Here is a 72,089-nt window from a genome sequence, read left to right on the forward strand (position 1 = left end):
GACTGACGCTTTAACGTGCCGAGGTGAGCAAACGACCTCTGGGTCTGTTGGAACAAAAGTTTCTTTGTTGTGAAACCTGAGTTCAAAATGACACACCACCACGTGTACTTCCTTTTTTCATTTTTCATGATACAACTTAGATATTGGAACAAAGTGATGCTTTTAGTGTTTTTACTCAATGAGAAATCAAATATGTGTATTTATTTTATGTGACTACAATTAAACATAATTTAAAGACAAATACACTTCATACGCGGACCAAAGTGACAAAAGTACAAGTATCTCAAATGTGTTGAGTCAATATACTTCATATACATTATCCCACTCTGCACAGGATGTTTGTGCTCAGTGGTGGAATGTAACTAAGTACATTTACTCAAGTACTGTTCTTAAATACAGTTTTGAGGTACTTGTACTTTACTTGAGTATTTCCATTTTATGTAACTTTATCCTTCTACTCCACTACATTTTAAGGAAAACATACTTTAAACTCCACTACATTTAGCTGCCAGCTTTAGTAACTTTTCAGGTCGAGATTTAACAAAAACATAATACATTTAAAGTGATTATCAAATCAAATCAAATCAAAACTTTATTTATATAGCGCTTTTCATACATAAAAATGCAACACAAAGTGCTTTACAAAAAATAAGAAAAAACAAACAATAAAAATGACAAAACCCACCCCTCCCTCCCCCACATACACATCTGTAAGTATACATACACAAACATGCACACTCGCATTTAGTCATGCACGCACACAAACACACTCAGACTCACACACAGCACATATTGATTGACAGTGTAGAGACATGGCAAGGCACCGAGGATCCAGATGAGGAAAAAGCAACCTGAGGGAGCATCCACACTGAGAGGTGGCAGAGCCCACAGCCATAGAGGACGCCATCACAGAGACCACCAGGACCCGGGGAGACCGAGGCGGACTCCACACATGGTGCAGAGCCGCCCAGCCCCCCGGGCCCCGGGAGTCCCCAAGACCACATCCCCATGGGCAGACCCAACACACCCCCCAGTGAGGAGGCCCCCATGAGGAAACACTGGAGCTAAAAACTAAAAGACTAAAAGACAACAGGACAGAATAAAAACTAAAAGATTAAAAGACAACAGGATAAAAACTAAAAGACTAAAAGACAACAGGAATTAAACTAAAAGACTAAAAGACAACAGGACAGGATAAAAATTAAAAGACTAAAAGACAACAAGACAAGATAAAAACTAAAAGACTAAAAAACAACAGGACAGGATAAAAACTAAAAGACTAAAAGACAACAGGACAGGATAAAAACTAAAAGACTAAAAGACAAGATAAAAACTAAAAGACTAAAAGACTAAAAGACAACAGGATAGGGTAAAAACTAGAAGACTAAAAGACAACAGGATAGAAAATAAAAGATAAAAACTAAAATACAATGGGAATAAATAAATAAATAAATAAATAGTAAAATAATCAGTTAAAAGCTAGACCAAACAGGTGGGTCTTGAGCCTCCTTTTAAAAACATCAACAGTCTCTGCGGTCCTGATGTCCTCTGGCAGGCTGTTCCATAGGCGCGGGCCATAATGGCTGAATGATCCTCCCCGTAGGTTTTAGTTTTAACTCTTGGAATGATTAAAAGGCCGGTGCCAGAGGACCTCAGGACCCGCGAGGGTTGATATGATAAAAGCATATCAGATAGATAAGATGGCCCAAGACCGTTAAGACATTTAAAAACTAGTAAAAGAACCTTAAAATCAATCCTGAAACACACGGGGAGCCAATGCAGTGATTTTAAAACCGGTGTAATGTGCTCCCGCCCTCTGGTCCTCGTCAGCACGCGTGCGGCTGAGTTTTGTAATAATTGTAGGTTGTGGATGCTGTTTTTGGGAAGACCAGAGAGCAGGGCATTACAGTAGTCTAAACGACAAGAGATAAAAGCATGCATCAGCACCTCCGTGTTGGCCTGGGAGAGAAACGGGCGGACTCTGGCTATGTTCTTAAGATGGTAAAAACCTATCTTTGTTGTATTTTTAATATGAGGAATAAAACTTAGCTCAGAGTCAAAAATGACGCCCAGGTTCTTTACACATTGTGAGGTTTTAAAATCTTGTAGTTTTGGTAAAAGTTTCTCTCTCTTGACTTCAGGACCGATGACTAAAACCTCTGTTTTGTCCTGGTTGAGCTGTAGGAAGTTCACTGCCATCCATGACTTGATATCTAAAATACAGTTTAAAAGGGAATCAATGGGCTCAGTGTCATCAGGAGACACGGCGATGTACAGTTGTGTGTCATCAGCGTAGCTGTGGAAGCTGATGCCGTGTCTCCTGATGACGTCCCCAAGGGGAAGCATATACAGATTAAAAAGAATTGGACCTAAAATTGACCCTTGGGGAACCCCACACTTGATTTCATGTGTTCTGGAGGAGCATGTATCCATACTTACAAAGAAACTTCGATCTGAGAGATAAGAACTGAACCAGTTAAAAACAGTACCAGAGAGGCCGACCAGGGTTCGGAGTCTGTTTAATAAAATGTGATGGTCTACTGTATCAAAGGCGGCGCTGAGATCCAGTAGAACCAAGACTGTTAGTTTCTGTGAATCTAAATAACACCTGAAGTCATTTAAAATCTTTAAAAGAGCTGTCTCGGTACTGTGGTTCATTCTAAAACCAGATTGATATTTCTCTAAAATGTTGTTTCTATTTAAAAAATAATTTAACTGGTTAAAAACCAGTTTTTCTAAAATTTTACTTAAAAATGGTAAGTTGGATACAGGCCGGTAGTTATTTAAAATGTTGGGGTCTAAATTACTCTTCTTCAGAAGGGGCTTCACCACTGCCGTTTTGTAGGCAGTGGGGAAGACACCCGTCTGAAGAGAGCAATTCACAACATTTAAAATCTGTTCCTCAAAGAAAGCATAAAATGATTTTAAGAGCGATGTGGGAATAGGATCTAAAAGGCAGGTTGTTGGGTTTACTTGGGAGAAAACTCGACCAAGTGTCCTTGCATCAACCAGGGCAAAACTCTCCAGTGTTTCCTCAGATAGGAGCGATGGTTCAGGTGTGTAAAAAGTTACATTCTGGGATAAAAGACTGGATCTGATACCATCGATCTTACTTCTGAAGTGGTCTGCAAAGTCCTCGCAGAGGGCCTCTGATGGTGTCATGTGAGCTTTATTAAAACTAGTGTTGGTTAAAAGATCGAAGGTGGAGAAAAGAAACCTGGGGTTGTTTTTATTGTCTGTGATGAGTTTCGAGAAATGGGAAATTCTTGCTTGTTTGACTGCGTTATTGTAGGTTTTGAGTTGTTCACGTAGTATTTCATGATGGACTGTTAATTTAGTTTTTCTCCACCTTCTCTCCGCACTCCTGCAGTTTCTTTTTAGTTTTTTGACGTTAGCGGTTCTCCAGGGTGGTACAGGTTTTGTTCTTACAGTTTTAGTTAAAAGTGGAGCCACTAAGTCCAGTGTTGATTTTAGTTTGGAATTAAAATTGTCAACAATAAAATCACAGGGTGCAGGTAAAACCTCAGCAGGGGTGTTCTGTAAAATCTCGATAAAATTTGCAGCCACTTCAGAAGTCAGGTAGCGTTTCCTCACTGTTCTCACCGGGGCCTCCTGAGGGTTAAAACTGGCGATGTTAAAATACACACAGTAGTGGTCAGACAGAGCCAGGTCCACAACAGAGGACACACCAGCGGACAGGCCGTAGGTTATGACCAGGTCCAGGGTGTGTCCTCTGTTGTGAGTTGGCTGTGCGACATGCTGTTTAAAATCGAGGCAGTTTAAAAGGTTTAAAAATTCTCTGGACATTGTGTCCGAGATGTTGTCAACATGTAGATTAAAATCACCAGCTATTAAAACCCTGTTGTAGGTGGAGTGGATGATTGATAAAAATTCAGAAAATTCACTGATAAAAGACGAAGAATATTGGGGTGGTCTGTAAACTGTGATGCAGATAATCGGAGGGCTGCTAAAAACAAAGGCGTGGTATTCAAATGATGTGTAACTGTTAAAAGAAACCTCTTTTGAGTTCAGCGTTTCCTTTAAAAGTGACGCAGTACCGCCTCCCCTCCTAACCCCCCTTGTGGAGAATAAAAAATTAAAATTAGGTGGGCAGGCCTCAGTGAGAACAGCTGGTGCATCGGTGCCAAGCCATGTCTCTGTCAGAAGAAAAATGTCCAGGTTATGATCTGTAATTAAGTCATTTATGATGTAGGTTTTATTGGAGAGAGAGCGCACATTCAGCACGGCCAGATTAATGTTCGTGCCAAATGTGCGCTCACAAGGTGTGGTGATGGGGACCTGCAGGAGGCAGGTCAAGTTGCTCAGAGTCTTATTGAGAGGGCCTGAGCGCCTGTTTGTTATCCTGACTGGAATGGGTAGGGGAGAAATAACAGGGAGTTTGGGCAGAGTAGTAGTAAGCCCGCCTCGCCACACGGGGGAGCCAGCTCTGTATGGGCTAGCTCCCCCGTGTTGGGAGGTTGGGGAGGGGGAGGCTTGCCTGTGGTGACCTGCGCTGACCAGGTGCGGATGATTTGGTGATGATAGTCAGTGCGAGGGAGGGATTAGACATTGTTTAAATCAAACCTCATAACAGCATGTTGAGTAGTTTAAATTAGCTCCACCTAGAGTAGATTCAAACACTGATTGTATAAATGCATCACTAATAATAACCTAATAATATATTTAAAATATATTTAACAATCAACAACGAGTGGGTTCATCCTGCATAACCAGTACTTTTACTTTTGATACTTTAAGTACATTTTGATGCTGATATTTTTGTACTTTTACTTCAGTAAGTGTTGAATGCAGGACTTTTACTGTAGTGTGGTATTAGTAAGGGATCTGAATACTTTTTCCACCACTGCTTGTGCTACAGAGCCACTAATACCTTTGAACTGTAGGGACACATACAGCAACTACATAAGACAACACATGACATTTAAGTGTTTTTTACTGAAATTATCTTTGAAAAAACCCCAAAACAATACAGAATACAGAGAGAATGAACGTTTGGTCTACCAGGAGACTTATATAACGCATTTTAATCAAATTATAGTGTTCACTTGATTATGAATTTCCTGGAGAAAATGTATTTTATGTCTGTAATTTGTAAGTAATCACATAATGATAGAAAAACTGAGATTTGTGTGTGGAGTGTGGAGTCAGAGAGAGTGGGCCTGGGCTACACATTTTCATAAAATTTTACATGACGGATCCTCAAACTGCAATTACAGTAAAGAGCTCCTTCTGCTTGGTAATATAACGTGTTATTCTGATTCTTTACGGTGATATTAATGCACGTAGCCAATGGTGGAAGAAGTATTCAGATCCTTTACTTCAGTAAAAGTACTAATACCACACTGTGAAATTACTCAACTACAGTAAAAGTCCTGCATTTAAAACTTACTGAAGTAAAAGTACAAAAGTATCAGCATCAAAATCTACTAAAGTTAAAGTAATTGTTATGCAGATTGTGTTATATATTCTCAATGTATTATTGGATTATAATTATCATTGGTGCATTTAAGTAAGCAGTGTTTTCATTTTGTCAAGATAGGGCTTATTTTAATTACTTAATGTACTTTTATGAGGCCTTTATTATATACACAACATTTCAAAAACAAAGACCAACAAAAGACACAAAATTATCAAAAAAGACACAAAATTACCAAAAAAGACACAAAATTGCCAAAAAAGACAAAATTTTTACCAGAAAAGTCTTTAAAAAAAAGACACAACTTAAGCTGGCAGCTAAATGTAGTGAAGTAGAAGTATAAAGTTGCATAAAATGTAAATACTCCACTACAGTATAAGTTTTAAAATTATACTTAAGTAGCAGTTGATGAAACTAACCTGAGCTGCTGGGGGCGGTGAGAGAAACCAGCAGCAGCAGAACGAGGAGCTTCATCCTGGAGCCGCTCAGCTCAGCCATCAAATGATTATGATGATTAAAGGAAGGCTGGATTTGTTTGCGGGGCGTGGACCACAACAGAGACGGTGAAATTTACTTTCTGTTTCTCTGCAGGAAGTCATCGCAACACAAATGATGTGACACTTAACCCTTTATTGATTTAATTACCCTGCTATAGTGTTGGAGTATCATTTAAATACTACACGGTTTACTTTAGTTAAACATCACAGAGTTAACATAATAAAATGCTGCAGTCCTGCATTGAAAACGTTAGCTATCAGGAAAATGCAATTAAAGTATTAAATGTATAAAAATGTCACTGCAGGCTTTGACTGTTCTGCTATACATTGTAAAAAATGTTTTAAAATGTTTTTTAAAAACCTGTAAAAGTCACCAGTCAACACTCACCATGAAATAACAGTAAATAACTTAATAGATATTTTACAGATAATTTCTTTAAAAAATATGGATAATATACAGTAAATAAAAAAAAAACATTTGTAGAATAACTAAAGTGTGATTTATTTTCAACAGTTTTTACATTAAAGGTTATGTTTTATTGTTACATTTGGCAACATGTATTTTTTTGTATTTTTACATATAGTTCACTGTAATTTAACATTCAAGACCATTGAGAAATGTAATAATACTAGTTACATAACTATTACTGAATGGAAGTCTATGAGGCATTTTTGGCCATGAAGGTCACCAGAGGGAGAATCTGGCACTACATAAAAAATACTAATGCCATCAAATCAATTTTGCTGCTAATCTTTGACATATCCAAGACTCTAATCCCCAGCTCCATACTATTTATTATATGGAAAATAATTCATTTTTTGTGTTTTTTTGGAAGAAATTGGAAGAAACTGAAATACTTCAAATATATAAACTGGCATATAAAGGGTTAAAATTCTGAAAATGATTGAATGTTTGGTAGTTTTGAACACATCTGAAGTTGTTCAAGAGATTTATGGAAAAAAAGCAGAAATAATATTGCAGTATGGTGATTTAATAGCAGTTGTTGTGTGTGTGGCCACAAAGGCCACCAGAGGCTAGTAAATGCAGCAATTGAGTATAAAAGACATGTAAGGGTTAAAAACAATGGATTTTAAAAGAAATACTAAAAAGCAAAAACCCATGCCTCAATCTGTAACACATCCAAAATGATCAACAAATGAAGAAAGAAAAAAAAGAGAAAAATTTACAAAAATGCCTGAAGAGGTCATAATGGTTAACCCTTAACCCTCTATGGTACGGTGTTGCCCTCAGGCAACATCCCCATTTTTGGCCTGTCAAATTTCTACAATGCATCTTTTTGAGTGATGCAATACTTTAAAAAAGAGGGAAGAGTATAGGGAACCAATAGCAATGCTTTAATTTGTCACATGACCTCCAGGCGGCCATATTGAAACACTTCTTTGCAGACTTTTCCAAAGGAAACAGCTTTGCCATTTTGCGCCAAAATGACTCAAAACTTAATTTTCTGGCCCTTTTCCATCTGGAAAAAATATTCCTACTAATAGGTGAATAAACCTTCCTTTTTGATAGTTCATACACTTAAACTGTTCAAGACATTTAAAAAAGTTCCTTTTATAACGTTTATTAAATAAATTATGTTAAAATCACTTTTAAAAATGTTCTTTTTCTCTTGTGCACCGTTATGGTACAATGTTGTCTACAGGCAACAAACCCCAAAAACTTTTTAAAAGAAAAGAATTATAAAAAAAATCTTAAAATTATGTTTATTTAGTCTATTTTAAGACAAAAAAACACTCCAAACATTTTTTTCTTAACTCCATCATAACGCGTACCATAGAGGGTTAAATGCATCAATAATGAAACTTGGTAGCATCGACAGTATATAATGCAGATTAAACCATTTATTATCATAAAACAACAACATTTCCACAATGTTTTTATTGAGAAAAGGCTTTATTACATAGTGTCCACAGGTCTTTGGTATGTTTTTGAGTGAACCAGTCTTAACCAGTCTTAACCAGGAATGTTTTCAGTTTGCAATCTTCCCTTTAACTTGTCACCTGTAGGTTTGATATTTACCCACATATCTGACGTACCAACTTATGTACCATCCTAACTACCTGTATGTATTATTATTATTTCTGTGTGCAGCTTTAGCACTTCTAACAAATGCCCGTAACACACATTGTCAACAACTCAACTATCAACAACTGAAGCTGGAGCTCACATTTCTATTGTCGTTTCAGAAGAGGAAAAGCAAAAAATGGAAAAATTGGTAGAATTTGTGTTTTTGGATCCAACATTTTAAATATCGTATAGAAATCATGTGCAGTAATTCAATTTGTCACATTGTTGTTCCATATAAACACATGTGTCTATTATATTACATTGTAGATACTTAAATTACTTCAAATTCATTGTATTTTATATTTCTCTTTGCACATACCTTTATTTACTTAAGACTTGCATTTCTTTTTATATTGTTGTGTATTTAGTGGAGTTTGCTTTTATACCTTTCACCATTTTATTGGCATAATGACTTCCTATTCTATTCTTATACAGCTGCAACTGTAACAAAGCAATGCCCCCCATTCCAGTAAAACATTTCTGATTCTGATTAAAGTTTTCAGTGCCACTTTCTTGTGATTGATTTGTTTACTTGCTGCCAATGTTCAGTCACACATATACAGCTGCATCTCAATACGTTAGAATATGATGGATAGTAGTTCATGTCAAACAGCCCCAAACAAGTATTGAGTGTCTTCATTAAATCAAAGCCATAATTAATAATTAGAAGAAATAAAATAAATGAAGACATGAAATGTTTCATTCTGTGTGTAATGGATCTATATAATGAGTTATTTCCACTTTTTGAATTAAATCACTGACAAAAATAAACTTTTCTATGATTATATTCAAATTTATTGAGATGCACCTGTTTACAATTTAATTGATACATTTCACATCATAGTACTACAACTGTAATGATGAGCACTGACATAAAGACTGTCTCCATAGCGACACATACCAAACCAGTGAGTCACCACGGTAACCTCTGATCACAGCTGCATATTGTGTGACTGTCTGTTCACAGTAAGAGGACGACAACAGCACCATCGAGAGGTCAAACAAGAGAACACAGCTTTACTATTACTATTACTTAAAAAATTGGGGGGAAGCTGCCATTTTGATCATTTTTTACCCTTGAATACTGTTAAAAAAACTCATTTTGAAATCACACGTCAAAAACATCACCAAAACATCTTTCATCTACCTTCGTAACATTTCACGTCTCCTTCATTCATTCATTCACACCTTCATAACCTCCAGAATACTGCATCGGCATTCTTTTCCTTGGACCTATCCCCATCCTTCACTGCCTCCCAGTTTAGTATTTAATTCACTTCAAGATCCTGCTCATCACCTGCAAAGCCCTCAATAACTTCGCCCTCCCCCCCAAACCTTAAAGACCTGCTCCAACATCACTCCCTCACTCACCTCCACAGATCATCCACTACCAACCTTCTGACCCTGATCACCAGGACCAAGCACTGCACCTTCCTGCCCCAACCCTCTGGAACTCCCTCCCTGCATTTACATTAGATCGTCTACTTTGATAAGACAGCCTAAATCCTCTGATAGAAAACAAAAATGGCTGAAAAGTTCAACGCCTCGCCAGCAGGCCATCACAGCACCAAGGTGTGGTAAATCGGCAATCTGGGTATATTTGATCAACCACAATGTTTAAAAAATGTTGATTGTTGATGTGATTGTTCTCCTGAGGTGTTTCCCCATCTTGTCTTGCACCTATACGGCACAAAACAGGTTATTAAAGCTCTGTAGCAGTTTTGATTAAATAAACGCCTCCATAACATTGGTAAATGGACCTGCACTTATATAGCGCTTTTCTAGTCTCTTTGCGACCACTCAAAGCGCTTTACACTACAGACTGCACTCATTCGCCCTTTCATAATGGTGGCAGAGGCTACCCTAAACGGTGCCACCTGCCACCATTGGGAATTCATTCACACGCCGATGAACACAGCATCGGCAGCAATTTGGGGTTCAGTATCTTGCTGCGACGGTCAGGGATCGAACCAACAACCCTTCGGTTGGGGGCCAACCGACTCTACCAACTGAGCCACAGCCGCCCTTTGCACATCTCCGTCCCGCTCTCTGCTTCTCTGCTGCAGAAACATTCATTCACGCCTTCATACTCTCCAGACTATTGCATCAGCATTCTTTTCCTCCTCACACCTCCATTCTTTTCCTCACACCTCCCCACACCACCAACAACTACATATGTCAAGAACTCAGCTGTCCGGTTGCTCACTCACTCCTGTTCCGGAGAACACATCACACCCATCCTTCAACACCTTCACGGGCTTCCAATACAGCAACAAATCAACTTCAAGATCCTGTTCGTCACCTACAAAGCCCTCACTAACCCCCCTCCCATCTTAAAGACCTACTCCAACGTCACTCCCTCACTCATCTCCACAGATCATCCGATGCCATCCTTCTGACCCTGATCACATTTATGGCACAAAACAGGTTATTAAAGCTCTGTGGCACTTGTGATTAAATGCAAGTCTACCTGACATTGCAAGTCTCCATCCCACCCTCTCATTCTTTTCCACCAACCTCCAAAAAAAACAATATGTCAAGAACTCAGCTGCCCAGTTGCTCACCCACTCCCGCTCCAGAAAATCATACCCATCTTTCAACACCTTCACTGGCTCCCAATTTAGTATCTATTTCACTTCAAGATCCTGTTCATCACCTACAAAGCCCTCAATAACTTCGCCCTCCCCCTCAAACCTTAAAGACCTGCTCCAACATCACTCCCTCACTCACCTCCACAGATCATCCACTACCAACCTTCTGACCCTGATCACCTTTATGGCACAAAACAGGTTATTAAAGCTCTGTGGCACTTGTGATTAAATGCAAGTCTACCTGACATTGCAAGTCTACCGTCCCACCCTCTCATTCTTTTCCACCAACCTCCAAAAAAAAATATACGTCAAGAACTCAGCTACCCAGTTGCTCACCCACTCCCGCTCCAGAAAACACATCATACCCACCTCCCAATTTAAAGTATCTAAGGCTATGTTCAGACTGCAGCCTGAAGTGACCCAAATCCGTTTTTTTCGCCCCTATGCGACCTGCATCTGATCTTTTAATGACAGTCTGAACGACACAGATCCGATTTTTTCAAATGCGATCCAGGCCACTTGGATATGTGGTCCTAAAACCGATACATATCTGATCTTTTGACATGCGACTCCAGTCTGAACAGCCAGGTCGCATTCATCATACATAGGCTTCCTGCTGGCGGCCATGTTTTCTGCTACTTCCGTAAACACTGAGCACGCTCGCTGCGTGTGACGTCGTCGTGTCCTCCAATGAGCATGCGGGACACTTTTGGTACGTTTAAAGTTCACACTGGAGATCACAGACAAGTCGCATTTAATTGGAAATGTGAACGACCTTGCAAAAAAATCCGAATTGAGCATTAAGCCCTGCTGTCTGAACGAAGCCTATTTCACTTCAAGATCCTGCTCATCACCTACAAAGCCCTCAATAACTTCCCCTTCCCCCCCATACTTTAAAGACCGGCTCCAACGTCACTCACCTCCACAGATCATCCGATGCCAACCTTCTGACCCTGATCACCAGGACCAAGCACCGCACCTTGCTGCCCCAACGCTCCCTGCAAACATCCACAACACAGACTCACTCCACTTATTCAAGAAAGCCTTCAACCCCTGTCTTCATTAGATGATATACCTCTGATTTACATTGGATCTCCTAGTTTGATATGACAGCCTAAAAAATTGAGTCAACTGGCCTCTGATAGAAAACAAAAAAACTAAAAAGTCCAACATCCTCGCTGGTGGTGCATAACAGCACTGAGGTGTGTTAAATCTACAATCTGGGTATATTTGTTCAACCACAATGTTTAAAAAAAAGGGTTTGGAATAAAAAAGTTTCTTTCATTTGGCAGCTGATTTCGGCTGCTGGTGTTGTTCGGTAGCGTTCTCTGATTCAATTGTTCTCCTGAAGTGTTTCCTTGTCTCGTCTTGCACCTGTACGGCACAAAACAGGTTAATAAAGGTCTGTGGCAGTTGTGATTAAATACAAGCCCTTTATACAATCTGTAGCAGGCCAAATGTGTGAATGCCTGATCTTACTATATTTCTTCAGTAGAACAGAGAATACAGCAAGGTGGATGCAGCCAGAACCAGGATAACTGAAGCATCCTGAAGTAAAGAAAAGATGTCAGGACGTGTTCTTCACTGCGGTATTCATGGATAAGTTAGTTATTTAGTTAGGATAAGAAGTCTTTAAAATAATCAGATATTGGTTCATTTGGGTTGCACTCTTAGAACTATGATAACTGATTTCTGAACATTGACACATCATTACGTTTTTAGTTGATATAAAGAGTTTGTTATCTGCTTATTTTCAGATCCAGCTGTTACAGAGCAAACCTAACGATCAATGAGAAGTCTTTGTGTCATCTGATTTTTAGTCCAATATTCTCTCTTTTAACTGTTTTTTGTCAACACCAACTCCCGAAGGAAATGTCTGTCTCTTTAGCTGCCAAATGCTGTTGTTTCTTTAACTTACCGCGATAGTGTTTTGGCCGTGGCTCTGTGTCTGTGGGGAACAAACAAAGAAAATACTTTTTTTTTTTTTTAAATACTTGAACTGTTATGTCAACCAATCACCAGTGTATAAACTACACAAACTGAATATTATGACAAATACAGTATGGGAATAAAAATGTATGTTTTTTTGTTTTTTGTTTTACTCACAGTTTGGTCCTGAGCTTTGTTGTGGGCATTACTTGGAACAACCGCTGCAAAAAGACAAAGGTGATTAAGTTTTCTACTTCTCACATTTTGAGAATTTATTACAAGCTTTGTGTTTTAAACTCTAAACATTTTTTTTAGGGGGAGTCAGCAGGTCAACAGTAGATGTCACATCGAAGTGGTGACATCATCTGAAAGCTGTGAACCTGAAGATTCATTTCAGAAACAGCTCAGCACCGTGACTCAAGTTGTTCTACTCTTAAATAACTAATATTAATTGTTTAATAGTGTTTAAGTGTTTAGAGCATTATGAGTATATGAAGTCTATTCCCATATTTGATTAAGTCTTGGAAGTTGTAGAAGCAGTCTTTGAGTTAATACCATTGGTTACATAAATTTGGTGCTAAATTTAACAATTTTTGACAACTCTAAAACACCACATCAAGACACCAAGACCTTGAGGAACACCAGAGAAAAATCCACGAAAAAGTGGCATTAAGCAGATTTCTGTATTTTCGGCGATTGTACCACGAGCACTTGTGATGTGTTTCCTGCTGAGAAAGCCTCTTATTGTGAATCTATAATGTGTCAGCCATCCGTCCTCTGAATGCTCCAGGTCTCTAGTTTGTGGTTGTAAAGTTTCATGAGGCTGTGATTATCCTAGAGGTCACAGCAGCTCATTTTATACACTGAGCTCAAGATTCACTCACTAACATCATCACATGAAGAAAATTGGGCTCATTGAATCCACAAGAGTCTCAGCTTTACACTCAGACCCGATTTATGCAGCTCATAGACTGTTTAGGGACCCCAGGATGCAGAAATACTGACATACAAGAGGCAAAAATAGCATGTTTAATGCATGAGAAAAACTGTGGTTTCTGCCCTGACCTGCATGGGATTCGCATAAAGTGGACATGTCTGTAAATTCATATATCTCGAGGTCAGAGGTCAAGGAACAGCTTTAAAAAGGGCAGGGTCAGTTTTTCCCTTGCTTAAATAAAGCCTAGATTTGGATTGTTATTTATATCATATGTAATAGCTTCTTTGCCTTATAATTGAGAGTTTAAATAGCTAATATGGGGACTAACGTCATCATACATTAATAAAATTGGGCTCATAAATCCATAAGAGTCTCAGCTTTCCGGCCAGACCCAATTTATGCAACTCACAGACTGTCTAGGGACCCAAGGATGCACAAATATTCACATATAATAGGCTAAAATAATACAGTTTTACTGTAGTTTCTGCCCCCAAACTGCATGTGGTCTGCATAAAGTGGGCATGTCTGTAAAGAGAAGACTTTGAAAATGGACTTGAAAATGGACTACTTTGGAGCGACATGGTTGGTACCAAGGATTCTTCATATCTTCTAGTTTGATACAAGCATCTCCCCTGTAGCTTTAAAACTGAGCCCAATACAGCTGAAGCTTATTTACAGTATTACTAATGTGTTTTCATCTTTTTTTTTAAATAAAAGGTATGACTTACAGTCTTTAATGTTGAGTTGAGTCGAGAACTGCATTCTCTTTGATCCATGTCCAACAGAGCAGCTGTATGTTCCATTATCAGCTTTTGTCACTAACGGGATTTTTACTGCAAGCTTTCCTTTGCTGATGTCCCAGGAGTCGTCAGGATTTACTCTGTCTTTGAACTGTTCGGCCTGTTCATAAGACGCAAAACCTCGACTTCTGTAAACAAGGACAAGGTCTTGGTTGTTGAATTTCCATTCAACAACGACGGCATCAAATCTCTCTCTCACATCAGCTTGAGGTTCGAGGTGGCAGTCCAACGTGACGCTCTCTCCAATGAAAGCCTCGTGGCTCTCTGGGCCAGTTAACTTCACATTTTCTGTAACGAGAAACAACATTTTTTTTTAAATAATCTCGTAATATAAAACTCAGGGTTGACATATCTTTGAAGAAATGCAGATATGTCCCTTGAACTATGACGGAGAAGTTTTTTGTGTTGTTAAAAAAAATGTCTTTGTGGAAAATGCTTATTTAAATGAATTTATTTTAACTATTCATGTTTCAGGATGTGCCAATCAGATATTCAGTCCCGGTATCGAGCCGATATTGGCCAAAATCACTGGATCGGATATCGGAAGAAAAAACAAGTATCATCCAATCTGACCCATATAGTCTAGACGGATTTCAGAATAAAGGCCTCCTATAAGAAGTGAGGAGCATTTATGGGTACAAGTCAGGAACCGGCCTACCTTACATATCTCAAGGCTGCTGAGTCCAAAAAAAATGGTTCCCAAGCGAAATTTTGAGTTTTTGACCTTCTAATTTGTATCAAATGGCCACCAAATTGCCCATCTTGCTCAGTCATTGGACCATTTCCTCTTAGTTTTTTTGTAAGTAGGCAATCAAGATGAGGAAATTAAGTTTCTGGATCTATAGTCTAGAGTCAGAGCAAGAATATAGTGGAGGCTCAGTGTCTTTTATATATATATATGCAAAATACCAACTGGAACATTTAAAAGCGATATTGATTGAATATTTATGTTGGCTTTAACAAATGACACAAATAATGCTTAATTTAACCTTAAAAGTTGGTATTTAGCATATATGTATATATATATATATATATATATATACATAAAAAGACACTGAGTCTCCACTATATTCTTGCTCTGACTCTAGACTATAGATCCAGAAACTTAATTTTCTCATCTTTGATTGCCTACTTACAAAAAAACTAAGGGGAAATGGTCCAACGACCAACGGCGGCCATTTTGTGAGCAAATCTTTTCCCAAACTGCATGTTATCAGCATAAAGTGGGCATGTCTTTAACCATTGAACCCATTTTCATTCAGATATCTTGGAGGCACAGGTCAACAGATTCCTTTGGGGACTAACATCATCACACTTGAATAAAATTGGGCTCATTGAATCCACAAGAGTCTGAGGTTTCCAGTCATACCCGATTTATGCAACTTACAGACTGTTTAGAGTCCCCAGGATGCAGAAAAAAATCGACCATAATCGGCGGAAATAACACTTTGCATGCTATGAGCATAAAGTGGACATGTCTGTAAGGAGGAAACTTGTGGGTACCCACAGAGTCCATTCACTTATCCTGAGGTGGTCAAGAGACCCCTCTGAAGATGGACTTGCCAATTTTTCCCCACGCAAAATAGTTTAGCCTTACTTTGGAGCAACATGGTTGGTACCAATGGATTTCTGCACTCTGTTGCTTTAACCCTCTATGGTACGCATTATGATGGAGTTAGGAAAAAAATGTTTGGAGTGTTTTTTGGTCTTAAAATAGACTAAATAAACATAATCTGAAGAAATTTTTGGGGGTTTGTTGTCCGTAGGCAAAATTGTACCATAACGATGCACAAGTATAAAAGAGAGTCGTTAAAATTAATTTTAACATTATTTATTAAATTAACATGTGTAAAAGATTCAGTAGCTTCGACAGGGTACAATACACAACATTTTAAATTTAAAAACATTATAAAATTAACATTTTTAACCGGTTTCTTATCTGAATGTTGCCTGTAGATGAATGTCTTGAACAGTCAAAGTGTATGAAACTATCAAAAATGAAGGTTTATTCATTCATCAGTAGGAATATATTTTTTGCCAGATGGAAAAGGGCCAGGAAATTACGTTTTGAGTGATTTTTTGTGTCGCAAAATAGAATTTCAATATGGCCTCCTGGAGGTCATGTGACAAATTAAAGCATTGCTATTGGTTCCCTATACTCTTCCCTCTTTTTAAAGTATAGCATCACTCAAAAAGATGCATTGTAGAAATTTGACAGGCCAAAAATGGGGCAACACCGTACCATAGAGCAGCTATTCTCAACCTTGGGGTCGGGACCCCAATTGGGGTCGTGAGATGATTTCTGGGGGTCACCAAATCATTTTGGAAGCCAACTCTGTCTCCACTGTGTTAAAGTGTTCATGTGTCAATGTGTTTTAGTCTTTTTGGTCACTTAATGTCTTTTTTTGTTCATTTTGTGTCTTTTTAGGTCATTTTGTGTCTTTTTTCGATCATTTTGTGCTCAATTTGTGTCTTTTTTGGTCATTTTGTTTCCTTTTTTTGTCATTTTGTGTCTTTTTTGGTCATTTTGTGTCTTTTTTGGTCAATTTGTGTCTTTCTTTGATCATTTTGTGTCTTTTTTGGTCATTTTGTGTCTTTTTGATCATTTTGTGTCTTTTTTGATCATTTTGTGGTCAATTTGTGTCTTTCTTGGTCATTTTGTTGACTTTTTTTGGTCATTTTGTTTCTTTTTTGGGGTCACGGACAACATACATGTTAAATTGGGGGTCGCGACTCAAAAAGGTTGAGAACTACTGCCATAGAGGGTTAAGACTGAGCAGTACAGCCAAAATTACAATATCCATGAGTAAAATTGGGCTCATTGAATCCACAAGAGTCTGAGGTTTCCAGTCATACCCGATTTATGCATGGACCCCAGTAAGAGACCCTTCTGAAAATGGGGTTGGCAGTTTTTCCTGAGCCCAAATTCGGAGCGTTGCTTTGTCCCCTTTCGAAGAAGATACCACAACATAGTTGGTACCAACAGATTCCTCAGATGTTTAAGTTTCATATGATTCCAGTATGTAGCTTTAAAAAGCCTCTGACTACATTATAAAGTGAAGGCAGCACTGTGTTCACTCACCAGGCTGCTGTTTGTTCTCTGGCCATATGTCTGCACAGAAACAATAGTGTCACATGACTGATTTGCATAAACAAAAATACAGCATCACTGAACACTTTACATCTGAGTATTGGTCAAAACAAAGACAGCTTTGTCTTTTGAAATAAAAGTACATATAACTGCTGTAGATGTGAAAACATCCCTCCAAAATCATGTCATATACACTACTGGTCAAAAGTTTTAGAACACACCAACTTTTCCAGAATTTAATTGAAAATGATGCAGTTTAATGTCTCAGTGTACTCTGAAATTAATGCACATTTGCAACATTTAAAATTCTTTATTGAGCATGATAGTGTTTTGAAAGAAAAAAAAAGATTCAAAATCACATATGTTGGACTAAAGGACTAAAAAAAGACACAAAATGACAAAAAAAGACACCAAAAGACACAAAATGACTAAAAAAAGACACAAAATGGCCAAAAAAAGACACCAAAAGACACAAAATGGCCAAAAAAAGACACAAAATGACTAAAAAAAGACACAAAATGGCCAAAAAAAGACACAAAATGGCCAAAAAAAGACACAAAATGGCCAAAAAAAGACACAAAATGACAAAAAAAGACACAAAATGACTAAAAAAAGACACAAAATGACCAAAAAAAGACACAAAATGGCCAAAAAGAAACACAAAATGACTAAAAAAAAACACAAAATGACTAAAAAAAACACAAAATGACCAAAAAAAGACACAAAATGACCAAAAAAAAGACAAAATGACAAAAAAAGACACAAAATGACTAAAAAAAGACACAAAATGACCAAAAAAAGACACAAAATTACTAAAAAAGACATAAAATGACCAAAAAAGACACAAAATGACTAAAAAAGACACAAAATGACCAAAAAAAGACACAAAATGACTTACAAAGACATGAAAAGAATTCAAAAATGGACAAAATAGCCCAAGACTCCATAGAGTTAAGTTGTTAACCCATTTCTTGTTCCCTGAAAAAGGCCTACTTGTATAATTCTGAAATGTACATTATTTTCCAGTTTTGGTTAAGCTTACCTTTTTTTATTTACCTCTGGCAGTTCACCACTTACCTTTGGACCCTTTCAAGCTGTTCATTTGACTTGAACTGCTTGAATTTCAGTAAAAAACTGGAAAAATTGGGGTGTTCGAAAACTTTTGACCGGTAGTGTATATATTACATTTTATCCTATAACTCCTGCTTTATTTAATGCTCATGTTAACTGCGTGTTTTTCTTGTTGTAGCAGCAGCAATGTTGGGGGAGAACCACAATTTAAACGACTGCTTCTCACAGAAAAAAGTTTGCAGGTAAAGTAAGATAGAGACAGAACTTTATTTTTACTCACCATGCTGCGCTCTTGGCTCTGGAACTGCAAAAAAATGACATTAAAAAAAAACAGTGTCATGTGACTGAATTTTCCACAAGAAATATATTTGTTTTTATTATTTTATCATTAACAATGCATGGTGGTTAAAATAGATAATTCCAAATAATATGGAATTGCAGAAAAAGGTACAAAAACATTGGTAACACTTTACAATAACCATCATTTATAGATGGTAAATAGATTTTTAATCATCATTTATAAACCGTATATAGGCAATTTAGAGTGGTGAATAGAAAATGTAATAATGTTGAACTATAATTTATAAATGCCAAATAGATTTCTTTACCATAAACAAACATAATTGTTACTTTATTAATAGCTTTACACTCATTATAACATTTTTAACACCATATTAAGTATGTAAATCATTTCAAAATTATTCTTATGCCTTTAAGAAATTGCTTGAAAACATTTAAAGATTAAATATGTATAGAATTTTGTAAATGGTTAATAATAATTGGTTTATAAACCATCTATAAACATCACTTAGATGGTTATTGTAAAGTGTTACCAAAACATTTTTTATTATTATTATTATTACATTTTGTTTTTTCATTATAAGGTTGAAAAAAAAATCTGTAATATCAATGTATAAAACAAAAATTGCATCGCTGGAAAAGTGATTAATGATGCAATAATTGCAGGATTATAATAATTCATTGAAATCTCTTCATTTGTATAAACTCCCTGCAGTTATTATGTTCACTATATCAGTTGACTGACATATTTGATATAATTACTTTTTTCAGAAGTGGTCACTTTCCTTAATGATAGAGTATATATCATTATTGTTATTGTATTTTGACTTCTGCTATATTTTGTCTTTTCTGTCTTTAATTCTCATGTTTGCTGAATGTTTTTCTTTTAATGGTCTCAGCCTGAGAATCTGAATTTTATGCCTGCAAATGACAGAAAAATGCTTGTTTGACAACAGAATCAAGAGCAGAACTTTATTTCTACTCACCGCTCTCCTCTCTTGGCTTCAGAACTGCAGAAAAAAACGACAAAAACGAATTAAAAACAGCGCCACATGACCAATCTCTCTCACTAATCTGCGCACAAAAACACGTCTTTACATTTTCAAACTGCATGCAACACACGCGACAAACACGTAATGTAGGTAGATATAAGCCTAATGTAGGTAATGTAGGTAGATATAAGCCTAATGTAGGTAATGTAGGTAGATATAAGCCTACTGTAGGTAATGTAGGTAGATATAAGCCTAATGTAGGTAGGTAGAGGCTTTATTACCTCTGGCTGCGACGATCAGAAGACACACACCGATAATAAGTCCGATAGGTGCGCAGAGTGAGATCTTCCTCTTCATCGCTGCAGAGAACTGATTCTGCTCTGACTTCCTTCTAGGAAAAAAGTTACATTCATAGTTAGAAATGTGGCAGAAAAAAGAATCTGCTGCGTCATTCAGCACCTACTTTCACTTTTAAATACTCCAACAAGCGATATCTCCCCTCTCCACACACACACACACACACACACACACAAACAGACACACACACACACAAACAGACACACACACACACACAGACACACACACACGCATTACCCACTCACTTTGTTGGGAGGAAGCGGAGAGAAGGAGCAGCTCGTCCGCAGTGAATGAATGACCTTTAAGAACAGGAAGAAGATGAAGATGGGAGGGATTAAAACAAAGGAGGCGCTTCAATAATCGGACAGATGACTAATGGACTAAAGTGCCTCTAGAGTGAAAACAGCAGTGGTGAAAACAGCAGTGCCTTATTGGCTGGCCTCTACACGTAGCTACAAGGAAATGATTGGGTGCCCCTTCATACAATAAATCATGATGATGTGCCCTCTAGTGCAAGGAAATTCGATAACGTGCCTTGATCAGTGGCCTTTTTTCCTGTTTGGTGCCTCTGTGGCACCAAAGACACAAAATGACCAAAAAAAGGAAATAAAATGACCAAAAAAAGACACAAATTGACCACAAAAGTATCAAAAAAAGACACAAACTGACCAAAAAAAGACACAAAATGACTAAAAAAAAACCACAAAATGACCAAAAAAAGACACAAAATGACAAAAAAAAGACATTAAGTGACCAAAAAGACTAAAACACATGAACACATGAACACTTTAACACAGTGGAGACAGAGCTGACTTCCAAAATGATTTGGCGACCCCCAGAAATCATCTCGCGACCCCAATTGGTGTCCCGACCCCAAGGTTGAGAACAGCTGCTCTAGAGTAGCTATCCTCAACCTTGGGGTCGGGACACCAATTGGGGTCGCGAGATGATTTCTGGGGGTCGCCAAATCATTTTGGAAGTCAGCTCTGTCTCCACTGTGTTAAAGTGTTCATGTGTTCATGTGTTTTAGTCTTTTTGGTCACTTAATGTCTTTTTTTTTTGACATTTTGTTTGTTATATGGTCATTTTGTGTCTTTTTTTTAATCATTTTTTGGTCATTTTGTGTCTTTTTTTAGTCATTTTGTGGTTCTTTTGGTAATTTTGTTTCTTTTTTGGGTCATTTTGTGTCTTTTTTGGTCATTTTGTTTCCTTTTTTGGGTGATCTGAACTGTGCGTGTGAGATTGTGTTCAGTGAGTGGGGGTCACGGACAACATGGATGTTAAATTGGGGGTCGCGACTCAAAAAGGTTGAGAACTACTGGTTTAGAGATTCTATAATACGGTATCACCCAACTGTGAATAATGTTATGTGAGATGTTTGCTCTCATTTAGCTCTCAAAGTGCACAAAATAGATGCATTTTACTTAAAAATGTACAAATTTTCTCCCGGGGGGGCCCCGGATCCCCCTAGATGGTTTGGTTCAGTACTTTTAATTGTCAGGACCATATCATTAATTACTTTGATCTGGATCTCCTTTTAACTTAATGCTAATATTTCATCATACATGATCATCATAGCTTTTTGCTGCTGGTGGTGCCCCGTGTTGTGCAGAATGGGCCCTTCTTATTTTTTCGCCCTTCTAACAGTCTGAGTCCACCACTGATGATATTTGCATTTAATGTATGTTTTTTTTCTACATTAAATGCAAATACCATTGAAAAAAAAGAAAAGTCAATTAGGCGTACTTTTATTACAATTATTATTACTGTTAAAAAAATGTTAATATACGTTGGTTTTTTTTAATGCTTTTTACTGCGGTAAAGGTTTTTTCCCTATTAATTTTTTATTTTGTTTTTGAAGAAAAAACATGCACACTTAACAACTCATAATTTTGACTTTTTATCTCACAATTATTACTTTTTATCTCATAATTTTGACTTTTTATCTCACAATTATTACTTTTTATCTCATAATTATGACTTTTTGTCTCATAATTTCAACTTTTTATCTCACAATTTCGACTTAATATGGGCAAAAAACAATTCTCAACAAAGCCAAGTTTTCATCCATAATTTTATAACTGGCAGAAATGGGTTTCCATCAGATTCATATGGGTAGTTCCTGTTTAAACTTGTGTTAAAGAGTAAATGCAGCCAGTAGCTGCTGGTCCTCCATCACGCCACTAGATGGCAGGTTTAACCTAAACAGATCACTTCCTTTTGTGACAGCTCCACTTGGACTGTTTAGATTTACAGACACAATTTTAACAATGTTAGACACTTGGATGATTAATTCTGGCTTCTGTCATGATTCAGTTCTTCTCTGGTTAAACATCAGCCTAAAGAGTTTAATTCAACTAAAGTATTTACAATAAACTGTCACCAGTCTGCAGCGAGCTCCTCAGTGAATCACAGTTTGATTCTTTTCATAAAAGGAACAAAACAAAAACTGTATTCACTATCTAACTTATTTTCCCTGTTAAAGCAGCATTCAATGATTGATTGATTGATTGATTGAATAGTTGTAGTTGTTGAGTAGTAACATAGATCCACATTCCTCAGAAAGGGAAATGAAATCAAGAAGTGAAAAGATGAGGCTTCTCCAGGTCGTGTGACGAGGTGTCCGCCTTGTGACTCTAGCTTACATTGAATCTAAAACCCCTTTTAGACTAAAGTTAACCTGGTTCTACTGGTTTTGGTTCACCGTTGGTTCAACTTGTAAACCGTCTCAGAACCAGTTTGGCGGACTACATTGTTTCTCTACAAATGTTGCTCCTGGCTTTGTGAGTCAACATTGGCATCCAAACACGACATGTACAACACATCTGTTCAGCTCATATTGAATGCTATGGATGGCAATTATATTCTTAATGGATGGATGGATGGATGGATGGATGGATGGTTGGATGGATGGATGGATGGATGGATGGATGGATGGATGGATGGATGGATGGATGGATGGTTGGATGGATGGATGGATGGATGGATGGTTGGATGGATGGATGGATGGATGGATGGATGGATGGTTGGATGGATGGATGGATAGTTGGATGGATGGATGGATGGATGGTTGGATGGATGGTTGGATGGATGGATGGATGGATGGATGGATGGATGGATGGATGGTTGGATGGATGGATGGATGGTTGGATGGATGGTTGGATGGATGTTGGATGGATGGATGGATGGATGGATGGTTGGTTGGATGGATGGATGGATGGATGGATGGATGGATGGATGGATGTCTTCATTTATTTAATTTCTTCCAATTATAATGATTCTGGCTTATATTTAATGAAGACCTAAAATTCAGTGTCGGGGGGGGAGGGGGTCTGCTAGAGCACTTGCTGATTTATACAGTTCATCACTGGATTTTGACAAAAGTCAAAACCACCTCCTGCATGCCCTGAAACCTGTGTGTCACCTGCGCAATGGCAATGTCTAGAGCTGCGTAACATACTGACACCTTGAAGTACTCCTCTGCTTCGATAGCCTTTCATCCTCGCATAACTCACCAAAGTGTCTTTTTGTGCGCCTTCCGCGTTTTTGTGGAAATGAAGGCGGAATACCCCATGACTGGACAAGATTTTGCGCATTTGCTTTAAGGCTTTGAAACTCCCCTCTGAGTGACACAAAGGTCTCAGATGCACTTGCTAGATATTTGATGCCTGCAAAATATCAATGTTTTGTTTTTGGAGACTTCATGAAACAATAGTTTCCAGAATTTTACCCTGTATCACTGTTTTTATTTGAAATATTCGTTTTATTTTATGCTCAAAATACAGACAATATCATGACCTGAACCCTATATGTTACGGTAAAAAAAAAAAAAAAAAGATATTTGTTTTACAGGCCCTATGGTATGGGGGGGTATACTTTACGGCCCAGTATATGACTCAATACTTGGTTGGGGCTGTTTGACTTGAACTACTGGAAATGGACTTCTCCATCGTATTCTGATTTATTAAGATGCAGCTGTATTTACGTTTATTGTTTGGTAGCAGGGGCTACATGAAGTGTGTGGGTCTAGTGGTTAGCAGTCTTGCCTTACAGCAAGAGGGTCGCTGTTTCAACTCCGGCCTGCAGCTTTTCTGTGTAGAGTTTGTCTGTGCACAGTCCAAAAACATTAATTGCCCGTAGGAAAGACTGACAGTGTGATTGTCTGTCTCTGTGTGTCAGCCCAAATGCAGACTGGGGGTAGGAAAAACTACAAAATGGCAACCGTTTATGGACTTTTTTGTGACGATGTAACCCCCCCCACGCACACACACACACACTCCTTTCTTTTTATTATTATTATTATATTTTTATTTATTTATTTATTTTTATTTTTATTTATTTTTTACTTCCTCCTCTTTCCCCTCTCTCTTTTATTTTTATTTATGTATTTTATCTGTTATGTTTATGTGGTCGGTTTATTCATTTTATACAGACTATGTCTAAATATCTAAATACTGTATAGTCTATTTGGTTCGGTTTTGTGTGACTGTTGTTTGTTCTTAAAATCATACAATTTAAATCTAAGGATGTGTACAACATGTTTAATGTCAACACCAATGTACCCTGATGTAGGTATGTCCCTCTGATTTTTTTTGTATACACATCAATAAAAATATGAAACACACAGAAAAAACTACAATAAGTTTATGGTCTCCAAGACAAACAGGAACAGGGTGAAAGACACGAGAAGGAATCAAGGGAAGGGAAGCAGGGGAAGAGGAGACGGGTGGAAACTGGCAAGTACTGGAACTGATTCATGGAAAAAGAATGTCAGCACGGGGAAAAACTCTGAGACGGAGAGATTAATCAAAGGAGAGGAAAACATTCTGGGGCTGAATGAATGAAGATCCAGAGGAGATATACTGCAGATACACACACACACACACACACACACACACACACACACATACATGTCTTTGTGTAGTTGTGAGGACCACCACTTCCCCTAGCCCAACACACACATTTCAGGGTTTACCATCTCTGTTAGGACCTTCCCTGAAATTCATACAGATGATTAATTAAGGCCTTTAGAGGCTATCCTAGCATTTTCTTTGTGAGGACTGGGAAAAATGTCCTCACAACTACAAATGTCCTCACAATGTTGGTATTCTGCCATGGGTTGGTCCTCACAACTATATGAAGACAAACACACACACACACACACACACACACACTCTCACACACACACACACGCACACACACACACGCACACACACACACGCACACACACACACACACACACACACTGTTATGTAACTCTCAGCTCCTCTGTCTCTCTGTCTCCAATAACTCTGTTACTTCTTCAGTTCAAATGTGTTTATTATAATTATTATTATATTACTGCACTAGAAAAAGATTTAACATGTTGAATGTAGAATGTGAAGAATAACAGGATATCCTGCTACATCCTGGTGCATTAACTAATAATTAACTAACCACCTTATTTCAGGCAGTTACATTTTTTATTGACTTTTTATTACTTTGAAACAAACAATGTACTTTCTTTCCTACTCTGACCTGAGGGAAGTTTGCCTAAACCAAACCAAACTGTGGCAGTTTCACAATTTTAACAACATCAACAAGTCTGTTCATGTTAAGGTTGGTCCCCATCGTTCAGAGCTATAGAAATATACCTGAAATAGTTTCCGGCCTGAGTTTTTTTTGAGTCTCTTCTCTCTGTGTGTGTGGCGACTTCACATCCTGTTTAGGTGAAGTGTGAAACTGTCATCTTTTGTGTTTCATCACAGTTTCCATTCCAACTTTATTACAGGGTTCATTCCCATGCGAATGTTACTGAAGCAGAGAATTTGGGGGTTATTTTGATAAGTACAGTAGAGAATCGTCAGCAAACTGTTGAAAGTGACGTTTAGCAATTACTCAAGCACAAATTTGAGGTATTTGCACATCACTTGAATATTTCTACCCTCATCTCAGAGGCAGAATGTACTTTTTACTCCACTACATTTATTTATTTATTACATTTAGTTTGCAGTTAGAATAATAATGCAGCGTGTTGTAATGATGAACACATCAATGCACCATTACACTGTGGAATTACTACTTTTACATAAGCAAATATCACAGCACAAGAATCATAACTTTACAAAGAATACTCATGTAATCAGCTAAATTTTGCAATTTCTGCATTACTTTAAATATGTTTTCAAAAGTTACATTATGAGCATGTATGTTTGTAAAATGTTTGAATTTCATTGCAGATAAAAGTTTTTTTGATCTGATTGATGATTTCCTGTCTGTGGTCTGTTTCTGTGTCAAACTGTGAAAGAGGAAGAGTGACAACATTGACAGGATGGAGGTCACCTCGCTCTGCCTCGTGCTCTGTAAGTAATTTTACTTTTTGAAATAATAATACCTATCTAATACCTATCATTTCATAAAAATCAGTGCTTGCTCATAGATAAGCACAGAACAACTAATTTGTTTTTGTATCTTAGAAAATAAATTAAACAAAGCCAGGAGTTACATCCTGCTCGCCCACGTACTGTGAAACACAAATGTATATTGTTCAAATACTCCTGACTTATTTCAGAGATGATGAGGAAGAAGCTTATCTGATGAACAATCTGGAACACACAGAATACCATTTTCATAACAATTAATGTTGTTTTTGTCCAACTGGATGATTATAAGTACAATATTCACTCTTATTGCTCTGTTTTGGTCTCAATCAACTTCTCTTTAACTTTCTTTACCAGATAATAATAATAACTAGAAAATTTCTAAAGAAATTTTGATTGTGTGCTTGCCTCTGGACCGTGACTCTCGTGGCTTATCAAAAGGGGCAGGGATTAAACAGGGACTTTCTGCTGAGTACACTCACACCTCATACAAGTCTCTAGGACAAACGGTTCACTAGTTAGTAAAAGGGGGCGTGGCTTATCAAAGGGGCGGGGTTATCAATCACCAGTTAAACAGGGACTCTATGCCGAGTAATCTGACACCTTATACAAGTTTCTAGGACAAACGGTTCACTAGTTAGTAAAAGGGGGCGTGGCTAATTAAAAGGGGCGGGGTAATCAATCACCAATTAAACAGGGACCCAGGTGGAGTCGACCAATCAGAGCAGAGCAATCAACTGAAATTAATTGACAGTTCCGCCACACTGAGCAGACAGAGGTGGACAAACTGAAAATTCTGGCCTCGAACAGAAAGCATTTTTGGCAAAACCATAATACCTATCATTGATCCGACTTCACTTTGAGCGTCCTGAGTTCTTCCTCAACGTCTACATATGATTTTTTTAAGAAAAATGGAAAAATAGCTTTGTTAGAGCGATCTAAAAAAACAGTTGGATCTCATATTTTCTGAAATCTTCCTGCGTTTTTAATAAGGGACTCAATGAGGCTGTTGGTGCGTTTTGTTTGTGCATCTGTGCGTCCTCCGCCCAAACTATAACTCTGACAGCTTTACCAGAGGATTGTGAGGGAGAGGACAAATTTTCCTACGTTTCTATGTATAAATTATTTCTGTAGAGTGGAATTTGCGGCCTGGAACGCAGTTTACAAATTTATTTTTTGACAATTATTTCCCTGCCTCTACACTCTGTTTGATGACATCACCACTCTAGACTCTCCATAGGGTTACATTGGGGGGATTTTTTGACGTGTTTTTGCCCAATAATTTGAAAACCGTTTGTCGAAACCCTTAGAAAAGTCATAGCACACTTGTCATGGGCGAGCCGGTCGATTTGATACCTTTTTTGTGTATGTGCGGCCAAAACTCTGGGAGGAGTAGTCGACCGAAAAACAACACGGAAGAAACGGAAGATTAAAAATAAGAACAGTCCCGGTGAATAACAATTAGTGTGCTTTTGCAAGCACACAAAACTAGAAAATTTCCTCTGGGGGAAATTCTGAAAGGGCCACGGGGGCTACTGCCGGTGTGTGTACACTATGATGAGACTCTTCAGAGATTTCAAACAATTAATACTAGCAATGTTATGATACTATATAATATACAAGGAGCACACCTACAACAAGCATTCCTTTACAAGTATTTAGTGTGTGAAGCATGTGTGTGTGCTTACTCGCCTATACACTACTGGTCAAAAGTTTTAGAACACACCAACTTTTCCAGAATTTAATTGAAATAATGCAGTTTAATGTCTCAGTGTACTCTGAAATTAATGCACATTTGCAACATTTAAAATTCTTTATTAAGCATGATAGTGTTATTTTTATGTTGGACTAAAGGACTAAAAAAAGACACAAAATGACAAAAAAAAGACACCAAAAGACACAAAATGACCAAAAAAAGACACAAAATGACTTACAAAGACATGAAAAGAATTCAAAAATGGACAGAATAGCCCAAGACTCCATAGAGTTAAGTTGTTAACCCATTTCTTGTTCCCTGAAAAAGGCCTACTTGTATAATTCTGAAATGTACATTATTTTTCAGTTTTGGTTCAGCTTACCTTTATTTATTTACCTCTGGCAGTTCACCACTTACCTTTGGACCCTTTCAAGCTGTTCATTTGACTTGAACTGCTTGAATTTCTGTGGTTCTCTCTCTCTGTGAGAGATAAATCAAAAGATGAAAGGCTTTGTGGTCGACCACAAGTAAGAGCGATCTGAAAAACTGTTAAATATGCTTTTCTACAGAAATCTTCTTGCATTTTTAATATTGATTCAGTGAGGCTGTTGGTGCGTGTTTGTCCTGCAACTCTTCGACTTGTAGGACTAGTAGTGGGACGAAATTGCGTCCGGAAGCGGAAGAAGAAAAAATCCACTGTATAACAGTATTGCTCGGTGCGATTGCCCCGTGGCCCTAATTAACCATGAGGTGGTAGTAAGGTTAGACCAGCCACTCCCTTGTTCTGCGAGTTAAAATTGCCGTTTCTGATGTGAAAGCTAGCACTAGCGGAGTCACCGTTAGCTTTGCTTAGCTTGTAAATCACAACAGAGGATATACAGCTGTGCACCATGTTAGTTCAGATCCAAATACCCACAATAACACGGAACATTAACCAGATGAGGTGGTGGTTAGGTCAAACCAGCCACTCCCATGTTCTGTGAGGTAAAATTGCTGTTTCTGTCAATGGAGTCCTGGTGACTTTGAAGAAAGCAAAGGTAATTGCTTTGGTTTCCTGTCAAAAAGGGCTGTATGACAAGGTAAAGCAGGGAAAATATTTGTAAAAAAGGGAACACTTAAATAATTGTTTTAGGTGGCTAAAACATGTTTAGCTGCGCCCAACTACAGCAGTATCCATTACTCTCTTTAAAACCAACAGACTCCATTGACAAAAACAGTGATTTTACTTCACTGAACAAGCGAAATTGTTGGTCCACCACTGCTTCGATCTGTCAGTTTGTTTGTGTGATTGTGTGACTTTCGGCTTCCGATGTGGAGTAACAAAAACTAGCGCTAAGTCATCAGAAGAGACTCATGAATCAACACAAACATCAACAGAATATAACACAGAAGTAACATCATAACTCACGGCTCAATAGACGCACACACTGCAGATCGGTCAGCCGATGTTTGCTCTGAGCCGATCAGCGCGCATGCGGTGCATTCAAGGACCGCGGCAGTGTGGGAATTCACACGTGCGGCAGAAATATGCACAAAGGGATGATCTTTTGTACAATCATCCAGAAACAAGCCTCAGGTCATGTGGGGAAAAGGTTTTCAGAAGGTCTTTTGATGCTAAAGGATGCACAGTTTAAGTAAAATGTAAATGTTTGGATTTATTTATTTTTATTTTTTATTTAACCTTTATTTAACCAGATAAAAAACCCATTGAGATCGAGACCTCTTTTACAAGGGTGACCTGGCCAAGAAGGCAGCAGCACACGTCAAAAGTTACAAGACAGACGAACAATAACAATAAACAGGCAGCGAAAAGTCCAACATATTAAAAATACTAAAGTGCAAGTGAATAGGCGGTATAAATAGGTAGCATAAATATGCAGTATAAAGTGCAGCAGTGATAAATACAGTAGCGAATTAGGAACATGAGCACTGTGCAAAAGATTTACATTGACGTTTTTTGAGAGTTGTGCGAAATGCTCCCAAAGGAATAAGTTCTGATAGTTTCAGCTCAGATTGAAGGGTATTTAAATACATGCAAAGCTACAGAATGATATAAAAATGTAACGTTAAACAGATAAATAATGCAGCCCGCTCTCCCTGCAGCCACGCTGACCATCACGCCTGACAGAAGTCAGTTCTTCCGTTATGAGCGCATCACTCTGATGTGTTCGTCCAACTCCAGCGGCTGGAGGGTGAGGAGGAACACCTCGTCCGCCGTGTCCGAGGTGTGCACGTACGGCTGGGGCATCCCGGGCGACTCGTCCTGCGAGATCGAGGCGGCGTACCCATCGGACAGCGGCGTGTACTGGTGCGAGTCTGAGCAGGGCAACCGCAGCAACACCGTCAGCATCCACGTCCCCAGTAATAACACACCACTCCACATCCACCCTCTGGGACATTTCTCTGTTTTGTCCTTCTCATTCTGTCTGATTATGAACATAAAAAATGTTTAGCTCACCTGTATGACCTGATCATTATTTTTTCACTTTTTTCCCCCATTCTTTTTTTTCCCAATAGAGTTTTTTGTTTGTTTGTTTAAGCTGTGGTCAGGTTTTTTTCCCCCAATTAAGTTTTTTTTTTCCTATCATTTTTTTCCGATTAAAGTTTTTTTTTTCCTATCATTTTTTTCCGATTAAAGTTTTTTTTTCCTATCATTTTTTTCCGATTAATTATTTTTTTTTTTTTTTTTTTTTTTTTTTAACTGCGGTAATGTTTTTTTTTATTTCAGTAACTTTTTTTGCAGTAACGTGTATTTTTACTGCAATAACATTTTTTTTACTGCAATAATGTTTTTTTTTACTACAATAAGTTTTTTTTTTACTGCAATAACATTTTTTCACTGCAGTAACGTGTGTATATTTTTACTGCAATAAGTTTTTTTTTTTTACTGCAGTAACATTTTTTTACTCTTTGTTAGCTTGTAAAAAACTTTTTTCCCCTTTTAAAGTTTTTTTTTACTGTTGTAATGTTGTTGTTTTTACTGCGGTAAGGTAAGGTTTATTTTTCTTATTACAGGTTTATTTTTTTGTCTTTTTTCTGCTATTAAAGTGTTATTTTGTTTTTGTGTAAAAACACAATCATGCTCAATGAAGAATTGTTAATGTTGGTTTCAAATCGAACACATAAGAGGTCAAATGAGGAGAACCTCTAGTTCTATATTTTATTCTAAGTAAATTTGATCTTATCTCTGGTTTTACTTGTTGTATCATCATCAAACACAAACGGGCCTCATGGAGTCTGACGGCAGGAAACACTGCTGAAGGTTTTTATTTGATTTGATTAATTTATAGAAATGTTTCCTTCTTGATTTCAGAGGGAGTTGTGATCCTGGAGAGCCCTCCACTTCCTGTGATGGAGGGAGACAAAGTGACTCTTCTCTGCTCCTACAAGGAGGACAACCAGGATAAACCCACCTCAGATTTCACCGCCGCGTTCTTCAGAAATAACAAATTCATCGACAGCAAGCCCGCAGGGACGTTGACCTTCCAGTCGGTGTCCAAGTCAGAGGAAGGCTTCTACATGTGCGAACATCCAACCAAAGGGAAGTCGGCACCGAGCTGGCTGGCAGTCACAGGTGACAATCTTTTTCATTTTTTAGGCTTTTTTATGTGTTATGTACAATGCACAACATGGTTAAAAATGACCCGCCTTCATTTCCCATGTTATATAATTCTTGCTGTGTGTTTCTGTGCTCTATCTTTTGATATCAACTTATTTTATGATTGGATATTCCAAGAATTCTTTAAATATCTTGTTATTGATAACAAGAGATTATTATTTCCATTTTGCCTCTCATACTTTATGAAGAAAAAACGTTTTTGTATTATTACATAGCTAACTACTTGGCTAAGTAGCTTGCTAAGCTAACTACTTAGCTAACTACTTAGCCAAGAAGTCAGCTAAGTAGTTAGCTTAGCAAACTACTTAGCTAACTACTTAGCCAAGAAGTCAGCTAAGTAGTTAGCTTAACAAGCTAATTAGCTAAATACTAAGCCAAGAAGTTAGCTAAGTAGTTAGCTTAGCAAGCTACTTAGCTAAATAATGGATACGGGTCATTTTTTCTTTTTCATTTTTTTATTATTTCAGAGATGATGAGGAAGAAGCTTATCTGATGAACAATCTGGAACACACAGAATACCATTTTCATAACAATTAATGTTGTTTTTGTCCAACTGGATGATTATAAGTACAATATTCACTCTTATTGCTCTGTTTTGGTCTCAATCAACTTCTCTTTAACTTTCTTTACCAGATAATAATAATAACTAGAAAATTTCTAAAGAAATTTTGATTGTGTGCTTGCCTCTGGACCGTGACTCTCGTGGCTTATCAAAAGGGGCAGGGATTAAACAGGGACTTTCTGCTGAGTACACTCACACCTCATACAAGTCTCTAGGACAAACGGTTCACTAGTTAGTAAAAGGGGGCGTGGCTTATCAAAGGGGCGGGGTTATCAATCACCAGTTAAACAGGGACTCTATGCCGAGTAATCTGACACCTTATACAAGTTTCTAGGACAAACGGTTCACTAGTTAGTAAAAGGGGGCGTGGCTAATTAAAAGGGGCGGGGTAATCAATCACCAATTAAACAGGGACCCAGGTGGAGTCGACCAATCAGAGCAGAGCAATCAACTGAAATTAATTGACAGTTCCGCCACACTGAGCAGACAGAGGTGGACAAACTGAAAATTCTGGCCTCGAACAGAAAGCATTTTTGGCAAAACCATAATACCTATCATTGATCCGACTTCACTTTGAGCGTCCTGAGTTCTTCCTCAACGTCTACATATGATTTTTTTAAGAAAAATGGAAAAATAGCTTTGTTAGAGCGATCTAAAAAAACAGTTGGATCTCATATTTTCTGAAATCTTCCTGCGTTTTTAATAAGGGACTCAATGAGGCTGTTGGTGCGTTTTGTTTGTGCATCTGTGCGTCCTCCGCCCAAACTATAACTCTGACAGCTTTACCAGAGGATTGTGAGGGAGAGGACAAATTTTCCTACGTTTCTATGTATAAATTATTTCTGTAGAGTGGAATTTGCGGCCTGGAACGCAGTTTACAAATTTATTTTTTGACAATTATTTCCCTGCCTCTACACTCTGTTTGATGACATCACCACTCTAGACTCTCCATAGGGTTACATTGGGGGGATTTTTTGACGTGTTTTTGCCCAATAATTTGAAAACCGTTTGTCGAAACCCTTAGAAAAGTCATAGCACACTTGTCATGGGCGAGCCGGTCGATTTGATACCTTTTTTGTGTATGTGCGGCCAAAACTCTGGGAGGAGTAGTCGACCGAAAAACAACACGGAAGAAACGGAAGATTAAAAATAAGAACAGTCCCGGTGAATAACAATTAGTGTGCTTTTGCAAGCACACAAAACTAGAAAATTTCCTCTGGGGGAAATTCTGAAAGGGCCACGGGGGCTACTGCCGGTGTGTGTACACTATGATGAGACTCTTCAGAGATTTCAAACAATTAATACTAGCAATGTTATGATACTATATAATATACAAGGAGCACACCTACAACAAGCATTCCTTTACAAGTATTTAGTGTGTGAAGCATGTGTGTGTGCTTACTCGCCTATACACTACTGGTCAAAAGTTTTAGAACACACCAACTTTTCCAGAATTTAATTGAAATAATGCAGTTTAATGTCTCAGTGTACTCTGAAATTAATGCACATTTGCAACATTTAAAATTCTTTATTAAGCATGATAGTGTTATTTTTATGTTGGACTAAAGGACTAAAAAAAGACACAAAATGACAAAAAAAAGACACCAAAAGACACAAAATGACCAAAAAAAGACACAAAATGACTTACAAAGACATGAAAAGAATTCAAAAATGGACAGAATAGCCCAAGACTCCATAGAGTTAAGTTGTTAACCCATTTCTTGTTCCCTGAAAAAGGCCTACTTGTATAATTCTGAAATGTACATTATTTTTCAGTTTTGGTTCAGCTTACCTTTATTTATTTACCTCTGGCAGTTCACCACTTACCTTTGGACCCTTTCAAGCTGTTCATTTGACTTGAACTGCTTGAATTTCTGTGGTTCTCTCTCTCTGTGAGAGATAAATCAAAAGATGAAAGGCTTTGTGGTCGACCACAAGTAAGAGCGATCTGAAAAACTGTTAAATATGCTTTTCTACAGAAATCTTCTTGCATTTTTAATATTGATTCAGTGAGGCTGTTGGTGCGTGTTTGTCCTGCAACTCTTCGACTTGTAGGACTAGTAGTGGGACGAAATTGCGTCCGGAAGCGGAAGAAGAAAAAATCCACTGTATAACAGTATTGCTCGGTGCGATTGCCCCGTGGCCCTAATTAACCATGAGGTGGTAGTAAGGTTAGACCAGCCACTCCCTTGTTCTGCGAGTTAAAATTGCCGTTTCTGATGTGAAAGCTAGCACTAGCGGAGTCACCGTTAGCTTTGCTTAGCTTGTAAATCACAACAGAGGATATACAGCTGTGCACCATGTTAGTTCAGATCCAAATACCCACAATAACACGGAACATTAACCAGATGAGGTGGTGGTTAGGTCAAACCAGCCACTCCCATGTTCTGTGAGGTAAAATTGCTGTTTCTGTCAATGGAGTCCTGGTGACTTTGAAGAAAGCAAAGGTAATTGCTTTGGTTTCCTGTCAAAAAGGGCTGTATGACAAGGTAAAGCAGGGAAAATATTTGTAAAAAAGGGAACACTTAAATAATTGTTTTAGGTGGCTAAAACATGTTTAGCTGCGCCCAACTACAGCAGTATCCATTACTCTCTTTAAAACCAACAGACTCCATTGACAAAAACAGTGATTTTACTTCACTGAACAAGCGAAATTGTTGGTCCACCACTGCTTCGATCTGTCAGTTTGTTTGTGTGATTGTGTGACTTTCGGCTTCCGATGTGGAGTAACAAAAACTAGCGCTAAGTCATCAGAAGAGACTCATGAATCAACACAAACATCAACAGAATATAACACAGAAGTAACATCATAACTCACGGCTCAATAGACGCACACACTGCAGATCGGTCAGCCGATGTTTGCTCTGAGCCGATCAGCGCGCATGCGGTGCATTCAAGGACCGCGGCAGTGTGGGAATTCACACGTGCGGCAGAAATATGCACAAAGGGATGATCTTTTGTACAATCATCCAGAAACAAGCCTCAGGTCATGTGGGGAAAAGGTTTTCAGAAGGTCTTTTGATGCTAAAGGATGCACGGTTTAAGTAAAATGTAAATGTTTGGATTTAAATACATGCAAAGCTACAGAATGATATAAAAATGTAATGTTAAATAGATAAATAATGCAGCCCGCTCTCCCTGCAGCCACGCTGACCATCACGCCTGACAGAAGTCAGTTCTTCCGTTACGAGCGCATCACTCTGAGGTGTTCGTCCAACTCCAGCGGCTGGAGGGTGAGGAGGAACACCTCGTCCGCCGTGTCCGAGGTGTGCACGTACGGCTGGGGCATCCCGGGCGACTCGTCCTGCGAGATCGAGGCGGCGTACCCATCGGACAGCGGCGTGTACTGGTGCGAGTCTGAGCAGGGCAACCGCAGCAACACCGTCAGCATCCACGTCCCCAGTAATAACACACACTTCACATCCACCCTTTGGGACATTTCTCTGTTTTGTCCTTCTCATTCTGTCTGATTATGAACCTAAAAAATGTTTAGCTCACCTGTATGACCTGATCATTATTTTTTCACTTTTTTCCCCCATTCTTTTTTTTCCCAATAGAGTTTTTTGTTTGTTTGTTTAAGCTGTGGTCAGGTTTTTTTCCCCCAATTAAGTTTTTTTTTCCTATCATTTTTTTCCGATTAAAGTTTTTTTTTCCTATAATTTTTTTCCGATTAAAGTTTTTTTTTCCTATCATTTTTTTCCGATTAAAGTTTTTTTTTCCTATCATTTTTTTCCGATTAATTTTTTTTTTTTTTTTTTTTTTTTTTTTTACTGCGGTAATGGTTTTTTTTATTTCAGTAACTTTTTTTGCAGTAACGTGTATTTTTACTGAATAACATTTTTTTCACTGCAGTAACGTGTTTATATTTTTACTGTAATAAGGTTTTCTTTTACTGCAATAACATTTTTTTCCGATTAAAGTTTGTTTTTTTTGTTGTTGTTTTTTTACTGCAGTAATGTTTTTTTTTTAACTGTAATTTTTTTCATTCATTTAATGCAATAACGTTTTTACTGCAGTATTTTTTTGGACTGCAGTAACGGTTTTTTTTAATTTCAGTAACTTTTTTTGCAGTAACGTGTATTTTTACTGCAATAACATTTTTCTTACTGTAATAATGTTTTTTTTACTACAATAACATACATTTTTTTCTGCAGTAACGTTTTTTTACTGCAATAATTTTTTTTTGCTGCAATAACATTTTTCTTTTACTGCAGCACATTTTTTCCTCTTGTAAAAGAAAAAAGCCTGTAAAAAATGTTTTTTCCCCTTTTAAAGTTTTTTTTTACTGTAATGTTGTTGTTTTTACTGCGATAAGGTAAGGTTTTTTTTCTTATAATAGGTTTATTTTTTCGTCTTTTTTCTGCTATTAAAGTGTTATTTTGTTTTTGTGTAAAAACGCAATCATGCTCAATGAAGAATTGTTAATGTTGGTTTCAAATCTAACACATAAGAGGTAAAATGAGGAGAACCTCTAGTTCTATATTTAATTCTAAATATATTTGATCTTATCTCTGGTTTTACTTGTTGTATCATCATCAAACACAAACTGGCCTCATGGAGTCTGGATGCAGGAAACACTGCTGAAGGTTTTTATTTGATTTGATTAATTTATAGAAATGTTTCCTTCTTGATTTCAGAGGGAGTTGTGATCCTGGAGAGCCCTCCACTTCCTGTGATGGAGGGAGACAAAGTGACTCTTCTCTGCTCCTACAAGGAGGACAACCAGGATAAACCCACCTCAGATTTCACCGCCGCGTTCTTCAGAAATGACATATTCATCGACAGCAAGCCCGCAGGGACGTTGACCTTCCAGTCGGTGTCCAAGTCAGAGGAAGGCTTCTACATGTGTGAACATCCAACCAAAGGGAAGTCGGCACCGAGCTGGCTGGCAGTCACAGGTTTTTCATTTTTTAGGCTTTTTTATGTGTTATGTACAATGCACAACATGGTTAAAAATGACCCGCCTTCATTTCCCATGTTATATAATTCTTGCTGTGTGTTTCTGTGCTCTATCTTTTGATATCAACTTATTTTATGATTGGAGATTCCAAGAATTCTTTAAATATCTTGTTATTGATAACAAAAGATTATTATTTCCATTTTGCCTCTCATACTTCATGAAGAAAAAACGTTTTTGTATTATTACATAGCTAACTACTTGGCTAAGTAGCTTGCTAAGCTAACTACTTAGCTAACTACTTAGCCAAGAAGTTAGCTAAGTAGTTAGCTTAACAAGCTAATTAGCTAAATACTTAGCCAAGAAGTTAGCAAAGTAGTTAGCTTAGCAAGCTACTTAGCTAAATAATGGATACGGGTCATTTTTTCTTTTTCATTTTTTAGGCTTTTTTATGTGTTATGTATCTCACTGTGACCAGTTGAGAGGAGTTTAAATTGTTACAAACCCCCAAAAAAGTGTGTTATCTTTAAGAATTTGCCAAAAATGCACTATTTATCATTGAAAGAAACTGTAAACACAAGCATTATGGTCAAAGTTTGAACTTTCCGACAGTCCGTGAACACGTTTCTGTGATAAAAAAGGTAACCAAACCAAAGCTTAAAATGTTGAATCTCTTTTTTCTACATGTGTCATTTAAAATAAAGCATTTGCACGAACCAGATCCTGTTAAAAACATTAAATTCTGCTCAGAGACACTGAAGACATGATTGATTCAGCTGAGAATCTGTTTACACAGAGCTGAGAGGAGAGGACAGGAGAGACTGTTTACACAGAGCAGAGAGGAGAGGACAGGACAGGAGAGGCTGTTTACACAGAGCTGAGAGGAGAGGACAGGAGAGACTGTTTACACAGAGCAGAGAGGAGAGGACAGGAGAGGCTGGAAACATGACAATAATTCATATGTTGAGAAAACCACAAACAATTTTGTAATTTTTAAAATATTTTTAAAATATTTTTAAAATATTTTTAGAATATTTTTAAATAAATTTACATTTTTAAAAACTTTTTTTTTTTAAATAATCATTTTTTTCCCAATATTCCTGACACTTGTGGGCAAAAATGTTTTTTCTTTCTTTTTTTTTACATAAATTTAATTTTCTTCAAAAAAAATGTAATATTAAAGAATTTCAACTTTATTAGCCCCTTTTTTTCTGATTTCTGTCATTCTAACTGTGTTATTCTGCACAAGAATTATTAAAGATTTATAGGGATTTTATATATTGCGGTGAAACACAAGGACACAGAGAGGAGAATGTAACCATTGCAACATTAACATTTAACATTTAACATTAAATGAACACGTTATGGATTTTTTTGGGTTTTATATTTTTGAAAGTGAGTGTTAAAAATGTTTGAAATGTTGTCCTTTCCCCAGAGCTCCCTGAGCAGCCGGAGCCTGACTCCATCATCCCGCTGCCTCGGCTGCTCTGCAGCATCCTGCTGTTGGTTCTCTACACCGGTGTCTTCATCCTCTGTGTTCTCACCTACAGACGGTGGGCTCGAGGTAAGAAAACACTTTGAGTTGCATTTATATGTATGAAAAGCGCTATATAAATAAAGTTTGATTGATTGATTGATTGATAAGAAAATTTTGCATTGAAATGAATGGGACGGCCGGAAAAAAATGAGCGAAAAAGAACAATAATTGGAGATTTTTAAAGGTCTACTTCTCCGGCATAATTTCACCTAGAGACTCCATTTAAACTTTAAACAGTAGACACAAGTCTTGTGTATCGGTGTATTAATCCACGTTTCGATAGGTCATATAGTTTTTTATCAATCCCTGTTCAATGACCATGATCATTTTTGGAGAAATTCTGAGATTATAATGGGTGTGTATTGCACAGTGTGTGATGTCATCGCTCAGAGTGTAGAGGGAGAGAAAAATACTGTCAAAAAATAAATTTTAAAACTGCGCTCCAGGCCGCAAATTCCACTCTACAGAAATAATTTTTACATAGAAACGTAGGAAAATTAGTCTTCTCCCTCACAATCCTCTGGTAAAGCTGTCAGAGTTATAGTTTGGGCGTAGGACGCACAGATGATCCACCAACACCACCAACAGCCTCATTGGGTCCCATATTAAAAACGCAGGAAGATTTCTGAAAAAGGGAGATGTAACAGTTTTTTTAGATCGCTCTAACAAAGCTATTTTTTCATTTTTCTTAAAAAAAACATATGTAGACGTTCAGGAAGAACTCAGGACGCTCAAAGTGAAGTCGGATCAATGATAGGTATTATGGTTTTGCCAAAAATGCTTTCTGTTCGAGGCCAGAAATTCCAGTCTGTCCACCTCTGGCTGCTGTCACTGTTCCGGAACATTCAGGTGGCAGTTAATTCTGTTGATTGCTTTGATCTGATTGGTCGACCCCAACGCTTTGATGCTTTGATGGGATTAAAGTTACAGACACACACACACACACACACACACTCACACACATTTTGAGGTTAAAGGTCATAGGTTGCTGTATAAATAAATACTTGTAAAGGAATGCTTGTTGTAGGTGTGCTCCTTGTATATTATATAGTATCATAACATTACTAGTGTTAATTGTTATAAATCTCTGAAAGAATCTCATCATAGTGTACACATAGTGTCACAATTCTGACAAGTCTTTATTTTAATTTCACAGCTTTATTTTTGTTTTCTAACCTCAGTAAAACCAAATGCAACCAATTGTTTTTACACAAACATGACTTCAACATGAAATGTTTCATCCTGTATGTATTAAACACACAGAGAGACATTTCATACCTTTTTAAAAAATCGTACTGTATAGCCACAAATTCTATCCATTCATAATCTGCCCTTTATTATTCCTAGTGCTACTAATAAAGTACAAAATAATTAAATGATATAGAACTCACATATTCAAATATTTTTGTGCTTTTATTCAGTTTGACTATCGACTTTGCGCAAGACAGCAAGGTTCTAAAAGTTATATAATTTGTATGCATATTAAATTTAATTTGGGTGTAAATGTTATAAATAAACATAAAAGTACTGATATGTTTAAATGAGAGGCTGAGAAAATAAAAACTCATATTCTTCTATTATTGTTGTGTTTATACTGTAATAGTCCAAAATTATGTGAATATGCATACTGCATAGTTTTAGTGAAATAACATAGTCTCTGCCTCGTTGCCTCTAGAAACATAGGGAAAAACAGCTTGACAGTAAAATAACACATGATACAGAAACAACAACAAAAAAAACCTGACGTACTTTTTCCCCACAGCACGCTGTGTGTGGTTATAACTAGCGGCTATAACTTGTCAGAGGTGTGTGCGTGCAGATTTTTACCACACAGAGGAAGCTCATTGCTCACTTCACCACGCTGTGTGTGGTTCACTTCGTCATCTTACAAGAAAACACCGTGCACAAACCAATACCGCTGCAAAACTTAGTCACCGGACCAGTTGTTTACTCCCTCGGCTCTTCTTCAGTTTCACGAGACTAGCAGTGGCCGTTAGCGACTAGCAGTGGCCGTTAGCGACTAGCAGTGGCCGTTAGCGACTAGCAGTGGCCGTTAGCGACTAGCAGTGGCCGTTAGCGACTAGCAGTGGCCGTTAGCGACTAGCAGCAGGACAGTGAGGTCACATTGTGGATCATGTGACCGAACAACGTAGATCTAAATTGTTACTATTTTGTTTTATTTATTATTATTTTGGGCCACACAGACGGACTTTTACACACACACACGCACACACACACACACACACATAAACACACACACACACACACACACACACACATAAACACACACAGACACACACACACATAAACACACAGACACACACACGCACACACACATGCACGCACACAGACACGCACACACACATAAACACACACACACACAAACACACACACACACACGCACACACACACATACACACGCACGCACACACACACACACACACGCGCACACACATAAACACAAACACACACATGCACGCACACACATAAACACAAACACACACACACACACAGACACACAAACACACACACACGCACACACACATAAACACACACACACGCACGCACACAAACACATACAAACACACGCACACACATGCACACACACACACACACATAAACACAAACACACACACGCACGCACACAAACACACACAGACACACAAACACACGCACACACACGCACACACACACACACACACATAAACACAAACACACACACGCACGCACACACACACACACACACACACAAGCACACACACACACACACACATAAACACAAACAGACACACAAACACACGCACACACACACACGCACACACACACGCACACACACACGCACACACACACACACACATAAAAATTTATCCACGCATTTATAACAAGTAGACTAGATTACTGTAATGGTTTATTAACTGGAATCTCCAAATGAAGCATTCAAAGGTTACAACTAATTCAGAATGCAGCTGCGCGTATTCTCACTGGCACCAAGAAACATCAACACATCACACCCGTTCTTAAATCTTTGCACTGGTTACCCGTTAGAACAAGAATCCATTTCAAAATGCTGCTCCTGGTTTATAAAGCACCTCAGTACATCACAGATATGCTCATCACCTACACCCAGCAACAACACTTCAGTCAACAGGCAACTTACTCATCCCTCACACAGATCAAAGAAGGAGGAGCAACTTTTAGTGTTTATGCCCCGCGAAAGTGGAACACCCTGCCTGACACAGTTAAACATGCCACATCAGTAGCCATTTTTAAAAACAGATCAAAAACCTCTTTTTTCAACCACATTCGTTTCTTTTTTCAACAGCATTCGGTTGAACTGTGTGTGTGTGTGTGTGTGCATGTGTGGTTGTGGGAGTGGGTGCACATGTGTGAGTATAAGTATAAGTATAAGTGAGTGTGTATGTGGTGAATATGGCATAGCTTGTCTACCTGCACTCTTCAATTAATTTGTAATTGATTTTTTCTAATTTTGTTTGTTTTTGTTTGTGTGTTTTCTGTTGTCTTGTTTTGTTTTTTAACTTTTTTAAACCTGCACGTGAGGTTAAAGGTCATAGGTTGCTGTATAAATAAATACTCTAAAGCAGGGGTCTCAAACTCAAATTACTTGGGGGCCGCTGGAGGCAGTATCAAAATGACCAAAAGAAGACACAAAATTACAAAAAAAAGACACAAAATTACAAAAAAGACACAAAATTACCAAAAAATACACAGAATTACCAAAAAAGACAAAATTATTTAAAAAAGACACGAAATGACCCAAAATGAAACAAAATGACCAAAAAAGGACACAGAATTACCAAAAAAGACACAAAATGACAAAAAAGACACAAAATGACAAAAAAAGACACATTATTAAAAAAGACACAAAATTACAAAAAAGAAACAAAATTACAAAAATACACAAAATGACCAAAAAATACACAGAATTACCAAAAAAGACATACTTTTTAAAAACAAAACAAAACATACAATTGTTTTTTTTTTCAAAAAAAAAAAAAAAACCAATCATTAAAAAAAGACACAAAATTATCAAAAAAAAAGACACAAAATTACAAAAAAAGTAATTAAAGGGACCTTCCACACACAACACGGTAAAGTGCCATTCATATAAAACTCACATTAAACTTTCATATCAAGGTGGGGGCCACAAAATATCATCACGAGGGCCACAATTGGCACGCGGGCCGCCAGTTTGAGACCCCTGCTCTAAAAGGAATGCTTGTTGTAGGTGTGCTCCTTGTATATAATATAGTATCATAACAATACTAGTATTAATTGTTTGAAATCTCTGAAGAATCTCATCATAGTGTACACACACCGGCAGTAGCCCCCGTGGCCCTTTCAGAATTTCAGAATCCCTCCCTCACTGCGCTCAGTCGATTCTGTTGTCACTTTTAGAAGCCAACTGAAGACATTTTTATTTGTTCAGGCTTTTGATTCATTGTTTCGGGACTGCTATGGTTGTTTAAATTGCTGTTGTTTTGGTCTTTTAAAACTTGTATGTACATTTTTATGTTATGTGTATGATTTCTATGTGAAGCACTTTGTGACTTCTGTCTGTGAAAGGTGCTATATAAATAAAGTTTACTTACTTAGAATTTCCCCAGTAGAAATTTTCGAGTTTGCCTTTGTTGTTTTCATGGCGGCTCCACTTCCTGTTTCAGGGGAATTCAGACCTGCTCTCTGTGGCTGGTGACGGCTTTGTTTCTGTGGCTTTCTGTAGCAGAAATGATCCGTATTTACGTTTATCAGCTCATGCGAGGTTTAGGTGGTGAAACAAAACAAAGAAGTGAAAGAAGAAGACGATGAACTGTTACAGTGAAATGCCACTTAACTCTTTTCATGTGATTTTTTTCTTACAGAATCTCGAGGTGGATGCTAAAGAGCAGCTGATCATCTTTAATCTGTAATCAAGAAGAAGAAATGAACTGTTTATATGCTGGACATATAATATAAATATTCTCTATTTGTTACTCATCTTATATTTGTGTATCAGTGGCTTGGATGTTTCACCCTTTTGTTGCTTTTACACATGAATTTGCAAAAAAAAACCTCATTAATATCAAAGGGAAACAGATTTTTACAAAATAATATCAATTAATAAAAATATATAAGGTAAAATAAATGATTGCATAAGTATTCATCCCCTTTAACCCTTTATAGGACTCCTGGAAGTTGAAAATGTCAACCCTGAAGTGTTATTGGAGGATATTACAAGACTTTTTGCAAAATGTTTCATTTCTATATTGCAAATCGAGGCCAATTGAGTCATTATTATTATTATATTTATTAAAGTCTCTTTCCCACAGCAACTAAATAGACAATAACACATCATCTGCATACATCACCACTTTATCTTTTACCTTTAAACTGTTTATTATCTTTTTAGACTACTTATTACATATGCATAATGTCTAAATGTCTTTTTTAAAGCACCTTATATATGAGAAGCACACAGAAATTTAGTTGTATACTGTTCTAATACAGTGACAATAAAGAGAAGCTTGAATCTTGTGTGATTTACTGATTGGTCAGAGCAAAAAATAAATTTAAAAAAAGTGCTGTTCTGTGAGAACCACTGGAGAGTATCTCATAAACAGCTGTTTTCAGCTTGGTGACTGAAACTTTTCATGTAATTTTTTTATATTTTCAGTTGTATATTTAAAACTCTTGGATCAGCTGTAAAATATATTAGAATAAAATAAAATAAAGACAAAAAAAATCTAAATTAATCAAAAAAGTAAAATAATTAAAAATGATTAGATGAATTAAAACATAAACACTTATATATTTAAAAAATTGATATTAATAAGCATTATTATTATTATTATTATTATTATTAATGCTATAATATTATTATTATATTTTTAAATATAATATTAATATATCCATATATATATGTGTGTGTGTGTGTGTGTGTGTATACATATATTTATATATATATTTAAGAATATAATTATTGTTATTATATATATATATATGGCACTTAAAAAATAAATTAAAATAAAATAAGTAACAATAAATATGAATAAGATATTCTTAAATATACATGCATACATATATATATATATATATATATATATATATATATATATATATATATATTAAAAATTATAAAATTTGTTAACACATTGTCTAGGATTAAAATATATTAAAGGAATCAAATAAATTTCATACAAATGTATTCATCTAAATACATATCAAGACTTATCTTTTCACTGTAGCTGTTTTCAGACTTGCTTCTCTTAAAGTTGCGAAGAAATTTAAGAAGAAATCTAAGAACTTTGTTTTCAAGAATCTCATTTGTTCTCAAGTATTATCTTAGGGGAAACAAATAAGAAGAAAGTTAAGAAAAAAAACTAAAGAAAAGATAAGAATTTCTTCACCAATACCAAATCTTTTTAAATGTTGTGTTAAGAGCAGAGTTAAGAAAAAGGTGTCACTTAAGAAGTATTTTCTTCTTAATAATGCTTCGTGAACCCAGCCCCTGGTGTAAAAAGATTATTTTATCACCTAATCATATATTAGTGGCTTTTACTTTGAAATCTGCTCTGTGGATGGATTGCAGGTTGAGAAACATGCACACAAATTTCAAAATAAGATCCTCAACAGGGTCGTGCCACCTACTGGAGAGAGATGGGAAATACATTACACATGGAGAAAATCAGGTTCATCATATCTACTAAAGAGGAAATCTTTTTTAAATTATGACAACCTTTTCTTGATTTAATGTCTAAAAACTGAATTAGTGTTATTCTGTTGCTGTGCCATTTATGTTATTCCCTTGTTTTGTTTGTCTAATGTCAAAAACTCTGTCAAAAACAAACAAACATGTATTGTTCTGTGTACACTACTGGTCAAAAGTTTTAGAACACACCAACTTTTCCAGAATTTAATTGAAAATGATGCAGTTTAATGTCTCAGTGTACTCTAAATTAATGCACATTTGCAACATTTAAAATTCTTTATTGAGCATGACAGTGTTTTGAAAGTAAAAAAAAGATTCAAAATCACATTTTATGTTGGACTAAAGGACTAAAAAAAGACACAAAATGACCAAAAAAAGACACAAAATGACAAAAAAGACACAAAATGACAAAAAAAGACCAAAAAAAGACACAAAATGACAAAAAAAGACACCAAAATGACCAAAAAAAGACACCAAAAGACACAAAATGACCAAAAAAAGACACAAAATGACAAAAAAAGACACCAAAAGACACGAAATGACAAAAAAAAGACACAAAATGACCAAAAAAAGACACAAAATGACTAAAAAAGACACAAAATGACTTACAAAGACATGAAAAGAATTCAAAAATGGCCAAAATAGCCCAAGACTCCATAGAGTTAAGTTGTTAACCCATTTCTTGTTCCCTGAAAAAGGCCTACTTGTATAATTCTGAAATGTACATTATTTTCCAGTTTTGGTTAAGCTTACCTTTTTTTATTTACCTCTGGCAGTTCACCACTTACCTTTGGACCCTTTCAAGCTGTTCATTTGACTTGAACTGCTTGAATTTCAATTAAAAAACTGGAAAAATTGGGCTGTTCTAAAACTTTTGACCAGTAGTGTATATATTTTTCTGTTATAAAAACACAAAAAATAAACTCATCCATTCAGCCATTTAACAAGTTTGTTTCCAAAACCCACAAAAGGAGGAAAACATATTAAACACATTTTTATTTGATGATGTTAAAACCATAAAGATTCAAAGATGATTTCACAGTAGAAGTCGCTGTGAGATCTCTGCACAACTTCATTATCCTTTAACGCCAGTTACACCTGAACGCACCATTTCAGTTTTAAGTGTTTGCCCTTAAAAAAAATCTTTATATTATTATTTGTGTGTCCAAACTGTTCATCATTTATTAGCATTTCATGTTTACACACTGAGGATGATTTCAGCTGCTTCAGCTTATTTTCCATTGGGCGTGCAGTAACCAGAAGTGACCAGCAGGTGTCACTGCTGTCACACTTAAAATAATACTTAATTTTGTGCCTTTTTGAAATAGTTTTGTGTCTTTTTTTTGTAATTTTGTGTCTTTTTTTTGTAATTTTGTGTCTTTTTTGAGTCATTTTGTGTCTTTTTTTTGGTCATTTTGTGTCTTTTTTGAGTCATTTTGTGTCTTTTTAAAAAATAATTTTTCTTTTTTGATAATTTTACTTTTTTGATAATTCAGTGTATTTTTTGTAATTTTGTGTCTTTTTAGGTCATTTTGTGTCTTTTTTTTTTAAAAGTAATTTTTTTTCTTTTTTAAGTAATTTATTTTTTTTCTGTCATTTTGGATGTTTTTTTTTTTAGTAATTTTGTGTCTTTTTGATGTTTTTGTGTGTAATTTGAGTTTGAGACCCCTGATTAAGGATTACTGGGTTCTTATGGGGTAAAAAAGACTGGCTGCCTCAGCCAACTGTGCCGTAACTGCACAAATAAACGCACATTTGAAAAAACAGCAAAATTAACCAATGGGACAAAAAACATGATGATTCCAGCTGCTTCAGCTTATTTTCCATTGTTAGTGCAGTAACCAGAAGTGACCAGCAGGTGTCACTGCTGTCACAGTTTTAAACCAATCAGTGAGCAGGATTCTGTGGAACGAGACACACAAACACTGACGAGTCAACTTTTACTTTCCTACATGTGACTCTGAGTCATCAGTGAGTGTTTTGGGAATCTCTGATTATGTAAACATGATAAAACTGTTTCATGACTCGTCATCTTCTGCTAAATGTGTTTGTTTTAGTTTTTATAGTTCCCTTTATTTCATGCAGCTTTAATATTCACTTCAGGAAATAAAGATTATATAAATAAAGTCTTTTATTTGGTCAATAAGACTTTATTCCATTTATTATATATAAAAAAAGAAAACAAAAGAAGACGGAAAACACAGAAAATAACTGTAAAATAAACCCCAGCAGTGTTAATCTACGTGGTTTCCTGTCAGCTTTCAGCTTTCACTTTTGTGTAGAAAGTCGCTGCCCGAGTCACATCTGGGGAGGAAAACACACAGAAAAACAAATGAAAATAATAGTAAATATTAAAATTTAAATTAGAATAGAATCGTTCAATTAATGCCAAAGAACAGAAACACAGTAAAAGGAGAGATTTTCCTCCAGTTGTATGGAGGAAAGAAGAAAAGTTCAGGTTTGTTTTGAAGATGAAATAACAGATTTTTAAGCTTTTAATTAATTTAAATAAAAACAAATATTACCTTCTTCGCTTTGTTGAATGCTAATTAGGTCTATATCAATTTAATAAATTCATAAATAAATAAATGAGTCTAATATAATGATATATTAATTTGCCTATGAAGTAAATATATATATATGTATATATATATATTAATAAATATAACACATTTTCAAATAATTATTTTTATTTATTTCAAATGGTTTTTATTTAATTTCACATTAATTTCACAGTTTTTTATGTCTATTTCTCTAATTATTTATTAATAAATTAAATTAGTTATTTATTAATTCATTCCTATTAACAAATATTACCTTCTTCGCTTTGTGGAATGCTAATTAGGGCTATATGAATTTAATAAATTCATAAATATATAATTGAGTCTGCAAAATGATATATTAATTTGCCTATGAAGTATATATATATATATATATATGTATATGTATATATATATACATATATATATACATATATATATATGTATATGTATATATATATATATATATACATATACATATATATATATGTATATGTATATATATATATATATATATGTATATGTATGTATATATATATATATATATATGTATATGTATATATATATATATATATATATATATATATATATGAATAAATATAACACATTTTCAAATAATTATTTTTATTTATTTCAAATGGTTTTTATTTAATTTCACATTAAATTCACAGTTTTTTACATCTATTTCTCTTATTATTTATTAATAAATTAAATTAGTTATTTATTAATTCATTCCTATTTATTAACTTAAATGCCATTAATAATACATAATTCATAAAATGTTCATTTTTCAAGACAACATTTTATTAAATTTCCATGTTATTTCAATTTTTCATATTTATTTAGTTTTTATTTAGTTATACATTAATTGTTTAATGATTCATCCATTTATTTATTTAATCATGATTTAAATAAACTTCAGTAACAACTAGTACTTTACTTTGAGTGTTTTAGGTTTGTAGGTCATATACAGAAGATAATAATTATATTTTGTTTATTTGTTTCCATGAGCACTATCTCATCTGTGTATTTTTCCATTTATTATTAGTTATTTATAGTTACTTCACCCATAAAACTAAAAATAGAAACTGGGTGTGTGAGCGGTTGGTGACTCAGAGGACCCGTGCCAACTGTTTTGTTTTGTTGCCATGGTGATTTTCTGTGACATCGAGCTGGACCAATGAGAGCGTAGTGACGTTTAGGGGGCGGGGCTTAACCTCGAACAGACACAACAAACCACAAACAGGCATTTGGCCCAGAGGGCGTTACACACACACACACACACACACACACTGGAGGCAGAAAGTAAGTCTACACTCTTTTTAATATGTCTGATAGTTTAAAATCTCATTTAAGGTTGTTTTTTTTTTTTTTAAATGTATTCTAATTTAAATTTTGTTCCTGTTTTATATATAGTTTCTCATATATTTTATATTGTTTCCAATTTTAATTTTGTTCTTAATTTTTATTTTTGTACCTATTTTTTTATTGTTCATAATTTTTTATTTTGTTCCTATTTTTTTATTGTTTCTCATTTTTGTTTTGTTCCTAATTTTTAATATTGTTTTCTATTTTTTTTATTGTTCCTAATTTTTATTTTGTTCCTAATATTTGTATTGCTCCTATTTTTTATTGTTCCTAATATTTTTATTGTTCCTAATTTTTTTTGTTCCTAATATTTGTATTGCTCCTATTTTTTTTATTGTTTTTCATTTTTATTTTAGTTCCCAATTTTTATATTGTTTTCTATTTTTTGATTGTTCCTAATTTTTTTTCCTAATATTTTTATTATTTATTATTTATTTATTGTTTAGATTTCTTGTATTGTTTATAACTTTTTATATTGTTCCTAATTTTTATATTTTCCTCTTTCCAACTTTAATTATTGTAAATAGTTAAAGAAAATGATCATGCTTTTTTCATATTTCTTCTTGCTGAAATTGTTAAAACTTTGTTCTTCTGGTTTATTTTGCTTATTTACTATTTAATGTTATTTTATTGATGCTTCTTTTATTTTTGTTGTAAACTTTTGCTGTTTTATTCTTGAAAGTTCCTCGTTGTGGGACTAAAAAATGAATATTTTATCTTAAAATAAACATCTTTAATATCACCTGTTGGTTGGTTGTGTGTGTGTGTGTGTGTGTGTGTGTGTGTGTGTGTGTGTGTGTGTGTGTGTGTTACCCCTCATCCTGTTTGGCTGCACGTCCTCTGTAATGGTCACGTCAGTGTAAGCGACGTCTGGGTCCTCTTTACCTGGAAAACAACATTTATTACTGTTACGCTGCAGCTGCATTTCAGTATTTATAAATACATATTTGTTTTGTGAATTATAATTGAGCAGAAACTGTGAGGAACAAAAGTAACCGCTGTGTTTCTGTGGAGCAGCAGGATGTTAGTTTAACCTACATTTTGACATCAGAGACAAACTATTATTTAATTACTCAATTAAAATGAAGTCTGTTAAGCAGTGGCGGTTCTAGACCAGTTTTACTGTGGGGGCCAATGATGGGCCAGTGTTTAATCAGAGGGGCACATTAGCACATGAAAAAATGGCAAAGATGATATTTAAGCATTCAAAATCTTTGAATGTCTTGAAAAAGACACAAAATGACCAAAAAAGACACAAAATGAGAAGACAGACTAACAAAAAAAAAATCCACAGAAGACATAAAAATGACAAAAAAAGACACAAAATATCTAAAACAGACACAAAAAAAGACACATAAATGACACCAATGACAAAAAAGACACAAAATGACAAAAAAAAGACAACAACAGACAAAAATATTACCAAAAAAAGACACAAAAAGATACAAACGACCAAAAAAGACACAAAATGACCAAAAAAGACACAAAATGAGAAGACAGAATAGCCACAAAAAAACACAGAAGACATAAAAATGACAAAAAAAAGACACAAAATGAAAAAAAACAAACACAAAATAACTAAAAAAGACACAACAACAGACAAAAATATTACCAAAAAAAGACACAAATGACCAAAAAAGACACAAAATGACTTACAAAGACTTATAAAGACATGAAAAGGATTCAAAAATGGACAAAATATCCCAATAAGACTCCAGAGAGTTAAACTATTATACAATGTAACATTCTAGGTTCCTTTTGTGTGCAATGAGATATTGTTTGAACAAAAAAAAGGTTAGAATTATTCCATTGTTCATTGTTATAAATTGATCATTTTATTACTAATTTGACACAGGGGCCACAGCAGGGGCCAGAGGCTTCTCCACAGGGGCAGTGGCCCCTGGAGGCCCCTGGGTAGAACCGCCACTGGTGTTAAGTTTTGATGATTGTTTAAAAAAGACTGGCTGCCTCAGCCAACTGTGCCTGTAACTGCACAAATAAACGCACATTCGAAAAAACAGCAAAAATTAACCAATGGGACAAAAAACATTTGAAAATGTAATATATATATGATGTGGATTATAATGCGGGTTTTAGCCTATTCCGTATAAAAATGTGTGAACTCTTTCCTTTGTACTTTATGGCTGCCACAGGCCCCCTTTACCGTAACTGCATGAATAGACGCACATTAAAAAAAACTGCAAAAATGAATTTTTCAGATATTTTTCCATCTTGAAATGTCCACCTCTGAAGTGTTTGACAGGACGAAAAATAGCTGTTTGAAGACATATTTAATATATGGTGTAGAATATAATGTGGTTTTATTTGGTGTATATATGTACCGTAACTGCACAAAGAGACGCACATCATCATTTTTTATATATTTTTCCAGCTTGAATTGCGATTTACTTTCACAAGTTTGGTTCCAAAATATCCACATTGTGAACCAAACATTTTGATGAATTGCTGAATTAAAAGTCTTTCCTTGTCCCCCTTGGGGACTTATACCGTAACTGCAAAAATAGACGCACATCAAAAAATATCAAAAATGAATTCATCACAGATTTTTTCCTTTTGAATTGTCTGCCTATGACATGTTTAACGGGACAAAAACAGACCGTTTAAACACATATTTAATATATTATGTTGTCTATAATGTGGTTTTATGTGGTATGAAATTGTACCGTAACTGCACAAATAGACACGCATCATCAGAATCCAAAAGGCTGGCTTGACCATGGGAAAAAAACAAAACAGCAAAAAGTGTACCTACATATTTTTCCATCTTGAATTGAGATTTACTTTAAGTTTGGTTCCAAAATATCCACTTTGTGAACCAAACAATTTGAAAATTGCTGAAATTTTGGCCTTTTGGCTGCCTCAGGGACCTGTACCGTAACTGCAAAAATAGACGCACATCAAAAAATATAAAAAATGAATTAATCACATATTTTTTCCTTTTGAATTGTCTGCCTATGACATGTTTAACGGGACAAAAACGGACCGTTTAAACATGTATTTAATATATTATGTTGTCTATAATGTGGTTTTATGTGGTATGAAAATGTACCGTAACTGCACAAATAGAATCCAAAAGGATTTCTTGACCATGGAAAAAGAAACAGCAAAAAGTGTACTTATATATTTTTCCATCTTGAATTGAGATTTACTTTAAGTTTGGTTCCAAAATATCCACTTTGTGAACCAAACAATTTGAAAATTGCTGAAATTTTGGCCTTTTGGCTGCCTCAGGGAGCTGTACCGTAACTACTCAAATAGATGCACATCAACTTTCCTCTTGAATTGTCCGCCACTGAAATGGAAAAAGGGCCGTTTAAACACGTATTAAATATATGATGTTGAATATAATGCGGTTTTATGTAGACTGTAAATGTACCGTAACTGCACAAATAGACGCACATCATCAAAATGCAAACGGTTTGCTTGACCATGGAAAAAACTTTTGACAAACGTTATTTTCACCTTCAGAAAGACAAAACATTTCACTGCTCTAGTTAAAATGAAAAGTAGGACTTAAAGTATGTTTGTTTTAGTTTTAACATTCTTTCATTCTTTCATTCTTTCGTCATTTCAATTTTTACTTTCCCTGCGTCTCGCGGCTGTCCGCAGCAGAATGCATTTGCTTGGTGTGAGTTCAAATTCAAGAACAAACTGTTTCAGCACTTTCGGTGCGCGACCTCCATACAGAAGTGTCGCTGAACCAGCAGGATGTTTTCATGTCAGGCTGACCTTTGTGGTTCCTCCAGAGGCAGAACAGAATCACACAGACCAGCAAGAGGCAGACACCCACCACAGGAAGTAGAAAGCATAGGAGGGGGGAGTTCATCGACTCAGGACGACCTGCTTCAAAACACAAATACCCACAGGTTGACCTCAATACAAATAAACACAGCCTGGATAAATATCTGAAAACACTAAAGAAAAGGTCTCTCTAAGAGTAGTAAGAGTAAGACGTTTTTACGGCTCCTGTCACCTCTGACAGCCAACCAGCCGTCTGGAATAGAACCAAATTTAATCATAAATATCAATTTATTAATTTATAATGCTAAGATTTATTTATATGATCATTTATTTAAAACAAATATTTTTGTTTTATTTGAGTATTTAAATGTTTGATTTATAATGAAGATGCATTTATTTCTTAATGATTTTTATTTAATTTTACTGTTATTGTGCTTTTATATGTTATTATTATTATTAATAATAATAATAATAATAATAATAATAATAATAATAATAATTATTATTATTATTATTATTAGTTATTATTATTGATAATAATAATAATAAAATAATAATAATAACTATAATTATTATTACTGTACATTTAATGGCTTTATTTTAAAGAATTCTGAGGTAATAAATCAAGTGACAAGTTTTGTCATTTTGTATTGAAATGAATGGAGCCAAATGCTTCTGCAGCTGCCGTCAGCGCCCCCTGTTGGAATTTTACTAATCTTACTATTTGTTGGATATTGTTGGAGTTTACCACTAATATAATGTGACTGAAAGGCCTCCTCACCTCTGACAGCCAACCAGCCGTCTGGAGATTCTCCACCTCCAGAGACGTTACACTTGTAGAGTCCTTCATCAGATTTAGAAACACTGTGGATGGTCATCTCTCCTGTAGAGCTGCTGCTGATGAAGAGGCCGTCTTTATAGAAATCTGCTGAGATGTTGTTGGAGGAGAAGGTCGACTTGGTTCTGCAGCTCAGAGTCACAGCGTCTCCCTCCATCACAGGGACAGCAGGACTCTCCAGGATCACTGGACCACCTGAGGGACAGAAAGACAAGGAGACAGTCAACACAGGATCATTTACAGAGCTGAAAACTCCAGCAACACTTTACATATAAAGAACAACTTAATTAAGCAACCTCCAGATCTGTAGCTGATGCAGAAGTGGGGCGACTCCACTGGCTGCAAAAATGGTAAAATGGTAAATGGACCTGCACTTATATATCGCTTTTCTAGTCGCTTTGCGACCACTCAAAGCGCTTCACACTACAGACTGCGCTCATTCACCCTTTCACACACACATTCATACTGGTGGCAGAGGCTACCCTAAACGGTGCCACCTGCCACCATTGGGAATTCATTCACACACCGATGAACGCAGCATCGGGAGCAATTTGGGGTTCAGTATCTTGATCAAGGATAATACAACATGTAGGCTGCCATGGTCTGGGATTGAACCACCAACCCTTCGGTTGGGGGCCAACCAACTCTACCAACTGAGCCACTTGTTTCTAAGATAAGATAAGATAAGATAAAACTAACAAGAGGCTGCTCCTCACTTGATGGCCAAAATGTTCCAGTTAACTTTAATGAAGTGAAAACGCACTGTGCCCTAAACCCTCCCCTGCTTTATAATCTATTCAACTCTAAATTGACCATAATTTACTGAAAATACATCATTTTGTATTGAAGAAGACTTAAAACTAACAATTAAGACCATAAACTCATTATGAGAATGTTTACTCAGGTCATTTACCAAGTCAGAAGTAGGGTCATTTTCTCTAAGACTTCTCTACAATCTGACTTCTTTTTGCAGCCAGTGGAGTCGCCCCCTGCTGGACATTAGAAAGAATGCACCAGGGTGGGAATTTCACGCCGCCGTTGCCCCACACTCTGGCCTTGATGCCCTGTGAAGAACAATTTACGGCCAAGGTGGCCTTTACGCCAGTAAACACAGTAAACACAACGCTAACCCGACCCACTCCCCGTCCTTCTAGAGGTGTGAGCATCAACACATGGCTAATTTGAATATTCTAATGAGCCATGTGTTGATGCAGCACAGGTAAGCTAGCTGGACCAGCTGTTTGATATGTTGTGACTGAAGTATGTGGTAGTATTTGACAGAACTTAACATTTACGTTTTTATAGAAAGTACTATTGATAGGTAATTACCATTGTATTCGCCTATTTAAAGTTGACTCATTAACGTTACATTTTTGCATCATGAAAACTAGCGATAGCTAGCTAGGTGGGATAGCGCTAACGTCTTCCCTACCTCAGGGACAAGGGCTCCACATTTAGCTGATGTAGATTTCACCTCAGCAGGTTCCTTTTTATGGCAGGAGGAGGCATTTCTCTTTCCTTACTCTTAGATGAACTCAGGCAGGAGATTCATTTTGCCATCTTTTCAAAATATATGCATTTGCCGTCTTTTCAAAACAGGTTAATTTGTCATTTTCCAAAAAGGTCCTTTCTAATATATTTAATATATTGTGCATTAATGTTTCTTGGTGAATGAGAATGTTAAGGTATTAATCTGAAAGGTAAAACCAGCGTAATTTAACCAAACGGCCTTTGTGCCCTTAAAATAAGTGTGAACAGGAAGGCCAAATGGCCTTGCCCCTAAAATGACGAAATTCCAAGCCTGGAATGCACAACGGAAATATTCTCCCTAAAGTACTACAGCTCGTCTTTTAGTTTGAACCCACCTGTCACCAAGATGTTGACGGCATCGCTGCACTCTCCAGCTGCAGATTCACACCAGTACACTCCACTGTCCATAGTGTAAAGGTCTTCACTGGAGCAATGGGATTCATTTATTGTATTCCCAAACATGGAGCAGTCTTGGTTGATGTATCTGGATGTGTTCCTCTTCACGCTCCACTCAGAAGAGTTTCCCTGATGCTCACAGCTCAGAGACACGGACTCGTACTGAAAGAACTGGGATCTGTCTGGAACAACTCTCAGAACGGCTGCAAGAAACACACACAGATTTTTTTTGGCATTAATGCACCTCAATAAAAAAAATTGTTGCACCATACACAAGCAGAGGCTGATGTGTGAACTCATTTTACTGCTTCCTCCTTTCACTACGGATGTTATTTTGAACAACAAGCGAGGCCTCTGTGCAGGCGGCAATCGTAAACAGCAATAATGCAATTATTTTAATTTGTGTTCTCTGCATGTCTACAGGGAAACTCTGCAGGCTGAAGGTGAACTCTAAGAAGCAGCAGCTGCAGGGCAGAGAACAGATGCAGTTAAAGGTTCTTGTCGCCCACAAACAAAGTAAAGTTGCTGATGCAAGTGTGAAACCACAAGATATCAAAAAGTGTGATTTCAAAGATAAAGCGGCATCTCACAGATGAGATGAACATCTCGCTGTGAAGCTAAATAAGTGGTTTCTCTGATCTTATGGGGACTTTTTATTGTCTTTCTGTGTTCCCTTTATGGTAACATAAAAGTTACTTTTTAGCATTTTAATACAAAAATCAACTTGTGGTTAATGTAATGAAGTTATGTCGTATTAAGATAAGACACCAAAAAAATGTTTGTTTGTTTGAACGCGTGGGAAGTCGCTAGCAGCTGCAGCACAATGTGGGACGGAAGGTGAGAGTGCTGATATAAAACCACGTAAACAGATATCTAAACACCTCCAACAGCTGCAGATTGTAAAAAAAAAAATATAAGCAAGTTAATGCTGAAGATGATCAACTCACTTCTGTAGTTGCATATAGATAGGTATGAGCAATAAACTAGTATTTGCCCTGGTTTCATAAGATCATTTATTTTAATAAGGCTACTTTTATATAATTTAGCAGTAACAGAGAAATAGTTAAGTACAGTTATTATTCATCAGACACCATGGTCAGGGGGTTAAATAGAGCTCTTGAGGGTTTTTTTTACAAGTAAAAAACTGACACGGCTATTTCGAAAGCGAATCCTTGACCTCCGACCTTTAGATATGTTGATAAAAAGGGTTCTATGTGTACCAACGAGTCTCCATTTTAAAGACATGCCTTTACTTTATGCTGATACCGTACAGTTAAAGGCACAAATCACAGTTTTTCTCGTGCAGTATTTGAATATTTCTGGAGTCCCTAAACAGCCTTGGAATTGCATAAATTGGGTATGTCTGCAAAGTTGAGACTCTTGTGGATTTGTAGAGCCAAATTTTATTAATGTGCAATGAATTATTCCTCAAAGGGGCCCCTGAACCTCTCACCTCAAGATATCTGAATAAAAAGTTTCTACGGGTTGCCACGAGTCTCCTCTTTACAGACATGCCCACTTTATAATAATTCCATGCATTAAAATGTATTTTTCTGGCATATTTTATGTGAATATTTATGTATATTGGGGTTCCCAAACAGTCTGTAAGCTGCATATATTGGGTATGACTGGAAAGCTGAGACTCTTGTGCATTGGCAATATAAAATAAAATAATGTATTTAATACTGAGACACAACAACACAACAAGTCAAAACAGGATAATTGTCAAACAAAATGTAGCAACATGAGTCCGTGCATGTCAGATATTTAGGAACAAAAATAAGGAAACCAAAATAAATCAGCATGTTATTCCCCCACTCTCATATTGAAACAGTTTGGAGATTTAGCCTGCAAAATAGCAATTTATGAGTTATAATTTTTTTATTTTGGTGTGCGACCCCAACATTTTTATCGCTCTTTGAAAATTTTCAGTCGGGGAGAAACATGAAGATTCAGATTCTAACAATGAAATTCAGCTCAGAGACACAGGTAAAAGAAACAAAAACAGTAACTCACCAACGACGGCACACAGCGCTGTTAGCGACATGCTGCTGACCTGACTGGCTGGCTGACTGGCTGACTGACTGGCTGGCTGACTGACTGACTGACTGACTGACTGACTGACTGACTGACTGACTGACTGACTGGCTGACTGACTGACTGACTGACTGACTGACTGACTGACTGACTGACTGACTGACTGACTGACTGACTGGCTGACTGACTGACTGACTGGGGGCTGAGTTACACTGAGTGTACGGAGTGTATTTCCTCGAGGCCACCGCTTCCTGCTGTTGTTTCTTCTTCTTTAACACCTCAAATGTCAAATGTGTGACCCAGCAGGACCTCCTTTCTCTTCCCTGACAACTTGTTTTTACTGTTTTTCTAGAATGCTTTAAAGGGCCGTGCTCAGAGGTGTTACTGTGTTTTTGTTGCCACTGTTTTTAAACTATTTTATGCTTTCTTGTAAAGTGACCTTGGGTGTTCTGAAAGGCGCTTATAAATAAAATGGATTATTACTGTTGGTGTCCCGGATATCCATAAGAGAATGGGAGCGCATTGGAGGAATTTCTTCAAATTTGGCGTAAAAACCGAATGAAAGATATTCAAATATGTTATCTCATATGAAACAGAGAAAAGGGGGGATTTCATATTTGAGAGGCTACAAAACAGCATTTTCTGCCATTTTTTCATGGAAAATTACTTTAATGAATTGTTTTCTGAGGGGGAGTCCACATTAGAAACAGAAAAGTTATTAACTGTTTTTCAAATGATCAAACACTTTATTTTTAAATCTCTGATACAGCATTGATGAAACACTCTCCAACTATGTAAAGTATCGGTTGTTAAGGTTTTTATAATGGAAAAATGGCCGTGTCTGCAGCTTCCCTGCGTGTGTTTTTGCTTGGCATAGGGAAACGGTCCAAAGAGGAGTTTGAAGGATGTTGCATAGCAAAAGTACTACTATGGTTTGCTGGGTAGCGACACTGAATTGTCAGCCTAAATAGAAAAAACTTACATCAACACTGTCGTCCAGTTTAATGCTATTGCTTTATCTTAAAAAGTTGCTGTGATGTCCTTAAAAAACGGCCAACAGAATTATATTACTAACTTTATTCTATTTATTCTATTGGTGTTGTACTGCTGCTGCTGGAATTGCCAATTTCCTGAGGGAACCTTCCCAAGGGATTAATAAAGTATCGATCTATCTATCTATCTATCTATCTATCTATCTATCTATCTATCCATCCATCCATCCATCCATCCATCCATCCATCCATCCATCCATCCATCCATCCATCCATCTATCTATCTATCTATCTATCTATCTATCTATCTATCTATCTATCTATCTATCTATCTATCCATCCATCCATCCATCCATCCATCCATCCATCCATCCATCCATCCATCCACCTATCCATCTATCTATCTATCTATCTATCTATCTATCTATCTATCCATCCATCCATCCATCCATCCATCCATCCATCCATCCATCTATCTATCTATCTATCTATCTATCTATCTATCCATCCATCCATCTAAAATAATAAGGAAAAAGTCACGTTTTAAAAAAGTCACATGACTTTATCAATAGTAGCCTATATTAACTGAAGTATATTAACTTAATAAATATTTATATACGTTTTTACGAAAAAAGTATTGTTTTAAACACAGAAAGTTCCAGAAAAATCTAGCCAGTAATGAAGTAATGGAAAAAAAAACAGAGAAAGTTGTTTTACATTGGTTACCAGGCAACAATTACGTCATTACGTTTGACGTAGTATGACGCAAGTGGGCGTCACCGTTCAATCAAAGCAATGGAGGCTACGGGTATGGCGCTCCTCATTCTTTCAGCGACAGTTGAGCTCTCAACAACCGGACAGTTTCTGTTCCTACCGGGGATTAAATGTTACATTTCAGGCTCTTCGTGTGCGGCTTCACTTTCCCGCTCCTCGGTGCCGCTCTCCTGACGTACGTTAACGGTAAGTTCGTGTGTTTTACCATTGTTCGCTTGTTAGAAGAAACGTCTGAGGATCTGCCCCAACATGTCTGCCTGTTTGATCTGTTAACTGTTGTGGAACTGTGAATGAATGGGGATGTTCCCGGTAGCTCACTCCTCTAAGGATCAGTCTTTGCTGCGGCGGAGCAGGGTTCGAATCCCGACAGTTACAAATCGGACAGTTGTGTTTACTTATAGTGAACAATAACTAGAAGCGTCTCATGGTAAACAAACAAACCCGCAGAAAAAAAGTAGTGTTTATGAATATTATTTATATTACAATGATATGATATTATGTCTTAAAATGTCTTGTTTTGTCCAAAGCTGAAAGATATTCAATTATATTATTATTATTATTATATTATTATCTGAAATGAAACGGAGAAAAGGGGGGATTTCATACTTGAGAGGCTACAAAGCAGCATTTTCTGCCATTTTTTCATTGAGAATTACTTTAATGAATACTCTTTGCATTTGTCATGTTGTTATATGATATTTTGCTGTTTAATGCATCAGATATGTTGATGTGCTGAGATGATCAGGTGATACTGGTGCTGATGATAACCAGGCTGACTCAATAAGTGACTCACAGGTGAAACCCATCCATGTGTGGTTTCTGAGGGGGAGTCCACATGAGAAACAGAAAATTATTAACTGTTTTTCAAATGATCAAACACTTTATTTTTAAATCTCTGATACAGCATTGATCCATGTGTCTGTTATCAGCCATCAAGTACAGTTTTAATAATGTGACACAGTAAAAGGCGCCAAGATCTGTTTTCATTCAAATGTTGGCACTCGTCCAACGACCTGATAAACAAGTTCACCTGCCATGAACAAGACTCTCATTGATTTGCAGCATTTAGGTGTGAAAATGTGATTCAATTTGAGGTTTTCTACAAATTAAACATAAAGCTATAATATAAATAACATAAACTATTAGTCGACTAATCAATAAAGACCTTCAAAAAAGTAACTTGCCAACTATGTAAAGTATCAGTTTCTCAATGTTCAAAGTAATTGCCAAAACTTAAATATGTTAAATTGTATCTGATATAAAATTATCAGTTTTATATTTTCATATTTGAGAGGCTGAGAAACAGCATTTTCTTCCATTATTATATGAAAAATTACTTAATTACTCTTGTTTGATGAAAACTAGCTTTTTTCAGATTTTTAAAAACTAAACTTGAAGTCAACTAATCAATTATTCCAACAACAGAATATTTTTCATACAGAAATTTCAGTACATGCTCATGAAGATTTCCTGTAATTCTCTGTTTAATATCATATAAACCTGGATGTCTTCAGGACTGACCAAACAAGACATTACCCCAATTGGGGTCCCGACCCCAAGGTTGAGAACAGCTGATCTATAGAGTGGGTAGAGTGGGTTCCCACCAGCCACAATGAAAAAAGTTAGTTTCAACCCTGATGACAGCCATTAGTCCAATATTTCTGGAATCGGTCCGGGAACTTTCCTATGAAAGTCCAGCAAAGTTTAGAAATACTTTAGACGTAGAAGTTCCAGGTTCCTTGTCAGCGGGTTTAAATTTCCCCTGCGTGTTTTCCAGGTCAGCCTCAAGTCGTCGGGTCAGATCGGCCAATCGTTGCCACTCTCGGTGATGATGTCATCCTGCCCTGCCATCTAGACCCCAAATTCGACGTGCAGGGTCTGACCGTGGAGTGGTCTCGGCCGGACCTGAAGCCGGACCCCCTGGACCGGCTCAGCGGGGTGGAGTACGTGCACCTGTACCGGGGCAGGAAGGAGGTCCCCGACATGAAGATCCAGTCCTACGTGGATCGGACGGCGCTCTTCACAGACCGCCTGAAGGACGGGAACATCTCGCTCAAGATCCTGAACGTCACGCTGGAGGACGGAGGCCGATACAGATGTTTCCTCCCAAAGCTGAAGAGCCGAGTCAAAGACTCCATCGTCTACCTCGTCGTTGGTGAGTTCCTTCCTGGGTTTCTGCTAGCGTTGTCACCAAGGTTATTATAGTTAACCAAAACTAACGAAATAACGAAAACTGGAATTGAAAAAACATTTTCGTTAACTGAAATAAAAATAAAAACTAGAGTTTTTAAAAAACGATAACTAACTGAAACTGTTTTTTGTGGTTACAAAACTAACTAAAACTAAAATTATAGTGAAAATGTCCTTAGTTTTCGTTTTTTTTTTCATTCATAATTCAGTGTTTCTATTTTAACATGCAACACATGGTGAATATGTTTACTGAGACTGGGATGTTTACACTAATAATTGTGTGTCTTTTTTAAATAATTTTGTGTCTTTTTTTAAATCATTTTGTGTCTTTTTAAAATCATTTAGTGTCTTTTTTAATAATTTTGTGTCTTTTTTGGTAATTATGTGTCTTTTTTGGTAATTATGTGTCTTTCTTTGGTAATTTTGTGTCTTTTCTTTAGTAATTTTGTGTAAAATTTTGTGTAAAATGTTCAACTCGATGCCGATACTCGATACCATTTTCGATACCACCAGGATAAAAACAAAGACCCCAAAATTTAACAGAAATATTTTTATTAACAAGAAAAATGCAACATGTAAAAATGAACAGAACCACAGGTTAAATATTTATAATAAAAAACAGTTGTGCAAAAAGAAACTGCAACTATGATAACAAGCTTCAGACACTCATTTGAAACTGTAAAAACAGGCATAATCGTCAAAAATTTGAACTTTCCGATGGTCCTTGAATGCATCATAGGTTACCAAAGTTTCCCTTCGACAAAGTGACCAAAACTTGTCTTAAAATCTTGATATTTGTGTCAGAATCTCTTTATTCTACATGTGTCATCTAAAATAAAGCGTTTTTTGTATATAAAGTCTAATTTATTCCAATTAAATAATAATAATGACAATAATCAGAGAATTCAACGTCTTTTCTATTTTTTTATGATTTGTTATTTTTCATGTTTGAGTTGTTTCCACTTCTAGCCGTGATTGTGCTGATTCCACAGAGCTGCAGGACTTTAAGGAGATTTATAGAGATTTTATTTTAATCTGAACTTGATGTGTAGTACACAGAAGCCACCACCAGAGGTCAGTCTCTCTGCAGCTCGGCTGAGAAACATGGCGACTTACAGCTCTAATAATACAATAATAAAACTGAGCTGGAAACGTTTCTACACAAACGCCGTATTTTATCATAAAACCTGGTGAAATGTGAGGTAACGGATGTCCTTTAATTGTTTTTAATGACTTCAATTTGTGTTTCTCCAGAACCGATCTCTGTTGAGACGACAGAGCCGCCGCTGGATCCCAGAAACCTCCCGACTCCAGATCCTAACGATGATCCCAAAGGTGGGAAAAGGCTTTATCTCTGGGTCCTGCCTCTGGTCTTGTTTCTCTTCATGGTCCTGGGCGGAGCAGCAGTCGCTGGATATTTACTGAGATGCAAGCATCAAAAGGAAAACGTAAGTCAAAACTTGTAGTTGTTTATGTGTGGTATAAAGCATGACAGACTTATTTAGAGCTCCGTATTTTCATTATTATCTTTATTATTATTAATAAACTTGTGTTAATTGTCGCTCCAGAAACCGAGCTATGAACTGGCTCAGTCCAAACCGCTTCCTGTGTAGCCGCCTCGCTGATAGTTGTCGTTAGAGGAGCTCAGAGCGTTTTACAATCAACCGTCCAGACCGAAGCGGAGCGACCGGACCTGCCAACAGATTATCATCAGCTGATTAAAGATTAAAGACGTCCTCTGAATGCTGCACGGCCCCGTATCTAACGGCCCATCGCTGCGGGAAAAGGTGACTTTCAAAGAAACCCCAGAAATCTTCTCCAGGAAAAAAACCGTTTGGCTCTAAAAAGAAACACTGTGCCAGAACATTACATCTTTTTTAGGACTCTCAACACGGACTTCTACAAGAGACTTTTATTTTGATAAGAAGAAAAAGACTACCGGACTTCCCAGCAGAAAGTTCTTCTACACGTTGCGCTTTGACGAGCTTTCAGTTTTCAGATGACAGCTGCGGGGTTTCACCTGTTCATTCTGATGAAACTGTTTCTGCTGAAAGATGAGACTGCTCTGATATTAGTATCATGTTCTAGTGGTGGCTTGACGGGAACATTCCCAATAATAAAGTCCAGAGTATTGGAATATTAATTGGAGGCAGGTTGCTGTAGTTCTTCTCAAAATGTTCTTCAGCACAATAAATGAACATTGAGTCAGGGATCTTCCTAATCATGAACGCTTATTTCTCTGATTTTACTAGTCAACAGCTCTGAAAATCAGAAAACATTCAGAAAAATATTCACATTGAAGCATAATTCAGTCTATCATGTTATACATTGTCACATAAATATTCCTCATAATTTATGGTACTCATTTAAAGTGTTGATCACTTTTTTTTTTTACGTGTTTAATCAGCGTAAAATCAGTCGTTTGTAGTAACGGCACCTTAATTTATTATAGAAAGACTTCATATATTTTTATACTTTATATATACAACTCTAGGATTCATGTTTATATCTTTATAAATGCATACATATCACATATCATTTTAAAGCCACCAAAAGCTTTGAAAGTAAACAGCTTGAATTAAGCTCTTTAGAAAGCAGGCGCACTTTATTTATGTCTGTATTCAGATAAAAATTGACCAAAAAAAAGACTTGCAATAACAAAAAAAAGTCTCTTTTTGTCTCTCAGGTGGTTCCATGCAGCTGTTTATTTATTTCCATGTTGCTAAAGTCTGTAAAAGCATAGACATTTAAGTTTTTAACGCTGAAACCTGATTTAGTGAGACGGTGAACCGTGTTAGAAGTACTGGCTACTTTATTTTAGTTTAATGTTTCTGTATTAGTCTAGACGGAATTGTCCAAAAAGTGAAAGTGAGGAGCATTTATGGGTACAAGTCAGGAAGCGGCCTACTTTACTTATTTCAAGGGTGCTGAATCCAAAAAAAAATGGTTCCCAAGCGAAATTTTTAGTTTTTGACCTTCTCATTTGTATATCAATATGGCGGCTGTTGGTCGTTGGACCATTGTCCCCTTAGTTTTTTTGTAAGTAGGCAATCAAAGATGAGGAAATTAAGTTTCTGGATCTATAGTCTAGAGTCAGAGCAAGGATATAGTGGAGGCTCAGTGTCTTTTATATATATATATATATATATATATATATATAAATATATATATGCAAAATACCAACTTTTAAGGTGAAATTAAGCATTATTTGTGTGGTTTTTTTAAGGCCGACATAAATATTCAATCAATATCACTTTTAGATACTGAGCCTCCACTATATTCTTGCTCTGACTCTAGACTATAGATCCAGAAACTTAATTTCCTCATCTTTGATTGCCTACTTACAAAAAAACTAAGGGGAAATGGTCCAATGACTGAGCAAGATGGGTAATTTGGTGGCCATTTGATACAAATTAGAAGGTCAAAAACTCAAAATTTCGCTTGGGAACCATTTTTTTTGGACTCAGCACCCTTGAGATATGTAAGGTAGGCCGGTTCCTGACTTGTACCCATAAATGCTCCTCACTTCTTATAGGAGGCCTTTATTCTGAAATCCGTCTAGACTAGAAGTGGAATTATAGCTGTTTAGCTGGTATTGTGTTAAAATAATGTGATTTGAGAAGAAGATAGCAACCCTGAGGGTTACTTTGTTTATGTTAGAATAGAAACTGATTTTTTTTTACTGAACACGAAACCGAACTCGAGACCTGTGTTAAAATTAAACTTATTGAAAATTGAAACAGTGCAGTTTTCTGCCACCTGTTTCCTGTTCTAAATGTTTAAAATTAAAACGTTCTCCTCCTTCATATCAGCTGTAAACGAGCCTCTGAGCCCTCGCTGTAGTTCTCTGCTGTTACTGTTACATTATTATTATTATAACATGTTATGTTATATATTATTCTGTTCAGAATTATAAAAAAACAATGTTTTTCTCCTTGAGCTTGAATATAATGTACCTCTATTACTGTTTCTAAGAGTTCGCTCTGGTATTATATATCATACAAATCTACAAATATACAAATCTCATCGTCAGTGGGATTGAATAAAAAATGTCTTCTATTCTATTCTGTTTGAGGTTATTACTATTCATAAAAAGTTAATATAAGATGATGTTTGCTGCACTTTTCTTCCCTGAATGTGACCTGCTGTGATCAGCTTGAATAAAGCAGCACAGCAGAACAAATAAAGTTATTTTTAACTGGAAACCTTGTGTTGACTTTCATTCATTCTTCCTGAATCAGCTGAGCAGATATGACTTTATGATAAATAAAGTCAACCAGCATGTGTGAATATCTGGGCTGATTATCTCAAAATGATGTCTTGAAAGTATGATTTTATCTTGTATCTGTCACTGTGCAGCAACGGTATAAAACGTGTTTCTTAAAGGTCAAAAAAATGTTTAAATGATAAAATCTGAAGGTTATTAGGGCCTCGAGGCAATCTCCCCAGCACTGGTCCCATCCAGCAATATCTGTAGGGACCAGTGCTGCACTACTGTTATACTGTGGATTTCTTCTTCTTCCTCTTCCGGACGCAATTTCATCCCGCTACTAGTCCTGCAACTCGAAGAGAGAGAAATACGAATTTTTCGCGACGTAAATCGCGAAAAACTGCTCAAAATTTTGCATTGAAGTGAATGGGACGGCCGACAGAAAATGACCAAAAAAGAACATTAATTGAAGATTTTCAGACGTCTACTTCTCCAGGATAATTTCACCTAGAGACTCCATTTAAACTTTAAACAGTAGACACAAGTCTTGTGTATCGGTGTATTAATCCACGTTTCGATAGGTCATATAGTTTTTATCAATCCCTGTTCAATGACCATGATCATTTTTGGAGAAATTCTGAGATTATAATGGGTGTGTATTGCACGGAATGTTCGTGTCACAGTGTGTGACATCATCGCCAGAGTGTAGAGGGAGAGAAAAAACTGTCAAAAAATAAATTTTAAAACTGCGCTCCAGGCCGCAAATTCCACTCTACAGAAATAATTTATACATAGAAACGTAGGAAAATTAGTCTTCTCCCTCACAATCCTCTGGTAAAGCTGTCAGAGTTATAGTTTGGGCGTAGGACGCACAGATGATCCACCAACACCACCAACAGCCTCATTGGCTCCCATATTAAAAACGCAGGAAGATTTCGGAAAAAGGGAGATTTAACAGTTTTTTTAGATCGCTCTAACAAAGCTATTTTTTCATTTTTCTTAAAAAAAAACATGTAGACGTTCAGGAAGAACTCAGGACGCTCAAAGTGAAGTCGGATCAATGATAGGTATTATGGTTTTGCCAAAAATGCTTTCTGTTCGAGGCCAGAAATTCCAGTCTGTCCACCTCTGGCTGCTGTCACTCTTTCATTAACAGGTGTCAGTTAATTCTGTTGATTGCTTTGATCTTTGATGTGATTACAGTTACAGATACACACACACACACACACACACACACACACACACACATTTTGAGGTTAAAGGGCATAGTTATAAATCTCTGAAGAATCTCATCATAGTGTACACACACCGGCAGTAGCCCCCGTGGCCCTTTCAAAATTTCCCCAGAGGAAATTTTCTAGTTTTTATTATTAACCTGTCTGGGTGTGATTTCACAGTTATTACTGAGAAACTTGTTTTTGTTTTTTTTTGTTTGCTTTGGGGATTTTTTTGTACACATAAAACAACAATAAAGAGGCTGAGAAGTCCCAAAGATCTGCTGGTAAATGTTTGACTCACTGTCTCTTCACTGGAACAGAAAGCTGCATCTCATCTCAGAACATGAAACAAGAAATTAAAGATAACAGCCAAGAAATAAAACTGTCTTAGAAAGAGAAATCCTTAGGTTTGTGCAAATCTTTCTATATTAATGTGAAGGAATATTGATGTTTAGTATCAGTAGATATTAGATATTGATGTTTGTCCTGTAGTGTGGCGCCCTCTAGTGGTACACAAGAGGAACTAACTTTCTGCTGTTTGGGTCAAACTCATGTTGGTTTATGGGCCTTGTTTATTTAAAATGGATAAATGGGATGACCAGTATATCCAACGTGTATTAAATTCAAAATAAAATAGAATTATTTATTTCATAACTAATAAACCAACAATAACATTACTTTATTTAAATCCCACAGACTGCCATACATTCTTAAGAGTGAAGTAAAACAAATCAGGTTGGAAAGTGATATTTAAAAAAAAAAATGCTGATTAAACAAAAATCACAACAAAAACAGAAACTAGACTATATATATGTATATATATATTTTTTTATTTTAATTAATTAATTAATTAATTAATTAATTAATTTATTTATTTATTTATTTATTTATTTATTTATTTACTTATTTATTTATTCATTCATTCATTTATTCATTCATTTATTTATTCACTTATTTATTAATTTATTCATTCATTTATTCATTCATTCATTCATTTCTTTCTTTCTTTCTTTCTTTATTCATTCATTTATTTATTTATTCGTTTATTTATTCATTCATTCATTTATTCATTCATTTCTTTCTTTCTTTCTTTCTGTATTTCTTTATTCATTTATTTATTCATTCATTCATTTATTTATTTATTCATTCATTCATTCATTCATTTATTTATTCATTCATTTCTTTCTTTATTTCTTTCTTTATTCATTCATTCATTTATTCATTTATTCATTAATTTATTCATTCATTTATTTATTTATTTCTTCATTCATTCATTCATTCATTCATTCATTCACTCACACCTGGAAATGTTTTTATCAGCTGAATTTAACGGACAGAAGTTTTAGCAGTTCCTTATTTGAGTGAATCGCCTACTTTCCCAGCTGCCCCTGAATGCAGCATTAGGAGCTGTCCGCGGTGCTGAAACCCTGCAGCCCCTGAACGCCTCTCCGCTCCTCATTATATATTCACGTAATGTTCAGGTCAGGTCACGTGACAACACGCCGTTATTTCTGTTATTATTAAAAGCGGCACGAGAGCACGGCGGAATGTCTCGTGCGACGCTGTGGAGGAGGGGGGGGGCGACGCCGTGACGTCACAGAAAACGTGACGCTCGGCTGCCGGAGATCGTTTGTTCCTGACAGATGAGTTAATAGTTAATGATCCAAACAAAAATTAGCAAGAGGAGGAAAAAATAAAGCTCGAAATTGGCTTTTAACTGTGAGACAAAAATAAAGATTTTTAATCATTTATAATCCAAAAACATTTAAAGTATGAAAACGGGAATTTTATTTTATATTTTTAACCTTTTTTTAATTTTCCCTTTATTTCCCTTCCTAGTTTTGCATTTTTTAAACATATTTTATTTTTTTAAAGCGTATTCAATCAGTTATACATTTATTAATTCTTTTTTATTATTATATATTTTATATATATATTTTTATAGTTTATCATTTTATTTAAAAATGCATTACATTAAAAAGTAAATAGGACATAAAATGAATGTGGATCCATTTATTTAATATTTACATATTTTATTTTTAAGCATATTTAAACATTTTTACATTCATTCATTTTTTTACTTTAATTATTATTGTTATGTATTTATTTGATATTATTTTATTAATTTATTATAAATAAATAAAATTAAAAAAGGTAACAGGAAATTAAATAAATGTGGAATAAAAACAGATGTAAAAGATAAAAGAAAAGGAAAACAAATATTAATGTATGTCACATCTTTCTTAATGAATTAACATTTTTATAATATTGAAAAATAATTCCTAATACACAGAAATGAATAGGTTTGGGGAAATAAATAGTGAGGGGAAAAAATAAAGAGAAAATAATACTAAAATAAGTAGATACATATAAAATAGGTTAAGGGAACAATGGAAAAAATCAAATACATTTGAAAAGTAATTAAAAATTAATAAAATAAAATATGAAAATTAATACATAAATAGGGAATTGAATACAAAGAAGAAAATAAAAACAGACACGTCCATTTCTGACACATTTTATCAATTAATTAATACATACATCTTTCATATGCATTTTGTTACATTTACTAATATTTAAATATGGAAATAGATTCAGTGTAGCAGCAGCATTACACACAGAGACAATAACAACACAATTAAATAAAAAGAACAACCTAGGCATACTTCAAGCAATAAAATATAAGAATACAATAAAAATACAATAAAAAATAAAGTGTCTAAAGAAGGAGTATGTATTAAGGAGTAGAATAGAATTCCAGTGCAGAATAAATATGAATATACAGTATAAAAATGTTGGTGCTATGAAACAAATAAGGTGCAATGAACAAATAAATAACATATAAAGAAATTGATAATTTTATATAAATGTAAATAGAAAAGAATACATTGGGATGATAAGTCACATATTTTGTCAGACAATTAAATAAATAAACATTTCTGTTCATATATGTTTATTTATGTATTTATTTGTTTGTTTTATGTTATAATGGCAGATTTAGTTATCCATAAATTTCATGGTATTTTAATTAGTTATCGACCGATTTATTTAGTTAGATAGATAGATAGATGGATTACTTTATTCATGATATGATGGCAACAATGCTATAGTGACTAGACGGTATATAATAATAATAATAATAATAATAATAATAATAGTACAGGATATAATATAATATATATAATATAATATGTAATAATAGATTATAAACAATACAAAAATAAATAAAATGAAAAATATGAATAAAGTAATTTTAAATAAAATAATATGATATATAATATAATAATAATAATAATAATAATAGTAATAATAATAATAATCATCATAAATAAGGCCGGTATAATAATAATAGTAGTATATTACTATTATTATTATTATTTAACCATTTATTTCCTATTTTATCATCTTTCTTCCTCCATATTTGACCTCCCCAGCGGAGCAGAAGTATTAATGTATTTTAATATGCAGTAACAGTAATCAGCCTGCTCCTGCAGCTCTCTGCTGCTCCTGCAGGAGTCAGTTTCCTCCTGCAGGAGACGATCTTTGTTGGTGTCAGACTGAAAATAGATCCAGCTGGGTTTGGTCTGGCGGTCCTCGGCATCAGATTGCACCAGCAATTTAACCAAAAACAGACAATATCAGCGTGTGGAGCCGTTAACCGGAGGATTTACCGCCTTTTCTGCCCGTGTTTACCTCCACATTAATATCTATATTTAATAAATCTAACCCAGCCTCGTTTTGTTTTGTTTTCCTCCTCCACCGAAGTGATGTCTGTCGCGGGCTTCAAGAAGCAGTTCCATAAAGCCACCCAGGTAAGAACAACCTGTTTATCTGTTTATTCATATCATAATACATCATGTCTGTTTATCTGTTTATTAATATAATAATAGATACTGTCTGTTTATCTCTCAATGCACAATTTATCTCATTTTAACACACAATTCTGTGTTAAAATTCAACAAAAAATGTCATTTTCTCTCATCAATTAGCGATGAAAAAGCAACAAAATCGTGATTGTATGCTTCAAAATCGCATTAAAACCGCCACATGAGAATATTTACATCTTAATTAAACATTAATCTGTATGTGTACATTTTTAAAGAATACATATTTTATTATTATCATCATTTCTTTTCAACATAAACGTGATGTGAAGATGAAAACAGGCCGTGGTGTTTGCGTGGGCGTGCGTTCAGAAGCAGGGTATACCCCCCCTCGCGCACGCACGCACGCGCGCACACAAACACGCACGCGCTGTTACGTAATAGAACATCTTAACGTGTGTGTGTGCACAGCTGATTGGCTGAGGCTGCACGCAACAGGGAATTCCCTCCATCACTCCATCTTTACCTCCATCCCTCCATCTTTACCTCCATCACTCCTCCTTTACCTCCATCACTCCTCCTTTACCTCCATCACTCCATCTTTACCTCCATCCTCCTTTACCTCCATCACTCCATCTTTACCTCCATCCCTCCATCTTTACCTCCATCCTCCTTTACCTCCATCACTCCATCTTTACCTCCATCCTCCTTTACCTCCATCACTCCATCTTTACCTCCATCCCTCCATCTTTACCTCCATCCTCCTTTACCTCCATCCCTCCATCTTTACCTCCATCACTCCATCTTTACCTCCATCCTCCTTTACCTCCATCACTCCATCTTTACCTCCATCCTCCTTTACCTCCATCACTCCATCTTTACCTCCATCACTCCTCCTTTACCTCCATCACTCCTCCTTTACCTCCATCACTCCATCTTTACCT

At 36.1% G+C, this 72,089-nt stretch overlaps 4 protein-coding genes across 6 annotated transcripts in view; 2 read left to right on the forward strand and 2 right to left on the reverse strand.

Moving 5' to 3' along the window:
• Window positions 1-8,907: 8,907 nt before the first annotated feature.
• Window positions 8,908-20,164, reverse strand: LOC131989698 (uncharacterized). Of its 2 annotated transcripts, XR_009395975.1 has the most exons (10): window positions 20,016-20,164; window positions 19,729-19,752; window positions 18,723-18,746; window positions 17,363-17,392; window positions 14,209-14,568; window positions 12,721-12,764; window positions 12,533-12,562; window positions 12,094-12,162; window positions 10,718-11,988; window positions 8,908-10,355 (listed from the first exon to the last, which is right to left on the reverse strand). XR_009395975.1 is itself a non-coding variant. In XM_059355005.1 (9 exons), exons 1-8 carry the CDS (start codon window positions 20,089-20,091, stop codon window positions 12,103-12,105), a joined length of 648 nt encoding a protein of 215 aa, XP_059210988.1. In that variant the 5' UTR covers window positions 20,092-20,164; the 3' UTR covers window positions 8,908-11,988; window positions 12,094-12,102. The 2 variants fall into 2 exon arrangements, 1 of the variants encoding a protein (XP_059210988.1); XM_059355005.1 differs by having other exon boundaries at window positions 8,908-11,988.
• Window positions 20,165-25,947: 5,783 nt separating this feature from the next.
• On the forward strand, window positions 25,948-44,365 carry LOC131989694 (sialoadhesin-like). Of its 2 annotated transcripts, XM_059354998.1 has the most exons (8): window positions 25,948-25,985; window positions 26,378-26,432; window positions 30,250-30,507; window positions 31,460-31,720; window positions 35,472-35,729; window positions 36,965-37,225; window positions 38,660-38,788; window positions 43,642-44,365. In XM_059354998.1, exons 2-8 carry the CDS (start codon window positions 26,402-26,404, stop codon window positions 43,659-43,661), a joined length of 1,218 nt encoding a protein of 405 aa, XP_059210981.1. In that variant the 5' UTR covers window positions 25,948-25,985; window positions 26,378-26,401; the 3' UTR covers window positions 43,662-44,365. The 2 variants fall into 2 exon arrangements, with proteins under 2 accessions (XP_059210981.1, XP_059210982.1); XM_059354999.1 differs by lacking the exons at window positions 25,948-25,985; window positions 26,378-26,432 and adding an exon at window positions 28,594-28,673.
• A 3,022-nt stretch (window positions 44,366-47,387) lies between these two features.
• Window positions 47,388-57,948, reverse strand: LOC131989697 (Fc receptor-like protein 5). The gene is made up of 6 exons (XM_059355003.1): window positions 57,918-57,948; window positions 55,841-56,104; window positions 53,919-54,170; window positions 53,126-53,239; window positions 50,189-50,260; window positions 47,388-47,771 (listed from the first exon to the last, which is right to left on the reverse strand). The coding sequence occupies exons 1-6, from the start codon at window positions 57,946-57,948 to the stop codon at window positions 47,722-47,724; spliced, it is 783 nt and encodes a 260-aa protein (XP_059210986.1). The 3' UTR covers window positions 47,388-47,721.
• A 5,243-nt stretch (window positions 57,949-63,191) lies between these two features.
• Window positions 63,192-72,089, forward strand: part of LOC131989695 (endophilin-A1-like) — a 46,722-nt gene continuing 37,824 nt past the window's right edge. The window contains exons 1-2 of the mRNA XM_059355001.1: window positions 63,192-63,342; window positions 71,087-71,133. Coding sequence (XP_059210984.1) covers window positions 63,321-63,342; window positions 71,087-71,133 — 69 coding nt within the window. The 5' untranslated portion in view covers window positions 63,192-63,320. The remainder of the gene's footprint in view (window positions 63,343-71,086; window positions 71,134-72,089) is intronic.

This window comes from Centropristis striata, chromosome 17, assembly GCF_030273125.1.
Source record: "Centropristis striata isolate RG_2023a ecotype Rhode Island chromosome 17, C.striata_1.0, whole genome shotgun sequence".
Classification (NCBI taxonomy): Eukaryota; Metazoa; Chordata; class Actinopteri; order Perciformes; family Serranidae; genus Centropristis; species Centropristis striata.

Coding starts and splice junctions, on each gene's coding strand:
- LOC131989694 (XM_059354998.1), top strand. CDS start 26,402: ATGGAGGTCACCTCGCTCTGCCTCGTGCTCT. Junction 35,730..36,964: donor CGTCAGCATCCACGTCCCCA/GTAATAACACAC, acceptor TCTTGATTTCAG/AGGGAGTTGTGATCCTGGAG. Junction 38,789..43,641: donor CTACAGACGGTGGGCTCGAG/GTAAGAAAACAC, acceptor TTTTTCTTACAG/AATCTCGAGGTGGATGCTAA.
- LOC131989698 (XM_059355005.1), bottom strand. CDS start 20,091: ATGAAGAGGAAGATCTCACTCTGCGCACCTATCGGACTTATTATCGGT. Junction 18,747..19,728: donor GAAGCCAAGAGAGGAGAGCG/GTGAGTAGAAAT, acceptor ATTTTTTTGCAG/TTCCAGAGCCAAGAGCGCAG. Junction 12,163..12,532: donor ACGGCCAAAACACTATCGCG/GTAAGTTAAAGA, acceptor TCTTTACTTCAG/GATGCTTCAGTTATCCTGGT.
- LOC131989697 (XM_059355003.1), bottom strand. CDS start 57,948: ATGTCGCTAACAGCGCTGTGTGCCGTCGTTG. Junction 54,171..55,840: donor CGTCAACATCTTGGTGACAG/GTGGGTTCAAAC, acceptor TCTGTCCCTCAG/GTGGTCCAGTGATCCTGGAG. Junction 50,261..53,125: donor CCTCTGGAGGAACCACAAAG/GTCAGCCTGACA, acceptor GTTGTTTTCCAG/GTAAAGAGGACCCAGACGTC.